Consider the following 72,089-nt stretch of genomic DNA (forward strand, 5'->3'; position numbering starts at 1 on the left):
TTTATACTCTGTCTGTGCCTAATGGCAGCCAGTGGGAGGGCTGCAATGCTCTGTAAACAGGTCAATCTCTAGTGAGCGTGAGGGAGCGGCTTTTCATGACCAAGTAAGATGGATACTTACTGCAGCACTATCCAAATGTTGATATCAAACACACATCCTCTACTTCCACAGTTCCGTCACTCTCTCAGTGAAGAGGTTCCCTTTAAACATTTCACCTTTCACCCTTAATCTAGTCTCACCCAACCTCGGTGGAACAAGCCTGCTGGCATTTACCCTATCTGTACCCCTCATAATTTGTATACCTCTATCAAATCTCCCCTACGCTCTAGGGAATAAAGCCCTGATCTATTCAACTTTTCCTTATAACTTAGGTCTCCAAATCCTGCCAACATCCTTGTAAATTTTCTCTGCTTCTTTTCAATGCTATTGACATCTTTTCTATGGGTAGGTGATGAGAACTGCATACAGTATTCCAAGTTAGGTCTCCTCAATATCTTATACCACTTCAACTTCACATACCAACTCCTGTACTGAATACTTTGATTTATGAAGGCCAATGTGCCTAGAGCTTTCTTTACAACTCTATCTACCTGTGACGCCACTTTCAAGCAATTATGGATGATTCCAAGGTCTCTCTGTTCTACCACACTCCTCATTGCCTTACTGTTCACTGCCGTAAGTCCTACCCTAGCTTGTTGTACCAAAGTGCAGCACTTTATACTTGATGGCATTAAATTCCATCTGCCATTTTCAGCCCATTTTTCCATCTGGTTTAGACCCCACTGCAGGCTTTTATATCCTTTTTTATGACTATGTCCTCAGTCTTGGTGTCATCCACATATTTGCTGTTCCAAATGATCATCCAGATGATTGATATTGGCATTTATTGATGTTATCAGGACTGGAGGGCTGAGGTTATAATGAGAGGCTGGATAGACTGGAACTTTTTTTTCCCTGGAACTTGAGAGGCTGAGACCTGATAGAGATAAATAAAATCACAAGGGGCCTGGGTAAGATGTATGGTCAGTCACTAATTAAAATAATGTATTTTATCTACATTTTAAATATGTGCTTTCTGTTTCCCACTTCGGCTTTGTACAGTCTTACTTCTGTTCTTGCTAACTTGCTTACCATTTGACATATTCCTTACCACAGAGAAGGCAAAAATATGAATTACAGTTTGAATTAGCCCAAATTATATTGGAATGTATAGGTCTGAGGCACACTTCCTGTTGAACCCTAGGCTTGGTTAGCACAGAGCTGGAGATGTTCAGCTGCCAGTAAAGATGAAATCATTTTTAGCTGACTGTATTGGAAGCAAAGGGGGCAACTGGAAAGGAGAGGAAGTTAACAAAAGGAAGAGGGAAGATATTGGATGGGAAGTGGCAGGACAGGTGATCACTTCCAATACAATCATGGTGCCTGATATTTAATCTGAGTCTATAACATGGTAGCTTCTTTATCAATACCTTTCAGTACAATGACCAATGACTAAGCTTACTGTACATGTCCACATAATAAAAATGACAATGTAACAGACATTATATATAATTGAATATTCTGAAGATGTGGAAGGAACTATTGTCCTACAGATCTTGGTGAACAAACTCCTACTCCTAAATCTAAATGCAGTACATCACTTCCTAACCAGCAGACCCCAGACAGTCAGGTTGAACAACTGCTGCTCCCTCCCCATCACCACCAACAGGGGTGCCTCCGAGGGCTGTGTTGCTGCACGTTCTGCTCTTGCAAGACTCCAAGGCCAAACATGTGAGTAATCACATTGTCAAATTCGCTGATGACATGACAGCGGAGGGGCTCATCAATGATGAGATGTCCTACAGAGAGGAGGTGGTGGTGCTAGGCAAACGACCTCTTCCTCAATGTCACCGAGACGAAGGAGATGGTTATGGGCTTCAGGAGAACTCACACAACTCACATCCCTCTTTACAGTAGAAACTGAGTACATCTTGTACGACCTCTCATGGTCCAAAAAAACATTCTCCACAGTCAAGGAAGCTCCCCAGTGCCTTTTGTTTCTAAGGGGGCTGAAGAGATCTGGACTATGCACATCTGTACTCAACTCCTTCTACAGATGTGCAGGTATATATATATATATATATAGATAGATATAGAAAGGTGCTGGAAAGGGGTCAGTAACATCATAAAGGATCCTACCCACCCTTCTTGTCTGTTGTTTCTCCCACTCCCATTAGGGAGAAGGCTATGTAGCATCCACACCCGGACCCACCAGACTCAAAAACAGTTACTTTCCCTAAGCAGTAAGGCTGATCAAAACACCCACCCACTAGTCCACCCCTCCATGTCTCTAACCACCACTGTTTTATCATTTCTTTTCGGTCACCCTATGCACAGACACTCATTTGCCTAGAGTCACTTTATGGACAACTTTATGTATTTATATTGTTTTTTTATTTTGTGTCCTTTATCTTACTGAGCGTTTTTCTGCTGCAATAGATCCTAACAATTTCATTCTCCTCATACTTGTGTACTAGAAATGACATTAAACAATCTTGAATCTTGATCTTGAACAATGCAGACTAACTTTATTTTCATTGTCACTTTAATCATCTACTATTTTCACAGTTCATGTTGAGTAATTTCTGTCAATCTTTATTTGCGTAGCATCATTTATCATGTTTATTCCTAACTCCAGAAACTACTTTGATTATTATTTGGGCTTCTGTGAAGTGAGATTGAGCCAACAGCACAGATACTCCCTGTAAACACATAAAAATAACTCCTGATAGATTGTAAATCTTATTCACTCATCAATCATCTGATTCTGAATTCAATGTTAGAACACAATGTCACTCCCAAGATCTTAAAACAAAAATTGCTAACTCAAACTCAGCTTTTACCAATTGAAAATATTACTTTCTGCCAAATACTCTGTTAGCATGCACATTAGAGTTTATAACTCCAGTCATCAATAAATTAAGTCTTCAAATATTCTGTTAAATATTCAACTTGATCAAGGTTGAGGAAAGATACCTTGACTTGTTTGTAGGTCTATAAAATATTAATTTGCTGATGTCTAACAAGGAATTTTGCTTCATTAGATCAGACATAATGTCACACATGTTCAGCATGAAAATTCCAAGATATTTTAAAGCCTAATTCTCCTAATGTTCTACCTTCAACGTCAACTAGTAACTGCTGAAGCAGTTCAGGAGTTCAAGCTGAGCATACCTCTTTAATGATAAGTGCTACTCCGCCCAAGTAATGAATTGACCATTGTGAGCTGTTGTGAAGAATTGGGTGGTACCATAAAAATGCAAGTTTTTGTCCTTATTAAAGCTGCTTGTGGCTTATTTCAGTAGCTCAAGAAGATGTAGCTCAGATTTTCCGATTCAATAGAAAAGGCAGCAACTTTGAGCAGTGTGCAAACTGGAGACCAGAAGCCTGAGAAGATGTAGCTCACTCAGGTTTGAGTGAATAGAAAAGGCAGTGACTCGCAGCATTTTGCTGCTTTGAGTAGCGGCCAGTAAGCATTGAGGATTGATTGGCAAGGACAAATTAAAGTAAGGGGCGGGCAAGTGGAGGATCTGTTGTCAGAGTGGCCATAGTTGGAGGGGTCAGAGTTAGAGTGTTGATTTTTTTGACTTCAGCTCTTTGAAGCTTTGGTGACGTGAGGCTTCAGTGGGAGAAGGCAAAAAAAAAGCTATAGGGAAAGTCCTGTTCCCCCCCTCTCCCCGCCCCCACAATTTATTGTTCTTTATATTTGCTCAGTTATACAGAAGAGATGTCAGGAAGGATAGTTGAATGCTCCTCTTGCGGGATGTGGGAAGGCAGGGTCTCTGACGGCTACACCTACAAGAGGTGCATCCAGCTGCAGCTTCTAACACTCCACGTTAAGGAGTTGGAGCTGGAACTGGATGAACTCCGGATCATTTGGGAGGCTGAAGGGGTGATAGATAGGGCATATAGAGAGGTAGTTACCCCCAAGGGGTAGTGCACAGGAAACTGGGTGACTGTCAGAAAGAAGAGAGGGTTTAAGAAGCCATTGCAAAGTTCCCCTGTGGCTACCCCCCTCTAAATCAGATATACCACTTTGGATACTGTTGGGGGGGTGGGGAGGTGGGAATGACCTAACAGCAGAAAGTCACAGTGGTCAGGTTTCTGACACTGAGTCTGACTCTGTGACTCAGAAGGGAAGGGTGGAGAAGGGGTGAGTTGTGGTGGCAGGGGACTTATGGACTGTGAATGGACAGGAGGTTTCGTAGGTGTGATTGAGATTCCCATATGATATGTTGCCTTTCAGCTGCCAGGGTCTGGGGTATCTTGGATCGAGTCCTCAATGTTCTTAAGTGGGAGGGAACAGCCAGAGGTCGTGGTCCACGTAGGTGCCAATGACATGGGTAGAAAGAGCGACAAGGTTCTGCAAAGGGAATGCAGGGGGTTACAGGTAGGTGCAGAGTTAAAGGGCAGGAACCCCAGGACTGTGATCTCAGCTACACACACAAACTGCTGGTGGAACTCATCTGGCCAGGCAGCATCTATGAAGAAGAGTTACAGTTGATGCTTCAGACTGAGATCCTTCATCAGGACAGGACCCTTCATCCTGTGATCTCAGGATTGCTGCCCATGTCATGAGCTAGTGAGACCAGAACTAGGAAGATTATACCGTTTATCATGTGGCTAAGGAGTTGGTGTAGGAGAGAGGGCATAAGAACTGTTCCAGGGAAGGTGAGACCTGTACAGAAGAGATGGTTTGCATCAAAACTGGAGGAGGACTAATATCCTAGTGGGAAGGTTTGCTAGCGTTGCATAGTGGGGTTTCATACTAGGGTTGCAGGGGTTGGGAATCAGAGTGTTAGAACAATTAGTGAAGAGTTTGTGGAGACAGATGTTGCTAAAACCTCAGACAAAGTCAGGAATCAAAAGGTTGAGCTTGGTATGATCTGTGTCCTGAGCTGCGTATATTTCAATGTAAAAAGTATCATAGGAAAGGCAGATGAGCTGAGAGCATGAATCGACACCTGGAATGATAATATTGCAGCCATTAGTGAAACTTGGTTACAGGAGGAGAAAGACTGGCAGCTGAGCTTTCCAGTTCCATTGTTTTAGATGTGACGGACGGGAGGGGTTAAAGGGGGAGGGGTAGCGTAACTGGTCAGGGAAAATATCATGGCAGTGCTCCATCAGGACAGGCTAGAGACCTCGTCTAGTGAGGTGTTGTGGGTGGAACTGAGAAATAAGAAAGGTATGACCACATTAGTGAAGCTATACTACTGACCACCCAACAGTCCAAGAGATTTAGAAGAACAAATTTGTAGAGAGATCGCAGACTGTTGCAAGAAACATAAGGATGTGATAGGAGGTGATTTTAACTTAGCTTCACACACAAAATACTGGAGGAACTCAGCAGGCCAGGTGGCATCCATGGAAAAAAGTACAGTCTATGTTTTGGGCTGAAACCCTTCAGTAGGACTGGAGATAAAAAGCCGAGGATTAGATTAAAAGCTGGGGGGGGGGGTGGGGAGAGAGAAACACCAGGTGATGGGTGAAACCAAGAGGGGGAAGAGATGGAGTAAAGAGCTGGGAAGTTGGTTGGTGAAAGAGACAGAAGGCCATGGAAGAAAGAAAAAGTGGGGGAGGGGGGGAAGGAGCATTAGAGGGAGGTGATGGGTGGGTAAGGAGATAAAGGTGAGAGAGGGAAAAGGGGATGGGAAATGGAGAAGGTGGGGGGGGGCGTGTTGGGGGGCATTACCAGAAGTATGAGAAATTGATGTTCATGCCATCAGGTTGAAGCCTATTTCTGGGCTGTGCTTTTCTATGACTATGATTCTATCAGAGTAAGTTAACACTTGAGTTACAAAAGAAAACCCTGCATGAATTGATTAAAGTGAAGTTACATGCAAAAGGTACAATAAAGCTTTTATTGGGAAGGGTTTGATTGATGAAAGTGCAAAGTAAAAGCAGTCCATATGCAGTCTTAGATAGGACTTGACAAAATATTGTACATGAAACTTTAAAAGTAAATTTAGCAATAGGGCATGAGGTTGATGGACAAGCAACTACGAGCAGTTGGTCTTTCTTCTTTGGAAATGAGTTTGGAATTCTTTAACTCAGTGTTTGGTAATTGTCTCAGTGAACGTAAATATATCATTGAAGTTTACTGGTATTGTGCATTTGAGAAGCAACAAGAAGAGCTGGAAGAGTTTTCAGAAATCCATTAACAGCTTAACTGAGAAGAGGTCCAAGAGGCAAAGTCAATTTAAAGTAGATAATTGGGGTAAAAAAAAAGGATAAAGTAGTGAAGATTTGTACTTCAAGATTTAAATGTTGAAGTCCTGGATTCCACATGGATCAGGTTGGTGACTATTATTTCAGAACATTTTAAATTTACAAGGTTTGAATATAGTTTTGTGTCTTTTGTGAAACTTCAGTTCTGAAGCTATTTGATAACTCTTGTTGTTTACATGATTTGTTTTTTCCTCTCTCTGTGCATTAGGTGTTTGACAGCCGTTTTTAGAGGTGTTCTTTTGAGGTTTCTTTGTTTTGTGGCTGCCTGTAAGGAGATGAATCTCAAGGTTGTGTAATGTGTACATACTTTAATAATAAATGTATTTTGGTATATAAGGAATAGAGATCACTTCATGACCTATTGTTCAACACTTATTCATTACTTTCAATGGTTTTGATTTCCTTGTGAGCCTGCCATCAGCTTTCCGAGAATTATGGCTTCAAGGCTAGGCAGCCTTTCATGAATAATTCACTTCCTGGCACCCAAAACTCAATTCCATTTGCTTGTCGCTCGCTTTGGGGAAAAGCACTTGAATAACATTTACTTCCCATCAGCATTGTTATCCCGTGCTGCTGTGTGTGCCATGGACAAAATGTGTTGCAGTTAATCAGTGAGCTATTTCAGCAAAACCTCCAAAACACAAGTCCTCTAACACCAACTACATGTGAACACCACTAGAGGGACTTCTCCAGATCACAGACTGTCTGGACGTAGAAACATATCATTATTCTTTCATTGTTGTTGGATATATGTCCTGATAGTCTCTCTCCAAAATCATCAAAGGGGTACATTCACCAGAATGACTGCAGCAGTTCAGGAAGGCACTACCTTCTTCTCAAGGGCATTTAGGGATGGGCACTTCCTGAAAACGTAATTAAAGAAACTCAAAATGGACTTCACACAGGACTTCTTTTTATCTTAGCAAGATTTACAATATTTCTACTACTTTCAAGAGTGGAAGGAATTTTCATTGATACTGAACTTTTTTCACTCTGGGTGTTAGTAATTAACCCAGAGTGTTGGGGTAGATATACATCTCTACCAAAGGAGGTATAAGACACTTCTTCCCTCCAACAGCCTGCAGGTCACCCTTGGGAAATATGTAGCACCTGCTTAGTCCCTAGTCAGGGTCACATGAACCCATGGGAGCAGGTGGTGGATGGTCATATGAGCAGCTGGTGCATATCACAATATCCTGGTTATGGGACCACTGACACCAGGCAGCCAATCTCTGAAGAGTATTGATAATGGTGGGGTTCACCTGCTTTGTCAAGACACTGCCTAGAAGAAGGCAATGTAAACCCTTTCTGTAGAACAATTAGCCAAGAACAATCATGGTCATGGAAAGGCCATAAACAAGAGAAAGTCTGCAGATGCTGGAAATACGAGCAACACAGAAAATGCTGGAGGAACTCAGCAGGCCAGGTAGCAACTATAGAAAAATGTACAGTTGAACTTTCGGGGCCAAAACTGTTCAGCAGGACTGGAGATAAAAAAGAGCCAAGGAGTAGATTTGAAAGGTGGGGGGGGGGGGGACGGGAGAGAGAAACACCAGGCGATAGGTGAAACTTGGAGGGGGAAGGATGAAGCTAAGAGCTAGGAATTGATTGATGAAAGAGACAGAAGACCATGGAAGAAAGAAGAAGGGGGCTGTGTGGAGGAGCAGCAGAGGGAGTTGATGGAGTGCACAGAGATAACATTAGAGAGGGACAAGGGGATGGGAAATGGTGAAGAGAGAGGTGGGTGGAGGCATTACTGGAAGTTTGAGAAACTGACGTTCATGCCATCAGGTTGGTGGTTACCCATACGGAATATAAGGGGTTGTTCCTATAACCTAAGTGTGGCCTTATCCCGGCAGTGGAGGAGGCCATGGATGGACATATTAGAATGGGAATGGGAATGGGAATTAAAATGGTTGGCCATTGGGAGATCCCGCTTGTTCTGGCAGACGGAGCGTAGATGCTCGGCAAAGGTTGGGAGACCAGCATTAACATACTTAATTCCAGCTTTAGCTTTCCCACACGGAATGCCTCACAACTGATGGATATTCCTTTTCCTCAGCAAGACCTGTTTTCCTGAGCACAAACAGAGAAACCGGCCAAGAAAGTAATATCCTTTGCCAATGTATTATTTGCAGGGAACTAAAGCTAGAACATAAGCTGATCTTTGTAACTCTATTTGTATTTTGATATTCAATGATAACCAGCTGAAGTTGATAATCAGTCAGAAAATGAATTAAGAATGATAAGCAATGCTTTGGTTAATGGATTTATCGTCACAAACAGAAGAGATTCTGCAGATGCCAGAAATCCAAAAATACGACTAACGCAAAATGCTGGAGGAACTCAGCAGGTTATCCAGCATCTATGGAGAGGAATAAACAGTTAAAATTTGAGCAGAGACCCTTCATCAAGACTGGAAATGAAGGAGAAGGCAAAATAAGAAGGTGAAGTGAGGGGAAGGAGTACAAGCTGGCAAGAGGTAAGTGAAACCAGGTGAAGGGAAGGTAGGTGGGTAGGGGAGGGGGATGAAGTGAGAAGCTGAGAGATGACAGGTGGGAGAGGTAAAAGGCTGATGAAGAGGGAGTCTGATTGGAGAGGAGAATGGACCAAGGGAGAAAAGGAAGGAGGAGGAGTACCAGAGGGAGGTGATGGGTGGGTCAGGAGAAGACAGCTTCCCTCTTCTTCTCATCCACTGTGTTTCTGGTTTCTGGTCGCATCCATTATATGATGTGTTTCTGGTTTCCAATCACTCCTTTCTTGTTCCTGTTTTGTGCAGTTTTGATTGGAGTGGGCTGGCTCTTCAGCTTGAATTTAATGTATGGTACAATACTAGACGGAACTGAACTGAGTTGAGCTGAATATGTCTGGACTGGTTCGATGATTGGAGGTTTGGTGTTTTATGTTCTGTGTTTTTTTTTTGCTCAGTATTTTTGCTGTTTGTGCAATTTGTTCTTTTTTCATGCGTTGCTGGTTTGATGTTCTGCTTTGAGTGGGCTCCCTGGTTTTCTTTCTTTGCTTCGTGGCTGTCTGTGGAAAGGCAAATCTCAGAGTTGTAATACAACATACATACTTTATTAATAAATGTACTTCAAATCTTTGAGAAGGGGCAAGAGGGAAATCATAATGGGGAATGGAAAAGAAGAGAAAGCAGGGCGGGTGGGGGTGGGGGTGGGAAGAAATCACCAGAAATGAGAGAAATTGATTTTGTTTGTCTTCAAATCATCTTACATTTTGTGTCTGTTTTCCTCCATTTTAAATAACTTTGCTTGATTTTCAAGCACTTTTTTCTCAGATGATCAAAGGCTGTGCTGATGCAGTGAAGACAAAGGTGTATTTCCTCATTTTTCTCTGTCTTCATTAAGATACTGCTCCAGATGTATGGGAAACAATCCACCTCACAACAGGTCTCTTTCTGTAATGGGTGCACGTGCTCTCTGATATCTCACCCAGATATTATTCATGTGATGGCCTATACAGTAAGAGATGGACTTCACTGGGATCCTTGCAGATTGTCATGGAAATGGGATGATCAAAGGTTCTCTTCACCTGTCTATAATACAAAATAAATCACATACAAGGTATGGGCAATGGTATCGGGCTTATTAGATGGTGGCAGTAACTGTGGTTTGTGGACCAGACACTATGCACACATGCACAAGGTTTATTGAGGAACAGAAACACTGGTGAGTTCCCTTCTGGAACACTGAATTCTAATTGTGGTTACTTTATTGCTGTTCTGGATGAAATCAGTTAATCTGGTTTGAGGCATGTAATCACATCCTCTGCTGGCCAGATACAAAAGAGGCAGCAGGAGATGCGCTGATGGATGTGCCACTGTGAATTGCAAGACAGTGTGTCCAGATTTGAAGTGCTCCCTTGGTAGTGTAGAATTATGCTCAGATACATCTGCCATCTCTGTATAAAGTCAGATTGAAAATGGTGCTTGAATCCATAACCTTCTGAACCTTGAGGACGATGGCACTGAGATAAATCTTACTTAATCCAGTGATTTTTGAATAGATTGATACTTTATTTTTCCCAAAGGAAATTTCAGAATTATAATGTCACAGTAGCATTACAAGTGCAGAGCTATATAAATATACAAATATCAGAAGAGAAATAAAAACAATAAAAAAAACATTATCTCAAACAGGAGCAGGTCATCACATCCCTGGTTATAGGTTGACTCAATATAGAGCCTAGTGGCCAATAATGTTCAGCCAAAGTGGCATGCAGACCATGGGAAACATTGCCCAGAATTGCCACGATTTTCCGTAGGGTCCTTTGTTCTACCATAGCCTCCAGAGTGTCTTGTTTGACTTCTGTTCATACACTGAGTTGCTGATTAATTAGGTTCAACACATATACATTTAAATGACATAAAATCAATGATGACAATATCCTCAAATTCTTCCTCTAACAATATTCAGCACCTTTTAATGGCAAAAACTGAACACACATTTAAAGAATGCTTTCTCTAAATATTTTTGCCTCCACTGAGAACTGTTTAGCATGAAATAACACACAGATGTGCTTTGCCTGATCGCAGTACCATTTCCACTTTCATACTTCATGGAGTCAGAAGAATGCACCATTACTTGAACATTACGTGAATAACTTTCTGAAAGTCAACATTAGCATGCTATTAGAAACATAGCGTCAAGGTTCTGGCTTTTGAAGACTTGTTACTGAGAACCAAATATTTTAGTGAGTAATTACATTTTGAAGAACTGAAATTAAGGTTATGATAACAGATTGCATAGAGTGGTTTCAAAGGTTCATTTTAATATTAGAAATATATGCAGTATACAACCTCAAATTCCTACTCTGCTCAGTCATCTATGAAACAAGAACCCTATAGAATCAATGACAAAAACATCGAAACCCTGGAAGCCCCCTCCCTTTGCAAAAGCAAAAAAAAAATTAAACTTCTATTTCCATTACACTGTTAGATTTAGGTGGTGAGGAAGGCAAAGGTAATGTTAGCATTCTCTTCAAGAGGATTAGAATGTAAAAGCGAAGATGTAATGCAGTAAGGCATTGGTCAGAATGCTCTAGACATATCGTAAGCAGCTTTGGGTCCCTTTATATAAGAAAAGATATGCTGGCATTGGAGAGGGTCTAGAGGAGGTTGAGGAGCATGATTCTGGGATTGAAAAGGATGACGTATGAGATGAGTTTGAAAACTCTGGGCTTGTACTCTTTAGAGCAGGCATGGGCAAACTATGTCCCGCAGGCCATATGCGGCCCGTTAAGCTTTTTAATCCGGCCCGCAGAACTTGATGAAATTATATTAATAAACCTTGTTAACGTTTTTTCCCCGCAATTCTGGCGTTTTCCCAATAGATGACGCACTCTATATACATTGACCCTTGTTGAGGTGCAGCGTATTACTCCACATTTGCGCTTTACTCTTTGTTCGGCTCGACCTATTTGTGTGAACAGGCGTTCAGCGTCATGAACATCAACAAAGCCAGCTACAGATCCAAGTTAACTGACCAACACCTCAGATCCATCCTGAGAATCACCACAACAAAACTAAATCCAGACTTTGATGCGCTGGCTAAAAAGGGAGGCCAACAACACTGTTCCCACTGAAATTAAAAATAAGTTTCTTCATTGTGTTATGTAAAAAATGCATTTGAAAATATTTTTTTCAATAAGCCTTACATGTTACATGTCATTTCTGTTAAGTGATGGACATGAGTAGTGCGCAGGTGCACGTACGTTCTCAAAATAAAAAATGCGATCCAGATCAAATAACGCGCTCCGCATACTGGCGCGCTGTCAGTGTTCTGTCTTTGTGCTGGTCGTTGTTGAGTTTTGGCATAGGGGACAATTGAATAAGAAGGAGCAGGACAAGTAGACCTGCATCTCCTACCGTTTTTGAAATAAAGACAGTCAGGAGGAGAGTGATGATGATAATATCTTGAAGGATAACAGAATTTTCAGTGCTTTAAAATAATAACTGTTACTATTAAAAAAAGCTGTATTTTATTCATTTAATTTTCAGTGTTTTAAAAGTCATTTCAATAAATAGCTAAATACCATGGGACTTCAAAGACAGATATTTTGTTGTAATGCATTCATTTTCAATTGAAATTAAAGCACATGTTTTCTACATATCCCATGATATTTTATTTTCTCTTATGAGGTGTATTACCAAAACACTCCATCCATCTGCTCCTGGTCCAGCCCCCCTGTCAAATTTTAGAACCCTTTGTGGCCCACAAGTCAAAAAGTTTGCCCACCCCTGCTTTAGAGTATAGAAGAACGAGGGTGATCTCATTGAACCCTATTGAATATTAAATATTGGTTGGATGTGGAGAGGATGTTTCCTTTCATGGGGGAAGTGTAGGACCAGAGAGCACCTTTAGACCATAAGACCATAAGACATAGGAGCCATTTGGCCATTTGGCCCATCAAGTTTGCTCCTCCTCAACCCCAGTTCCCGGCCTTCTCCCCGTAACCTTTGATGCCATGTCCAATCAACCTATCAATCTCTGCCTTAAATACACCCAGTGACCTGGCCTCCACAGCTGCATGTGGCAACAAATTCCACAAATTCACCACCCTTTAGCTAAAGGAATTTCTCCTCATCTCTGTTTTGAGGCTGTGCCCTCTTGTCCTGGATTCTCCCACCAGGGGAAACATCCTTTCCACATCTACTCTGTCAAGGCTTATCAACATTCAAAAGGTTTCAATGTGATCCCCCCTCATCCTTTTGAATTCCTGTGAGTACAGACCCAGAGCCATCAAACGTTCCTCGTATGATAATCCTTTCAATTCCTGGAACCTCCTTGTGAACCTCCTCTGGAGCCTCTCCAATGCCAGTACATCTTTTCTAAGGTGAGGAGCCCAAAACTGTTCACAATACTCAAGGTGAGGCTTCACCGGTGCCTTATAAAGCCTCAGCATCACAGCCCTGCTCTTGTATTCTAAACCTCGTTCATTAAAGAGGTTTAAATGAATGCTAACATGTCATTTGCCTTCATTACCGCCGACCTTTAGAACAGAAATGAAGATGAATTTCTGTAGCCAGAGGGCGGTGAATCAGTGGAGTTCATTGCTACACCAGCCTGAGGCAGACGTGGTAGTGTACTGGCTAGCACAACGCTCTCCAGTACAGGAGACCCGGGTTCAATTCCTGCCACTGTAAGGAGTTTGTACATTCTCCATGTGACCGCATGGATTTCTTCCAGGTGCTCCAACTTCCTCCCACAGTCCCAAGACGTATCGGTTGATAGGCTAATGGATCATTGTAAATTGTGTCACGATTAGGCTAGGACTAAACTGGGGGTTGCTGGGTGGTGTGGCTCAAAGGACTCGAAGGCCCTACTCCATGCTATATCTCATTAAATAAATCCTCAGCCTAGTCCTATGTACTTGCTCCCATCATACCTCTCTCATCCATGTATCTATCTAAACTTCTCTTCAATGTTACAATTGAACTGTTATCTACAATGTCATCTGGTAACTCGAGCCACCCTCTGAGTGAAGAAGTTCTCTCCCAGATTCCCCTTAGCCCTATTTCACCTTTCAGCCTAAAATTACGACCTCTGGTTCTAGACTCACCCAACCTGAGAGGACAAAGTCTGCAAACGTACATCCTATCTTTGCCCCTTATAATTTTGTATGTTCATATTAGTAGTTAGGAACTGCCCCATGCACTGATGGCCAAAATTAGAAATAGATATTGAAAATAAAAATCCAAAAATATTTATCGGTTCTAATTAGCCCTGATAATGAGACTTCATTAATACACAAGATTTTCATCTGTGATAATTGCTATCCTGTTTGTTCTTTTTTCCCTTTTTTTCTTTTTTTTCTGGGACACAGACATGCCCAGGTGGACACACCCAGCCTGACCTGCCAGGCAGGTCTCCATGCTCTGCATTTCACAGCTCCTACAATCTTTTGTCTCGGTTCAGCATGAACTAGATGGGCTGAAGGGCCTATTCCTGCACTGTACTTTTCTGTGTTGCACTGTGTTGTCACTCTATACTGCCCCCATTCACTCAATGAGCAGATAACCTTGTTCACAGGTTGTCCATATGGTCACATGAGAGACATCAGCCACGATTCCTCCATCCTCCCTGTATGCTCACTTCTGATGTTGGATTTTGGATTTGAAATGTTAGCTTTGTTTCTCTACCCACATGTTGTGGGAAATCAGGGTTCCAGGTTCGGTGATGTACAGGTTACAGGAAGTAGGAACAGGAAGAAGGTTAGCTGTTTATTTACAGGACAATACAGACATTAACCATTTAGTAAACCCTTTAAGCTAAACTCAATTACCAATACTTATGTAACCTGAGTACTGGAAGTAGCAGGACAAATAGACACTAAACATACACACAATACTTCTCTAAAGTGTGAGTCTGGGTGTTCTGCGTTACAGCATACCTCTACTGCCTGCTGTTTCTGCGGCACTCTCGTATAGCTGGTCCATGGCAACCAGAGAGCAATAGAGACCATATGGTCACCGTGTGCTAGACTTAAACCCTATCGGCATTCTGATATCATCGGTGAAACGGAAGATAGTGGGTGGGGCTGCTCCCTACGCGGGCTAGACCCCACCTCCTAAGGGGGGGTGGCTTTCAATGAGCAGGTAAGTTAAGGCACTTACTGCAACACCACAGCCTGACCTGCTGAGCATTTCAAAGTTCGAAGTTAGTTTATTATCAATGTCACCATATGCAACGCTGAGATTCATTTTCTTGCGAGGATACTCGATAAGTCCATACTAGAATAATAGCTCACCAACTGTACATTCGGCCAGTGTGCAAAAGACAAACTGTTCAAATACAAGAAAAAAATAAATAAACAATAAATATTGAGAACATGAGATGAAGAGTTCTTGATAGTGAGTCCATAGGTTGTGGGAAAATTTCAGTGATCAGGCCAGTGAAGGTGAGTGGAATTATATACTTTGGAGCAAGAACTTGATGGTTGAGGGGTAGTAACTGTTCCTGAACTTGGTAAATTAAGTCCTGAGGCTCCTGTACCCTCTTTCTGATGGCAGCATTGAGAAGAGAGCATGATCTGGGTGGTGGGGGTCCCTGACAGTGGATGCTGCTTTCCTGTGACAAAGCTCTGTGTGGATGTGCTCAATGGTGGGGAGGGATCTACCCGTGGCGGGCTTGGCTGTATCCATTACATTTTGTAGGATTTTCTTGATTTTCTTGATCGCGATACAGCACAGAATGGAATCTTCAAGATCTTCAAGCTGTGCCACCCAGCAATCCCATGACTTAACCTTAGCATCATGGGACAATTTACAATGACCAATTAATCTACCAACCAGTGTGTATTTGGACTGTGGGAGGAAACCGGAGCACCCAGCGGAAACCTACAGGCTCACGAGGAGAAAGTGCAGACTCCTTACACGAAGCAGTCCTTTACCTTTTTGATCAACGTTGTAACCACCTGTTTTAATCATTCATATTTTTCCCTGTTCCTTTAGGACTTTCTTGTCGACCACTATATAATGTTAGCTTTCTTATGCTGATCAGAAAGAACACAGTACAAAGGAGGATGTATTTTGCTCAGAAACAAATATATTAAAAAACTCAATTCTGCTCCAGCAGTTTGCTAACAATTCACCAGTATACCTTTGGTTGATCAAAGAAAAGTTATTTGATTATGACTTTAGAACTTGCACAAAACTTATGGCTCACAGTACTTGGTTCTCAAGGCACCAGGAAATGTAAACATTGATGCTGTGCCGCAAAATTATCCAAATTTACTAAAGCACAAATGAATCAATGTCAGTATCCTATCTCAAGCCAAAATGCAAGGGAGCATATGACCTAAGTTCATGATATGGAGTTATAAAACTTGAGTAGCAGAGTCTGAGGTGAGATCTGCTAGAGGTTTATAAGTTTAAAAGAAGCATAGATCAAGTAGATAGACAGTATCTTTTCCCCAGGATTGAAATGTCTAAAGCTACAGGGCATGCACTTAATGTGAGAGGGGGAAGTTTCAAAAAAGATATGAGGGGCAAGTTTTTTACCGAGAGTGGTGCGTGCCAGGTACACATTGCCTGAGGCTGCCATGTGGATGCAGATACACTGGGGACTTTTAAGAGACTTGTGAGAGAAATGGAAGGATATGGACATTGTGTAGGTAGAAGGGATTAGTTTAGTTAACCATTTTCTTACTAATTTAATTGGTTTTGCAGAACATTGTGGGCTGAAGGGCTTGTTCCTGTGTTCTCTTATGTGATTAAGTCATACCAGCTTTGAAAGTAAGAGAAAATTGATCACTTTTCTCAATTTCAACACATCTGCCTGTTACATCCTAACACGTAAAAAAGCTAAAGGCTGAGTTTCATTCCTTACGCGAATAAATTATATTTTTCAAGCCCACTGAGTGAACATTTATGCCAGCTCAGCCCTTGCAGAGATCAATCAAAATGACATGAATCAAAGATCAAAACCACATGTCCCATGAGCACTATAGCCCCTCTGCTGGCTTGGAAAAGAATAACGAACAACTACTGTCTATACTTAATGCACTGTATACTAGTATGCTGCCACTGATAGATCTGATGGGTATAGCGAGAGTTCAGCAGCTTCTGAGATGATGGCATTGCATAGTTGAACACTGCATGAATATAGATCATAAAGCTGGGTTGGAGAGATTTTCAAAGTCAAAGTAAATTTATTATCAAAGTACATATAGGTCACCATATATTACCTTGAAATTCATTTGCTTGTAGGCATTTATAAGAAAATAAAGAAATACTATAGAATTTTGAAAACTATACATAACAATGACTGATAAATAACCAATTGACGACATATTGTGCAAATAAATAACTAATTAAATGATACTGACTACCTGAGTGGTAGAGTCCTTGAAAGTGAATCTATAGGTTGTGGAGTCATTTCAGAGTTGAGGTGAGTGAAGTTATCAATGCTCTTTCAGGAGCCTGATGGTTGTAGGGTAATAACTGTTTGTGACCCTGGTGGTGTGGGACGTAAGGCTCCTGTACCTCCTACCTGCTGGTAGTAGCGAGAAGAGTGCATGGGCTAGACGGTGGGGTCCTTGATGACGGTTGCTGTTTTTTTCTGGCAGTGCTCCTAGTAAATGCATTCAATAGTGCTTTGCCTGTGATAGACTGGGCGGTAGCCATCACTTTCTGTAGATCTTATGGAGTGTCTTAAAAAAAACAGAGATATGGAGAATTTAGCATGGTATTGCAGAGGGTTTGGGGCTTGGCAGGTGATGGAACATTTTTGATAGTGGAATGATTAAGTACAGGGATGGCCCTGATGATCAGAACTGGAGGATCTAGGTGGTTTGTAAGACTGGAAGACACTTCAAATATTGGAGGGGCCGAACCATGATGTGATATGAAGAACAAAGAAGGGAATTTCAAATTCAAACTGCTGACGTGGTGTTGTTTCAATCACATTAATGGAGTCATACAACACAGTCAAAAGTCTTATGGCCTCCAAGAACCTGAAGACCACCAAATACTCACCTACACTTATTCAATTTACCAACACTTGGCCATATAAGACCATAAGATATAGTAGCAATATTGGGCCATTTGGCCCATTGAATCTGTTCCGCCATTTCAAGGCTCATCTAATTTTTCTTGTAGCCCCAGTCACTTCATGTCCCTGTATCGCTTCATGTCCTGACCAGTCAAGAATCTGTCAACCTCTGTCTTAAATATACGTAAAGAGTTGGCTTCCACAGCTGCCTGTGGCTATGTATTCCATAGATTCACCACTTTCTGGCTAAAGAAATGCCTCCTCATCTCTGTTCTAAAAAGGTGCCCCTTTATTCTGAGGCTGTGTCCTCTGGTCTTAGACTCTCCCACCATAGGAAACATCTTCTTCACATCTATTCTATCGAGACTTATCACTATTTGATGGGCTTCAATGAGTTCACTCCCCATTCTTCTGAATTCCAGTGAATACAGGCCCAGAGCCATCAAACACTCTTTATATGACAAGCTGTTCAAACTTGGAAACATTTTTGTGCACCTCCTTTGAACCTTCTCCAGTTTCAGCACATCCTTTCTAAGATAAGGGGCCCAGAACCACTCACAATACTCCAAGTGAGGTCTTACCAGTGCTTTATAAAGTCTCAACATTACATCCTTTCTTTTATATCGCAGTCCTCTTGAAATGAATGCTAATGTCATATTTGCCTTCCTCAACACAGATTCTACATGCAGACTAACCTTTAGGGAATTCTGCACAAGATTTGTGTATTTTGTCTTCTTTTTGAAAATAGTCGACCCTTTCAATTCTTCTACCAATGTGCATGACCATACACTTCCCAACATTGTATTCCATCGGCCACTTCTTTGCCCATTCTCCTAATCTAAATTCTTTTGTAGTCTCTCTACTTCCTCAAACCTACTTGCCCCTCCATCTATCTTTGTATTGTCTGCAAAATTTGCAACAAAGCCATCAATTCCATCATCCAAATCATTGAAATATAATGTAAAAAGAATTGGCCTCAACACAGACTCCTATGGAACACCACTTGTCACTGGTGGCCAACCAGGAAAGGCTCCCTTTATCCCCACTTTTTGCCTCCTGCCAATCAGCCATTGCTTTATCCATGCTAAAATCTGTTCTGTAATACCATGGGCTTGTAGCTTGTTAAGCAACCTCACATGCTGCACTTTGTCAAAGGCCTTCTGAATATCTAAGGACACAACATCAACTGATTCTCCTTTATCTATCCTGCTTGTTATTTCTTCAAAGAATTCCAAAAGATCTGTGAGGCAAAATTTTCCCTTGAAGAAACCATGGCCTATTTTATAAAGTGCCTCCAAGTAGCCTGAGACCCTTAATAATTGACTCCAACATCTTCCCAACCACTGAGGTCTGACTAACTGGCTTATCATTTCCTTTCATTTGCCTCTTTCCCTTCTTCAAGAGTGGAGTAAATTTTGCAATTTTCCAGTCTACTGGAACCATTCCAGAATCTAGTGATTCTTGAAAGATCATTCCTAATGCCTCCACAATCTCTTCAGCCTGGGGTGTTCACCATCTGGTCCAGGTGACTTATTTACTTTCAGACTTTTCAGTTTCCCAAGAACCTACTCTCTAGTAATGGTAACTTCACACACTTCATGATCCCTGACGCCTGGAACTTCCACCATACTGCTAGCATCTTCCACAGTGAAGACTGATGTAAAATACTTATTCAGTTTGTCTGCCATTTCCTTGTCCCTCATTACTACCTCTCCACCATAATTTTCCAGTGTTTCAATATCCATTCTTGCCTCTCCTTTACACTTTATGTATCTGAAAATGTTTTTGGTATCATCTTTTGTATTATTGGCTAGCTTTCTTTCATATTTCATCTTTACTGTCTTTATGTGTTTTTTAGTTACCTTTAGTTTGTTTAGAAAGTGAAAGCATGTATTTTGGGTATATACCTCAAGAATGGTTGAAAAGAGATAAATATTTAATGAATACACTGTTGGTGGCTGGTAAAAAGACTCTTACTAGGAAATGGTTATCACAGGAGAGCCCAACTCTAAATGCATGGATGGAAATTACAATGGAGATTTATAAAATGGAGAAGATAACAGCTTCTGTTAATCATAAGTTGGAACAATTTGGTTCATGCTGGGAAAAATGATTTAACTGCATAACACCTTATAGGCCTGATTTTATTCTCACAAATCAATGAATATGTTTCTATAGGTGTATACCTCAGATAAATATTATGTGGAGATTTGTGGCATATATGACTATATGATATATATGTACAATATCTGAAATACATCTTATGGAAATGTTTGTTTGATGATGAACTTCAATAAAAAAATAAATTACAAACAAAAGCTTCCCAATCATCTAACTTTGCATTAATTTTTGTTCTACTATATGCCCTTGCTTTGGTTTTTATGCTGGCTTTGATTTCTCTTGTTGGCCACGGTTGTCATCTTGCCTTTACAATACTTCTTCCTCTTTATGATTTATATATCCTGCACCTTCCAAATTGCTTCCGGAAATTCCAACCATTGCTGCTCTGCTGTTATCTCTGCCAGTGTTCTTTTCCAATCAATTCTGGCCAATTCCTCTCCCATGCCTCTGTAATTCCCTTTACTCCACTGGAATGCTGATACATCTAACGTTAGCTTCTCCCTCTCAAATTGCAGGGTGAATTCTATCATTATGATCATTTCCCTAAGGGTTCCTTTACCATCAGCTCTCTAATCTATTCTAGTTCATTGCACAACACCCAATCTAGAATAACTGATCCCCTGGTGGGCTCAATCACAAGCTGCTCTAAAAAGCCCTCTTGTAGGCATTCAATAAATCATCCCTCCTGGAATCCCACACCATCCTCCTTTTCCCAATCTATCTGCATATTGAAATACCCCATGACTATTGCAACATTACCCTTTTGGGCATGCATTTTCTATCTCCTGTTGTAATTTGTAGACCACATCCTAACTTCTGTTTGGGGGTCTGTATACAACTCTCATCAGGGTCTTTTTACTCTTGCAGTTCCTTAACTCTATCCATAACAATTCAACACCTTCTGACCTTATGTTACCTCCTTCTAAAGATTTGATTTCATTTTTTACCAACAGAGCAATGCTGCCCTTTCTGTCTTCCTGCCTGTCCTTTTGATCCAATGTGTATTCTTGGACATTACGCTCCCAGCTATAATCTTCTTTCAGCCATGACTCCGTGATGCCTACAACATCATGCATGCCAAGCTGCAACTGTGCAACAAGTTCATTTACTTTATACCATATACTGCACTCATTACAATTTAACACCCTCAGCCCTGTATTCCCCCTTTTTGATTTTGTCTGCCTTTTACATTGCAGCTCATCCTGTTGACTGTAATTTTGTCCTATAAAGATGAGTCTCTCCTCACTACACATTGTCTGTTTGTCAACCAGCTGCCTCATCTTCATTATCATCTGCCTTTCCTATGATAATTCCTGCACTGAAATATACGCAGCTCAGAACACTAGTCACACCATACTCAACCTTAAATTCAATTCCTTAAATTTGTCTGAGTTCTTACCAACATCTACCTCAACAACCTCTCCATCTAACTGTTCTGGCAATCTGGTTCCCATTCCCTTTCCACTCTAGTTTAAACCTCACCGTGCAGCATTTACAAACCTTCCTGCTAGGATATTAGGTCCCCACCAGTTCAGGTGAAAACTGTCCCTTCTGTACAGGCAACACTCACAAAATGATGGGGAATGCAGCAGGCCAGGCAGCATCTATAGGAAGAAGTACAGTCAACATTTTGGGCTGAGACTTTTTGTCAGGGCTAACTGAAAGAAGAGATAGTAAGAGATTTGAGAGGGGGAGGGGAGATCTGAAATGATAGGAGAAGGGGTGGGGAGGGATGAAGCTAAAAGCTGAAAAGTTGATTGGCAACAGAGCTGGAGAAGGGAAAGGATCATGGGACGGGAGGCCTAGGGAGAAAGAAAGGTGGGGGGGGGGGAACACATCAGAGGGAGATGGAGAGCAGGCAAGGAGTGATTGTGAGAGGGGCAGAGAGAGAGAGAGAGAGAGAGAAAGAGAAAGAAAAGAAAAAAGAGGGGGAAAATAAACAAACACACAAACAAATAAATAAATATATAGGGGATGGGGTAAGAAGGGGAGGAGGGGCATTACCGGAAGTTAGAGAAGTCAATGTTCATGCCATCAGGTTGGAGGCTACCCAGCCAGTATATATGGTGTTGTTCCTTCAACCTGACTGTGGCTTCATCTTGACAGTTGAGGAGGCCATGGATTGACATATCAGAATGGGAATGGGATGTGGAATTAAAATGTGTGGCCACTGGGAGATCCTGCTTTTTCTGGTGGACAGAGCGTAGGTGTTCAGCGAAATGGTCTCCCAGTCTGCGTTGGGTCTCACCAATATATAGAAGGCCCCACATTCCTTTGAAAAGAACCCAATGCTCCAAAAATCTTGTGCCGTCCCTCCTACACCAACCCCGTAGCTACGTGCTAAACTTTATAATCTTCCTAGTTCTGGCCTTGTTAGCACCTTGCATGGGTGGCAATCCTGAGATCACAACCTTGGAGGCGCTGCCCTTTAACCCAGCACCTTGAAATCACTATGCAGAATCTCGCCACTCATCCTACCCACAGGGCTACTCTGCACTGGCTCCTTAACCCCTTTCCCTTTCCTGACTGTCACCCAGTCACCTGTGTCCTGCACCTCACTATATATCATATCTATTACCCCTCAGCCTCCCAAATGATCAGGAGTTCATCCAGTTCCAGCTCCAACTTGTAACTGCTATGCCCTGGCAATTCAAGTGTATACATATGTAGGTCCTTCTTAAATGTTACATAAATACCTTGGGGATCTGCAGAGATATGGCATGACATCAGAAACCCTGGCAAACTTCTCTACAACTGTGGTGGAAAGTGTGCTGACTGGCTGCATTACAGCCTGGTCTGGGAACACCAATACCTTTGAGCAGAAAATCCTACTGAAGATAGTGGATTTGGCCCAGTACATCTCGGGTAAAACCCTCCCAACAGTTGAGCACACTTACCTGAAACATTGCCGTAGAAAAGCTGTGTCTATCATCAAAGATCCTCACCATCCAGGCCATGCTCTTTACTCACTGCTGCCATCAGGTAGAAGGAACAGGTGCCTCAGGACTTGCATCACCAGGTTCAAGAACAGTTAATACTTCTCAACCATCGGGATCTTGAGTAAAAGGGAATAGCTACACTCATTTAAGGACTCTTTTATCTTGTTATTTCATGCTCATTATTTATTGCTATTTACTCACTATCTGCATTTGCACAGTTTGTTTGCAGTTTACAGATCCTGTTTACAAGTTACTTTTCTATAGATTTGCTGATTATGCCTGCAGGAAAAAGAATCTCCCGGTCATAAACGGAGACATGTGTGTACTCTGATAATAAATTTTACTTTGACCATTGACTTGAAATACCTGCCTCCACTCAGTCTGCTTCAAGCAGTACGTTCCAGATTCCAAACACCTTATGGTGAAAAATAGTCTGCTTTAGATTCTAAACTTCTTACCCCTCTCCCTAAATCTTTGCCCTTTAGCTGATGAGGTAATGTAGGTTGTGAGTGGAGAATTGATGAACAGAGAAGAATTGATTTGAGTTGGCGCATGAGCAGTGGAGTTTAAATTAACTAAACTTTATACAGGAGGGAAGCCAATGATACATTGGTTCAGAACTGCTGAGAAGAATAAAGAGGGGTAGCTTACTTTTGTCATTAGACCAAACTCTTATTTACCCACTGCTGTTTTTCTGACACTTTCAGCTTTTTTCTTTAAGTGCCAACCTTTGACTCATCCATTGGACATTACTTTGGGCAATTGTGCCTGTTTTTGAAGCATTCTTGAATGCTGTTCATTTTGAGATGTGGGTTCCTGGTCATATACTGTGCAACAATTGGGCTTATAGTCAGGGTATCAACAGGAATTAGGAATCCCACAGTGGAACTGGCTTACATTTCCAAGCACAGATGTTCATGATATGTAAGCTGCCTGCCTAAAAGACTGTAGATCAGAGATTATTCGACTTTTCTGTATCATTATGAGTCTTGCAGTAATTGAGGGAACAAAGTGATACGTTTAGGTAAGAGACACACACCCATTGTCTAGGCCCTTAAAAATCAGAATCTTGGCACTTAGGTCGTGTTTAAGAAGTTTTCTTAGAAAAAAGATGTTGACTTTGTGAATACTTTTCCTGAGATAGTACCAAAAATGGATTTCAACATTAAATAAGCCAGCTTCATAAACTAAGATGTTTTACGCTGTTTGATCTGGCTGCATTTCTGCTGCAGAAAAATGCAGAATTCAACTCACTGATAGATAATGCCCATTGTGTTTCTCTGACTTTTTGGACGAACTTGCAGACCCATGCTCTTTTCTCATAACTCATGTAAGTATTTCATTTGTAGACATATATCCAACATCTTTTCAAAGATATTAGTTTTATCTGCATGTATGGTTAGTGCATTCTGCAAAATATTCTCCAAGCAAGGTGGGGAGTGGGGGTGGGGGAAATAGGAATTGGAATAGTAGTTGGTTTATTATTGTCACAGGTACTGAGATACATTGAAAAGTTTGTCTTGCATACAATTCATAATGGTCAAATCATCACACAGTGCATTGAGATAGAGCAAGGTAAAACAATGATGCAGAATAATAAACACAACAGATTCTGCAGAATAATGCAGAAGAAAGTGTTCAACAGCGGGAGGATGGAAAAATCAGTAATCATCAACACAAATCCACTGCTTTTTCAGATGATTGTGTGCTTGTGCTCTGTAGCATATGTTTCCCATTAGAGATTACTGCAGAGCAGAAGCAGATTGATATGTGGTCAGCTGGTGTGAAGTGGACCCTGGTCAAATTTCTGCAGGAGGTCCAATTGAAATATTCAGGTTGACGTTAGAATGGCACTGACTGAGGGTGGTGACTGGTTGCTTTTTAGCTCTGTGTTCTGTTAACACAGTGGTGAAATAATGACAAGGAAAACAATGTTACAGAGCGTACCTTTTATCTATTAATATAACCAGTGAGAAGGGAGACGGATTGTAAGATGGATGTGCACTCTATCAATTCTGACACTGTAATGGATGTTTGCAGCATGCACAGAACCACACTGCTAGAATAGAGATTCCTATCATTTTGGCTCTCCCAATGATGAAGGTCAAGACATCTATTTAATACAGGGTCTTACAGTGTCTCTAGGCAAGTGCCTCTACATAGAAGTTTGTAAAGATTCGGTACATCATTGTCAACATATCTCAGAAAAGATGTGGTGTCATTGGAGAGGGTCCAGAGGAGGTTCACAAGGATGATTCCAGGAATGAAGGGTTTAAAATATGAGGAGTGTTTGGCAGCATTGGGACTGTACTCACTGGAAATTAGAAGAATGCAGGGGGGATCTCATTGAAACCTAATGAATGTTGAAAGGATTAGATAAGGTGGATGTGGAGAGGGTGTTTCCTATAGTGGGGGTGTCCAGAACTAGAGAGCATAGCCTCAAACTTGAGGGATGATCCTTTAGAACAGAGGTAAGGTGGAATTTTTTTAATCAGAGAGTAGTGAGTCTGTGGAATGCTCTGCCACAGACTGCAGTGGAGGCCAATTCCGTGGGTATATTTAAAGTGAAAATTGATAATTTCCTGATTGGTCAGGGCATCAAAGGTTCTGGTGAGAAGGCAGGTGTATAGGGTTGGTGGGATCTGGGATCAACCATGACAGAATGGTGGAGCAGACTTGCTGGGCTGAATGGCGTAATTCTGTTTCTATGTTTTATGGTCTTATGGTTTTATCTAACACTTTGACAAACTTCCATAAACATGTCATGGAGAATATACTGTCTGGTAGCAATATGGCCTGGTATGGAAACACCAATGCTCTTGAACAGAAAAGCCTACAAAAAGTAGCGGATAGGGCCTAGTCCATCACGAGTAAAGCCTACCCCCTTCCCCCCCACCAACACTGAGCACATCTACACAGAGCGCTGTTGTAGGAAAGCTGCATCTATCATTAATGTCCCCCACCATCCAGGACATACTCTCTTCTCACTGCTGTACCAGGAGCTTTAGGATCCACACCACCAGGTTCAGGAGCTGTTATTACCCGTCAGCCATCGGGCTTGTGAACCAAAGGGGATAACTTCAATCAACTTCACTCACCCCATCACTGTACAGTTCCCACAATCTATTGACTCACCTTCAAGGACTCTTCATCTCATGTTCTTGATATTTATTTATTTATTTATTATTCTTTCTTTTTTTTCTCTTACTTTTTGTGTTTACACAGTTTGTATTTTTTTGCAGATTGGTTGTTGTCTGTCAAGTTGGTTATGGTCTTTCATTGATTCTATTGTGTTTCTTGAATTTACTGTGACTGCCTGCAAGGACATGAATCTCAGGGTTGTACATGGTGACGTATATGTACTTTGATAATAAATTTGCTTTGAACTTTGAGAAGGCGGTGACATTGTCACAGTAGTATAACTTTAAGAGCCCAGAATGGACTGAAAAAAACCAGGCTATGTTCTTGAAGGATTCATTGAGCTTCAGTCAGGTGCTTACACCCTTTTACACCTGCTTTAAAGTAATACCTGCATCAGTGGGAATACAGTGCTGTGAACCTGTGAAATTCTAAGGTGCCTCTAGGGGGCAATGCTGGGTGTACGTTCTCCATTTTCAGGAAACACAAGGTGGTAGTTCCCAATAAATTAGATGGAAAATAATGCACAGAACTAGGCCAGTCAGTTCAAATGGTGCATGCTGGTGTTTATATGTCAACTCCCAGTCTTTAAACAGAGAATTCACTTACGTAATGGTAAGGATCTGGTCACAAATGAGTTGCACATTGGGAGAGTAAACCTTTTCCTTAGGTCAAGGGATTGTAACTGCATTAATGAAATCTTTAACTTCTGGGACCTTGTGGATATTGCCACACAGCAACATATTATTTCTGCTGTGTCTGGAAATGTGTAAACTGGCTCCTTAAAACTGACAGTGTGGGGGAATAACAGCTCTGGAGGGTGGTTTTCTTTTGGTGTGTTTATGATTCTGCACAAATGAAGCAGAAATGATGGAAAATGGAGCATATGACATCAGCAGATTATTGCTGTCCCCTGCCCAGTCATTCACTGGAACACTGGGCTGGCCTGGGTTCAGATAGTGATCAGGTTCAGCACTTCAATGGCTCCTACTTCCTAAAGCCCAGTAAGATGCACAGTTGTGAGGAGGGTCATTTACTGTAAGGGATGGATTCTCCATTCCAAGGCAAATATTCCAACTCTGGAAAAAATGAACATTTAGATGAGATGCCTGTCTTTGAATGATGATCAGATTCGACATAGTGCTGCTGGCCTTGCCTTGTGATTACGTCTGAAATAATATTGAATTTAGGAGATGCAATGTTATGTTGAAGTAGTATAAGACATTGGTGAGGCCTAATTTGGTCACCTACCTACAGGAAAGATGTAAATAAGGTTGAAAGAGTACAGAGAAAATTCAAAAGGATGTTGCCGGGACTGGAGGACCTGAGTTATAAGGGAAGATTGAATAGGTTAGGACTTATATTCCTTAGAATTTAGAATATTGTGATGAGATTTGATAGACATATTACAAAATTATAAGATGTATAGACAGGGTAAATGCAAGCAGGCTTCTTCCACTGAGATTGGGTGAGACTACAACTAGAGGTCATGGGTTAAGGGTGAAGGGTGAAAAGTTTAAGGGGATCATGAGGGGAAACTTCTTCATTCAGAGGGTCATGAGAGTGTGAAGTGAGCTGCCAGTGCAAATGGTGCATGCAAACTCGATTTCAACATTTAAGAGAAGTTTGGATAGGTACATGGATGGTAGGGGTATGAAGGGCTGTGGTCTGGCTACAGGTTGATGGGACTAGGCAGTTTAAGTGGTTTGGCATGGACTAGATAGGCTGAAGGGCCTCTTTGTGTTGCATTTTTCTATGGCTATATGACTATGTTACTAATACAGATAAAAATCTTGCATTTAAAATCTGTGGGTATAATGTTAAGGTGGTTGATGAGGAGGCACAGGTGTTTGAAACAGAAGGCTTAATGTGGCTTTGGTGGCTGACCTTTAAAGGGGTAATTTTTAAATCCCGCTCTGGGTTACGAGGGCAATATTATTGCTGCAGAAAACTCTGTGACAAGGAGGTCGCAGGAATGGATAGGCACACATTACGAAGTCATACTTGGATCTTCCAATGAGAAAACTAGGAGTCAGTAGCAACAGAATCCTTGGAATCAATAGTAGACCTTCCTGAAGTCATTTTTGAAGGCTATGACCACTTTGTTGACTCAAGATTTTCAGTACGGCCCTAAAGGTACAGTGTACCAGCTAGGCATCTGAAATATGCCCAGTGCTCCCTATTTCCATCCAGAACATTTTATTTAACTCTTTACTTGAAGCTGTAGCAGATTTCTGGGCTGTGCATCACTTATCCTTTGTCCTAACTGTCTTCCATATCAAAACTGAAAACACACCTTCCTTACAACACATGAAATTGACTCCCTCAGATATTAGGGTCGTCCTTATCTGCAATACGGTTCTTGTCATTCCCTTCGAGTCTTAATCTCCTCAGAAAACAATCACATGTCTTCTTTTCCTTCCTCTGTAGGGGGAAGTGACCTCTGATGCCTGGGAAACTCAAGCCACTCGCCAGTCATCTGGCACATGCAAAATAATTCTGAACAATCTTCTCCGTTCAAGGGTTTGGTATCCTGTTCCTGCTTACTTCGAGAGCCTCACAGAACACCTTGGACCACCTGGAGTGCTTATTTTTCCAGTGAGTTGACTGTGAGAGCTTCCAGGTTTCAAGCTGAAGGCTCGAGTTGGCATCTGTGCATCTTCAATATTTGTGGTAATTTGGAGACTGCTCCCTGGAATGTTGACAAGCCTCTCAATGGCAGCCCTTTTGATCTGAAGTTTGAAGTCAACAGTGCATGAATGTTTTCCATAAATTACCAGAGTTTCCAGGTTAGAGCCATAAGCAATAAAGCTGACTAACATTCTAATCCATAGTACTACACAAAAAGTCTTAGGCACATACAGTTTATATAGCTAGGGTGTCTGAAGCTTTTGCACAGTACTGTATTTGTCAGTGTGGAGCGGAGAGTGCGTTTGTAAACCTGGCGGGAGCAAAGGATGTTGGGACTGGCAAGGGTGGAGTGTCATGGAACAAGTGTGGGATAGGTGGCAGAGGAGTGGAGCCGGGTTGGGGTGGTGCCAGTGCATATAACTCAGTCCTGAGACAGCAGTCAAGGTCATTTGATTCCAAACAATCGCTTTATTAGTCATTATAGAATGTCTCGCTGGTGCTTCTCACTGCCTACCCTCCCCTTTACCCTTTTCCCAACCATGACTCCCCTCTTCCTGCCCCTTTCCCACTCTCAGTCCACAATAGGGACCCATTTCAAAATCAGGTTAATCATCACTCAGGTACATAGTACAGTGCAATACATAAAATTACCATAGTACTGTGCACACAGATTGACGGCTTACATAGTATCTTGCAGTGTAGGCTGACATAGAGGAAAGGACTATTCATCATTAGGCCTTTGAGAATACATTTGGAATGAATTAAAACAGGTGCTTCTGAAATATCAGAAATGTCATTTGTGGGATCTAAAAACTTTGCCTTCTGCAAGAGATTTCAGACTTTATTTAATCTTTAGGTTTCTTCCAGATCTGGCAGGTACCATTAAGTCTACTCCCCCATCTGTCAGCAGCCGTCAACATTGCCCCAGGCTGCCTCGTACCTGGCAGGGCACTTGATGCAGCAATCACCGGCGTTGACTGGGTATTCCACTGGTCTGGATTGGGCCTATAGCAGGTAGTCCTCTCTCTGTCAACCCTGTCTCCATGGTCCTGACTCTGGACATGTGCAGCACCTGTTGAGAGTTTATGGGACACCGAGTTCATGTGTGGCCACTGGTGCACCATGACGCATGGCCACGTAAAGTATCCTTTATCTATTGAGACAGCATGGAATCTTCCCTTCCAGTCCTTTGAGCCATGCTGTCCAGTATCTGCTGATCTAACTCCAAACTAATCACAGGACAATTTACAATGATCAATTACTGGTACATCTCTGAACTGTGGGAGGAAACCGGAGGAAACCCACGCGGTCATGGGGAGAACGTACAAACTGCTTACAGGCAGCAGTAGGAATTGAACCAGGTCACTGGCTTTGTACAGTGTTGTGCTAGCCACTACGCTACCGTGCTATGCTTATTTAATTTAGTTTTTAAAAAATATATATTGACTATTATCTTTTATGGCACATTACAATTCTCAGCCCAGCGGTGCAGATTGTCCTCACATCTGAACCCAAGTGTCAGGTAAAATCTTCACACTCAGTCTTTTGGAACGTGATGAGCCTTGAATCTTCTGATTTAAGAGACAAAGTTGTCACAAACCAGAGTTCACATTAGTCCCACGAGGCTTTTATTCAGATAATGGGCTCCTTCAAACGAGCTCTAGACTGAGCATAAGTAACAAGGACAAGTATTTTCACAAGCAATAATCTGTGCTCTTAAATTCCATTTATGGTGATGAAAGCTGCTCCTGAGATAACTGAGATAATATCCTGAGGACGTTCCTCATCTTTGTATCTGGATGAACAAGATTCTTCTCCCCCAACTGCCATCAAGGAGGAGGTACAGGAGCTTGAAGACACACACTCAATGTGCCTTCCCCTCCGCCATCACACTTCTGAATGGATAATGAACCCACGTACACTAACTCACCAGTTCCCCCCTTTTTTTTGTTCTCTCTTTGCACTATTTATTTAAAATAATTTTTTATAATTATTTGTTATTGTAATTTATTGTTTTATTATTATTATGTTTTGCAATGTTCTGCTGCTGCAAAATAACAAATTGCACAACATTTGCCAGTGATATTAAACTTGATACTGATTCTGATTCAGGTGAAAGTAGTTCTGGTGATGCCAGAGTTACTGGTGATGCCGGTCGTGGTAACAAAACTTGATGGCACAATGGTGATAATGGTGGTGGCAGAGATGATGGTGATCATATCAGGGATGACAATGGTGATGGAACACAGCGCTGAAAGCATCTGGAGCAACAAACATTAAACTGCTGGAGGAACTCAGCAAGTCACGCAGCAACAATGGAGGAGAATATACTGTTGATGTTCTGGACCGGGGCCCTTCATCAGAACTGTTTATTCCCTGGCTGGATGAGCTTCTCCAGCATTTTGTGTGTGTTGCTCAAGATTTCAGAACCACTTGTTTCTGAAGGCATTTTGTAATTCTATGATGCAATTTTAATGCTAAATTGAAATTGCTCTTGTTATTAATAACTAAAAAACAACCTTAATGTTTTTGGTACAAGTGCTTTAAAGAGAACAAATCAGGGATTGTCTGTGCAGAGGACAAAATAATTCAGCTTTCTGATATGGCGTCAACATTGATCTGCTTAAAAGCAGATGACATGAAGTTTCCTTACCTGACAAGTTAACTGCTGTGTTCTCAGCAAAGACAGTTGTTCAAATGCAGTCTTTACCAGATTTCCTGCTTTTATAGCTGACTTTTTTTCTACCTTCAAGGTCACTTGTTCTTTAGTGTATAAAAGTAGTGCTTGCATTTACGTTATACCTCTCACCATCTCCGGAGATCAAGAAGTGCAAATGAATTAGTTACTGTTCTAATTTTGGGAGATGTGGCAGCCATGTTTTATAGAGCAAGAAACCAAAAAGACCGAGATGCACCCCGATGTGCCAGCTTCTGGGGTTTGGACGCTCAAACTCTCTAGTGTATGATTAGCTGGCACGGCCCCTTTAAGGGTTTAGGACCATCCGCTAATTGGCAATCTTGTTTTCGGCGCCAGGAGTTGATTATTTAAAGAGCACCTGAATGGAGCAATGGTGCTGAATTGTAAGCCCAACCAGAGATTGTTTAGCATTTTGTTTTGTGCTCAGTTCTTTATCCAGTTTTATTCCGTGTCTTGATCCTAGCCTCGGATGCCCCTGCATTTGGGTCCAAGTCCTCGTCAAGGACTTCTTTCACAGTATGATTGAGCTAGTATGGACTCAGCTGGGTATCAGAGTCTTTTGTCCACTGTGACCAGCCACAGTGAGAAGATTTCCAGACAGAGCCTGGAGATTCACGACCTCCAGGTAGCTGTTTGTCGACTTTCACAAGGAGGAAGCCAGAGCCATTCGTGAGGGCCAGTCAGTCACTCTGCAGAGCCAGTACATCTCCCACTCTGGAGAGATTCAACAGTGACTGGGCTCCTATCATGGCTTCCTCATTCAATGCTCCTTAGTGTTTGAACTCCAGTCATCCTAGTTCCCTTCAGAGTGTGGAAAGGTGGCCTTCATTATCTCCCTTCTGACTGGGAGGGATTTGGCCAGGACTACCGCACATTGGAAACAAATGTTAGAGGTTTGCTGGGATTCAGATGAATTCATGAGGGAGGCATTCCATCACCCTGCCAGAGCCAGTTGAGCCTCGGACTGTCTGATGAAGTTTTGATGGGGTGGATGGTCAACAGCCGACTACCCTACCGAGTTTCAGACCTTGGCCCAAGGGAGTGGCTGGTATGAGGAAGCCTTGCCCACTCGATACTGTAATGGACTCCAATTCAAACTGAAGGATGTCCTCAGTTGAGAGAGCCTGCAGAGGACAGAGGTTCTGATTGAATAATCCCTTCACCTTGATAGTCATCTGGCAGAGTGTAAGCAGGACGACATCAAGAGGTTAAAGACGGTTAGCCTGAGCCCAGCCTCAACGCATCATGGTTCCACCCCCCATCTCGGACCAGGACCTGCCTGCCCCCTCTTCAGGACTCAAGTCAAGCCCATGCAGATCGGCTGCACTAGACTCTCTGCCAGTGAGGTGTCTGTTATTACTGTGAGGCGACAGGCCACCTGCGGGCCAAACCCCTGAGGTGGCAGCCATTGAGAGAACAGCAAGGAACATTCAGTGTCCGGAGGATGGTGATGGTAGTGGCCACTGCTCCCAATCCCATTGATTCTGGTTCCGTGCTGAAGGCGAATATCACCTGGGGTAAGAACCGGAGGCAGGTGAGGGCTTTTGTGGACTCTGGAGCAGCAGGCAATTTTCTGGATAGGGGAACCACCCGTTGGTTCGACATATCACTGCGCGAGTTGAGCTGGTCCCTGCTCGCAACTGTAATGGAAAGTTCCGGGCAGATCCAGCAACAGATTGTGGTCTTGTAGATGAGGACAGAGGAACAGGTGGAAGCCATTGGTTTCTACATGATTGACTCACTATTCATACTCTTGATTCTTGGGTACCCTTGGCTGTCCTAGCATAACCCCTCTGTGGACTGGAGGGAGGGGAGAATCCTTCAGTGTGAGGTGACCTGAGGCCTTCTGGGGACCTAAGTTTGCCCTCAAGGACAGACAGGCCGGTTCCAGCTAATGGGACTCTGTGTGCCTCAACCCTGTTTAGTCGGAACTGCATGGGAAAGCATGGGAAAGAATCTCTAGATCAGGTGAAGACCAAGGAGATGCCCGAGCAGTCTGAAACTCTTGCAGCTATGTCTAAGGAATCCGGCCGCCAGGTGTTGAGAGAAAGAAAGAGTCCTGTACGCAGATCTTAGAAGCCTATTCCCGGTGAGTGGATGGGGAGCAAGGACCATTTGTAATGCCTCACTGCTGTCACCTGAGGATTTGGACTTTGATTAGGCCCCAGTTCATACAAATGAATTTTGTGAACCAAGGGAGGGGACTCTGAGGTCTCTCAAATCACTCCTGCTGCCTCAGAAGCTTCAGGAGTCATCCTCAAAGGGAGGTCCGGAGGAGATTGCAAACTCAAACTAGTCAAGATTCCTTTTGTCTACACGGGCTTGGAGGAGGCCTTCAGCAAGGGAAAGGCCTCGACTCTTCCAGCACACCGACCCTATAGACCTGCTGCCTGGTACTTGCCCTCCAGGACGGGGGGGGGGGGTGCGAGGTGTAGGGAATGTTGATTATCCATGCTTTCAGGCCCAGAGAGAAGTGCAATGGAGGAGTATATAAGGGAGGTTCTTGCCACGGGCTTCATTCAGCCCTCCATCTCACCAGCTGGCGCTGGCTTCTTCTTCCCGATGAGAGCCTGCGGCCATTAAACTGCTTAAAGGCCAAGTATCGTTACCACTTTCGCTCAGTGTGGAGGTGGACATCTCAGACATTGGAGTGGGTACAGTGTTGTCTCAGTAGTCACCTTTGGATGATAAACTGCACTCTTCTCCAGATGGCGAGCCGCAGCATAGAGAAACTACAGCAATCAGGAATTTGGAAGCTCTTCCGGTTAAGTTAACTTTGGAGGAATGGCATCACTGGCTAAAGGGGACCAAGAACCCTTTTATCATTTGGACTGACCACAACTACCTGGTTCATGTTCAGGAGACCAAGAGATTGAATATCAGGCTGGCCAGGTGGTCTTTGTTCTTTAACCACTTTAATCCTGACCTATTGACAGGGATCAAAGAACCAGAAGCCAGATGCCCCATCAGTTTGACAAACTTGAGTGAGAGGAGCAGGCTACCACCATTTTGTCCTAAGGCAAGGAGGCCGCGCCAATTCTTTGGGGAATCAACGCCCTTGTTCGCAAGGCCCAAGCAGAAGGGGAGAGTCCTGAGAACAGTCCTCCCAAAGTTCAATTATATATTTCCAATTTATTTCCAAGATCACTTCCACCTTCCCCATCTCTAAATCAAAACCTGTCAGCACCAAACCTCTAGCCCCACCACCACCACCAAGATTTATCAATGGGAAACAGGTCATCACGGTGAGAAGACTATTGGACTCATAAACTGTTTGATGTGTTCAGCTATACGTTGTGGACTGGGAAGGATTCAGACCCGAGGAGAGATGCTGAGTGCCTGAAGGAGACATCTTGGATTTGGTTCTCATGCACAACTACCATCATTGTCTTTCCAAGCAACCCGGGCTGTCAGGAGTTGGCTGTAGGGGAGGGGATCCTGATACTAGACACACTTAACTATGTCAGTCCTGGGGTCTAGAGGCTCTAACTCTCCGGAGTGCGGATAGCTGGCGTGGCCCCTTTCTGGACCATCCCAATAATTGGAATTCAGGTTTTGGGCACCACGAATTGAGTATTTTAAGAGTACTTGATGGACCATCAGTACTCAATCATAACCCCAACCAGACTTATCATCTAGCGCAGTGTTTCCCAAACCTTTTTAGCCCAATGGCCCACTAAGACACTTTCATACTTGCCAACACCTGTGGAAAGCACCTTCATACCTGCCAAACAACACACACAAAATGCTGGTGGACCACAGCAGGCCAGGCAGCATCTATAGGGAGAAGCACTCTCAACGTTTCGGGCCGAGACGTCGACAGTACTTCTCCCTATAGATGCTGCCTGGCCTGCTGTGTTCCACCAGCATTTTGTGTGTGTTGTTTGATTTTCCAGCATCTGCAGATTTCCTCGTGTTTGTTCATACCTGCCAATGCCCCTCTTAGGCACAATATACTTTCTGCTACCACCATAGTGTAAAACATGTCAATCATATGCTAACATGAGAAAAATGATTCTGCTTTAAATTTTTACTTGTCTTTAAACCTAGCTTACACAGTACCTGTGTGCTATACAGTAGTTTAAATATCAATGTGATCCTTGAACTTTAAGGCTTTTGCTGTCACAACATGAACCAGATATTTCAATTCTTGTTTAAAAACCATCAGGTACCCTCACGTCACAATGTCTAAGCAGTTTCTGTTTATTGTGACCTCACTGCACTGAGGTCTCTTTCAACAAGGTAGGAGGATGGAAATGTAATGAAGCACAGTTCGGCTCTTCTCCAAAGACCAGGAAACTTAGTGACAGTGTAGTCACATACCACAAATGCCAACATTTTTGAAAAGCATTTTTGCTTCTTCATCATTCTAAATTTTGATAAGTTCTTCGTGCAAGCTCCTTTTCTGTTCTTCTACCTTGCAAGAAATGGGTTAATTACCCAGTCTGGAATTTCCAAATTGTTCAACTCCTTGAATCGATTCTGAAAATCCTTGTAAAAAGGTGTAATCAGTACCCTTGCAAATCACCGTCTGTGAAAGAGAGTGTCATACTTCTAATGCAGGGAAATTGTGAGAACATTCTTCTCCCAATGTTCAATTATATATTTCCAATTTTCCAATAAAAGTGGACACTGCCCTTTTTGCCTAGATTAAATTAAAATTCTCATCCTGCAGTTTCATATTTAGAATGTTCATTTTGTCATACAGATCGGCTAGGTATGCCACATCTCCACATCTTCAATCTCATTTCCCAAGCTCTTGTCAACTTAGAGCAAAAATTCAATCACAGTTTCAAAAAGATCAAAGAAACATTTTAAGCAGCAGCTTTTTGACAGCCAATGCACTTCATTGTGAAGAAGCAAGCATTCAATCTCTTCATCATTATCTTGGCATAACTGGTCAGATATTCTGCTATTTAATGGGTGAGCTTTAATTTTGTTGATGGCAGATATTACTAGAGTCATGCTTGAAAAAAAAGTCATTGGCTGAGGTTATTGGCTGTGAGATGTCGACAAAGAATTACACAATGGATTGCAAACAGACTCGGAATTTCCTCTTTCATAAATGCCAGTAAACCGGCATGGCAACCTGTAATATATGGTGCTCTTTCTGTTGCACAAGAAATCATGTTCCTAATCAGAATACTTTTATCCTCAATATATATTTTGAGCTCATTGCAGATTGATTCTCTGTTGATATTTGTTCTTAACTTTTTACAAAAATCTCTTGATAAACATTTCCATTTTTAATAAACTGCACATTTGCCACTAGCAATGCCTCATTGTCTCGTACAGTTGACTCATCTGGTTGTATCCCAAATTCTGTTTTTTTGTAGCTCTGTGCATAGTTGGTACTCAATACGTTCACTCATTTCATCAATATAATAAGCTGGAGTTGTTACTCAGAAGAATTGATTTTAAAATACTAGTATCCATTTTGAGAACAGTGGTGGGCACCTGTTACAATAGGCATTTTAAACCTTTCACCAATTGTATGAAATTTTCCACAATTTGCTATCACTTTGGAAATGTTATAAGATGTAATGAGAGCACTATCTAGGTCGTTTTTAGCTTTCTTGGCGAATGACTTGAATGTACAATTCTTTTTGAATGCTTTCATCTTCTGGAACTGAGTAATACCATAAGTAGCCTTTTCAGGGTGTCTTTTATGGAAGTGTTCCTGCAGTCTTGATGGTTTCATGGCTTCATTAGAAAGTACAGTATTACAAATAAGACAGATGGAGCATCACTGATCTGATGGGAATGGAATAAAACCATACTCCAGGTGTGCAACGTTGCATTGACACACTTTCTACAGTTTCTGCTTCTCAGCAGGATTAGAATTCAAGGCTTCACCACCTCCAGACTCATAGAGATTGTACCGTATGTATTTATCCATCATTAACGGGGCTAAATTGAAATTAAAAAATAACACAAACTGGAAATGCCCATTGGATGTTAACGACAGCAGCAAGTTGACATAGATGGAACAATGGTAGTGGCATGCAAAGGAATGGCGAGGCAAAGATGAAGATGGTCACAACAGTGGAAATTATGTTAACAAGGATGCTGATTTGAATCTGAATGTTAGTTGGAACAGAGCTGGTGTTTGGCAAGCTACCTTTATACTATTCCAATTAGTGTGATTGACCAATCAGGTAAGGTCTCATAATCCCTAAGGATAGTTCTTGCCAGCACATATGAAGCCAAGGCTGCTTTGAACACCTCAAGAGGAATCCTTGGCATTGGCAGGTTCACCGATTGGCTCTATTTCACTATTTGGTTCTGGCTAGTGGTGTATTGTTGTGCGACCTGTTTTCCATGGAAAGCTGGGAGGGTGTACTTGACTTACCAACTGTTAAGTCATATGAACTCATTCCGCGCTGCAAGTCATGGGGAACTGTTGGGCACCCTGGCTGCTAATATATGCACACCCAATAATGTCTGTTTGGTTGGTAAGGTCGGAAGAGATTGCTGAGTTTCAGACTCATTGTGACGGAGAGTGCTCACTGCCTGCAGAGCAATGGTTCTTCCTGTGTTCCAGCGTTTCATCCTTTCTTTTGGAAGTGCCTTCCCTGCTAACAGTTGGTTAGGTCTTCTGCCTCAAGTTAGGGGTGCTGCTTACCGTGGCCACCCCCTCCAAGAATCTTAAACCACACCTGACAACTTCTATTTTCCCTAATGCCCCCTTAGGACACACAACTGCCCCTATTGGGAATCATCGGTCTGGTGTTTTGTATTGTACTCAGTTCTCAATCCAGTTTTATACTGTGTCTCAATCTTAGCCTTGGATACTCCAGCATTTGGGTCCAAACCATCGCGTCACAAGAAAGGTAATGGGAGACATGATCAGGTCAACACACAAAATGCAGAAGGAACTCAGCAGCCTAGGCATCATCTAATAGAGTAAACAGTTGATGTTTTGGGCTGAGAGACTTCTTCAGGACTCTGAAGGAAGGAAGGGGAAAAGTCAAAGTAAGAAGGTGGGTAGATGGGAGGAAGAAGTATAAGGTGGCAGGTGATAGGTGAAACCGGAAAAGGGGGCGGGGGTGAAGTAAAGAGATGGGAGATCGATTGGTGAAAGGGATAAAGGGCTGGAGAAGGGGGAATCTGATAGGAGAGGACAAAAAGCAATGGAAGAAGGGGAGGGGGAATAGCACCAGAGGGAGGTGATGGGCAGGTAAGGAGATAGGTGAGAGAGGGAAATGGTGAAGTGGGGGCAATTAGTGGGAATTTTCAGAAATTGATGTTCATGTCATCAGGTTGGAGGCTACCCAGATGTAATATCTGTTTTACTAATGTTGTTTGAACTATAAATGTCAGACAGGCCACCTAGCAAAGTTTCCCAATGTTCTGTAGATGGTAATATGGTACCTTGTCCATCATTGGAATGGAGGGGTTTTGGTTTGACGTCTCATCAAGTAGTTCTCCTTCAGTACACCACTGGTGAGCGACTGCAGAGTTTGTAGTCAGGCCTCGGGAATGGTACTTCAACCAACTGCCTCAGAGGTGTGAATGCTGCCATCAAGCCAAGATCGAGTGCATCTTAAAATCATGTTCTCTATCTGAAGTATTTTACTAGACTTGTTTTAGTGTCGTTTTACTGCCATGTCAAAATACTGGTGGAGGGTGCTTCCAATAAAAATGTTGATGGTTGTGAAATTGAGATGCTTCTCCTGTCACTAAGTCTGGGGTTTTCTGTCTCACTGCAGACTTTTAGCTATAAGTCCCCAGACCTCATATTTCTGAATGGCTGGTTGACCATTCTAGGTCAAGCACTTCATCAGGCATTTTGAATGCTAGAATGATGCCTTTTTCCAATAAATGAATCCAATGCAGGCAAAATGGAATATCAGGATTCAGCAGTGTGATAACCCTTCCTGTGGTCTTCCGGTTCTCATAGTATTTTACTTCCAAATGCACAGGAATGCATATTTATTTGTTCAGAAGACCACAGCATGTTGATACTGACAGCTCATTATAATGTATAATTAGTCAGATACGCAGTTGGTTCTTGTTATCTGTGTTGCAGACAGTTCACATGCCTTTTTCAGGAGGAGGGAAGAAAAACACTTAAGAGTTCCAAACACTTAAGGAGATGCTGCATATTGCTTCCAGACAGCTGGAAAGTGCAGTGAGTATCCAAAACTGTCTGGAATATACACAGCAAGACTTCTAACTTCTCAGAGGTAGGTTGGAAGGCCCAGTTGATCCTGTTGCCAGGATGAGGGAGATCTTGTAATAGATTTAGGGGGGGGGGGGTAATTGCTTTGGCTTTTGAGCCAGTGTTGAGAAGTTTTTCAGAGCTACGTCATTCTGGTGGTGCTTCAGGCACACTGAGGCTTTGACCAAGGAGAACAGATTTTTCTCCCTGTGAGAAGGATCTCCCTCTGTGCTTGATGGCACACTGCTCTCCTGCCACTCATTGCTCCTGCACTTTCCTTGGCATCACATGGCCAGCTGGACCAGGCCATCCCCACACACAGCAGGTAGTACTGCAGCGAGGAGCTGGGCTTTCAAGACCACAAGCTAAGAGGTGTTGTTACTGTAACTTCCTGCAGCCTAGTGATGCAAAAGCCAACAACGTTGGTGTTCTTAACAGCTAGACAACACCCTCCTAGGACAATGCCAAAGATAGAGCTCTTGAATGAGATTGCACTCTGGAATATCCTCACAACACTGAGTTCAAAGTCAGGATTCCAACCATATGAATGCACCAAAAAGAGTATGATCAGGACCCAAAGATAAACTTCATATATGTTCCTAATAAAGTGTCTTGAAAGCAACAATATTGTTAGAAACCATAATCCCTGCCCTTTGCAGTTCTGTACACCTATAACTTTAAAGGTTAATCGGTAACCTAAAAATGATTATCATTTCTATGTACAGTGTGAATAATCTCATAAATAGAAATGCATAATTTCTTTACTGCAAATAGGTTCCACAAACTACCAAGCAAGTTCTTCATCCTGGAGAAGAGTCTCGGTTGAGTGTTCACTCTCTTCCATCGATGCTTCCCGACCTGCTGAGTTTCTCCAGTGTTCTACGTGTGTGTTGTTTTGGATTTTCAGCATCCGCAGACTTTCTTGTGTTTCTCTTCAGATGGGATGTCAGGCATTGCGGGAGGCCAATTTCACAACGAGCTTGAAGTCACACAGAAAGACAGCCTGAGTTGGGAATGCTCCCAGTCTGAAACTCCAGGAAGACTCATGGAATCCATGAAGTTAAAAAAAAAAGAATTTGGTATCAGGGATGAGCATCATGTAGCATAGTGGTCAATGCCAACTGTAAGATCAGGGCTCGATTCCTGCTGCTGTCTATAACGAGTTTGCATGTACTCCCTGTGACCGCATGGGTTTCCCCTGAGTGCTGTGTGTCCTTTCTGCACTCTAAACATGTACATTTCTGGTGTGCGAGTTGTGGGCATGCTATGCTGGGCACTGGAAGCCTGGCAACACTTGCAGGATGCATAACACAATCCCTGCTGCTTTGATTTGATGCGAACAATGCATTTCACTGTATCCCATTAAAAAAAAATGCTGGTGGAACTCAGCAGGCCAGGCAGCATCTATGGGGAGAAAAAGTACCGTCGATGTTTTGGGCCAAAACCGTTCGACAGGATTGCATTTCACTGTATGTTCTGATGTGCAAGTTACAGGTAAAGCTAATATAAAGTGAGAGCATCCATTTCATGGCTGACTAAAACTTGTTCTACGATTCTTGTTTTCTTGTGCCAAAGGATCCCAAATAAATAATTAGGTTACTACCTGTCAGAGTGGTCGTTCCCGTTGCCAACTTCCAGAAAGGTTTGGAAATCCTTATTGGAATGGAGTAGTGAAAGGGTCATTATGAGTTTCAGAATGCTTGCTTTCTGTTCCAGTGGAGAACTTGGAAAATGTCCCCATAAGATGTAAGTAGGTTGATAGAAGTAGATAGCTTGTATAGGTACATGGATACTTAGGGGTACGGGGGTCTATGGTCCCAGTGCAAGTGGATGGGAGTAGGCAGTTTAAATTTCTTGACGTGGACTAGATGTGTCAAAAAGTCTATTTTCATGTGCTGTACTTTTCTATGACTTTGTGACTATGTATTTCTCTAAAATCTTCAACCTCCTTCCATTTCTTAATATTCTTCTAGTAATGTACAAGTACAGAAACACTTGGAAAGCATGGAAATTTCTATGTTTGGATAGTGAATATACTGTAGATGGGGAAGGTCGATAATTCTCACTTCTCTTTCAGCACAAAATAGCAATGACAGCTCACTAAATTTTGAGATACTCAGAAGTCAGTGTAATACATACATACATTGCTTCCAACTTGATTAATTGTTACAGCCATTTATTGCACTGAAACAGATGGGGAGAAGCTGGAAGTGGTGTGGGATTTATCTAACTATTTTACAAGAAGCTGTATGATCTAATGAGGTGTTCTGATGGGTAACAAAGTTATTGTGACCACTTGAAATTATTTCAATTGTTTTGGAGAAGAGAATGTCACTACCTTTAAAGGAATCTATGTTTCAACCTGCCTCAGGAGATGGTGGTTATGAGGTGAAAAAAATTAAGAGTGTGTGAAAGAGCAGGTACCAAAGGCAGGGAAGGGAAATGAGAGATAGGGCTAAAGGGAGAGGTAAAAAGAGGGACAGGGAAAGAGACTGATGAGATAGACCAGGGAAGGGATAGAGTGTAGGGTAGAGAATGAAGGAGCTGGTTAGAAGAGGAGATAGTGGTAGAAATAGACCAGTATTTAGAGAGGGAGATACAGGCAGAGTGTCAGGACACTGGAGCAGAGATCCAATCGCAGACCCTGTACTGTGCAGACAGTGATATTAATTGAGTAACAAATCCCAAGGTGCAAACAAAGTCGGCATCAACGTTTAGGCAGAGATCAAAACATCCAGAGAAACCCAAAAACCAGAATCGGGAAACAGGCAGAGTTGATATTCCGACAGACAGAGTACAGATCCAAATGCTGGAAAGGCTCAAGAAAATCCACTGGCACAATCTGGCAATAAACAGGTGAAAACACAGGACTGAAATACACTGAGCAGTAAACAGAGAGGCGGATGATCGGTGGAGCACAATGAGACACAGGTGGCAGCAACACAGGTAAAGATGAGAAACAGGTGAGAGACAGAGTACTCAGTGATACAGGGGCTCGAGTAGAGCAGGAGCACATGGCAATACAAAACCACAGACTGACAGCGAGGGATTGACACACATAAAGACAGAGTTCAACTGGAGGTACTGACATAGAGAGAGAGGGGGGAGAGGGTTGTGCAAACAGAAGTCGGATCAGATATTTAACCTCAGCTGTTTTGATTGAATGAAGGGGCTTGTCTGTGTTTGGTCTATGATCAGCTGACTGACCATTTTTGGGGCAACTCCCCCAGCATTGGGCTGGTGAACATTACATCCTCTGTGGATCTGGGGCTTAGTCTCAGTCTGGATCCAGTCCAGTTACCTCACATTGGCCCAAAGCTTATTGAGTTTCACTTTAATCTGTTTAACCAACTGGGGCGAGTGGAGAGTGAGGTGTGTGCAATCTTGAAATGGATCTGATCCAACTGACAAGTTTATGCTCTGTTCCCTAGGTTCCACCTTCCTCTGCTCTTCCAGGATCTTTTTCCAAGATCAATATTCCTTGTGCGGAACAAACTATTTAATAATGGGTCTCATGGTTGCCATGAGCAGGATGAGGGATATTGGGAATTTGCAAAGTACTGGAACTCGAGGAATTCAGCAATCTAAGTATTAGAGATGGTCATAGAGTTAGGAAGGTGAAGCTCACTGAGAGATTCCAACAAGATGAGAACCTCAATTACATCATTAAATGCTATTAAGCAAAGTAGAACTCTTTTCTTGAACAATTCAAAAATTCAAAAATAGTGAGATTAAAACAGCATTTTAAAAATTAGTTGATTTGCTGTTGGTTTATTGTTCAATTGGCCTCCCTCGTTGTTCCCTTCCTTCTGATAAACCATTTGTGTAAAGCATGTCCTCGACATGCAGGTTTCAGTGTGCAGAGAACTTTCTCTCTTTTTCTTTTTATATATCTTTTTATGGGAATAAGTTATGTGAAAGAAAACAGAGTTGGGAAATCAAGGAAATAAGGACATGTGGATGTGGGCCAGCAGACTAAGCCAGTATCAACAGGATTGGATCAGCACTAAGCTGCCAGAATAGAGCTTTTGTTATAAACTGTCCATGCTAAGCTGTTTAAAGAAGTTTCAAAGTTGGCATGATTGTTGTTTCATCCCCTAACATGTAAAGGCACATTATTCCCGTATTTACTTTGAATGAGACAAACTTGTACAAGCGGCATTGTTTTTCCTTGCACAGCTCAGAAAAGGACATAATGATTTTAAAAGTATAAATAAAAATGTTAAAATGGAATAATATGAGGCAACAACAGAAACTTCAGATAGAACCGTTACTAGTAGATCAATGACCATAATGGAAGTCAGATTTAAAGATAGAAAAAAATTAAACATTAGCTTTATTTTTCACATGTACATTGAAGCGTTGAAGCACACTGTGAAATGCATTGTTTACGTCAATGACGAACACAGTCCCAGGATGTGCTGGGGACACCCCGCAAGTGTTGCCAAACTTCCAGTGCATGCCCACAGTTTACTAGCCCTAACCTGTGCATTTTTGGAATGTGGGAGGAAACCAGAGCACTTGGAGGAAACCTTCACTGCCACGGTGGGTGTTTGCTCTAAGCTTGTGAGCATTGCGGGTGATGGCAGCATTTACTTCCAGCCTCAAAGTGTCGTTCAGACGTCATTAATGACCTACGACTGTGTTGCAGTTTGGGAGTTGCTTAGGGATGTCACTGATGATCTTCTGGTGACAACAAAAGATTGGAAATACAACTTAAAGTCAGGATAGTGTGTGGTCTGTAAGGGAACTTGAATACACCTGACAAATGATAAAGGTCACAGTCAGATTTGGGAAATGGTTTTGAGAAAGATCTGGCAGGTTACAATGGTTCATCTTGTAAATGGTACATGCTCTAGCCATGCTGGGTGTGCAAAGTATTACTAAATAGATGGGGTACCAATTACATAGACTGTTTTTCCCTGGAGGATGTTGAACTTCTTAAGGGATGTGGAGCTGTACCCATCCAAGCAAGTGGAAGGATTCCATCTGTAACATTTCTAGACGTAATTTTTCCAGATTGTAGATAGATGCTTAGTGATGTGCATATGCTGGGATTGCTTGATGGAGGCATAGCAGGTCTCAGAGAACGAGTCTTCCGTACCACAACCAGCATGTTTTAGGACCATATCGACTTTCTTCTATCCAGTGTACTTAACCATTTCTTGATGTCAGGTGGACAGTATTGACTTAGCTGAAGATTGGCATCTGTATGTTGGGAATTAGTGTATTGTGCTCTAGGCACTTCCAGCTGATGGTGATTTCAAACACTTCCAGTTTTCAGCCCTGACCTTTTGCATTAATGATGAATGTGGGGTCCCTGTCCCTTGTAAGGTGCTTAATTGTCCACCACCGTTCAAAACTGAGTATGGCAAACCAGCTGAGCTACGATCTAATCTGATGTAGTTCTGACTACATCATAAGCTTATTCTGTTCAGTGCACATGTAATGTTATGTTAAAGCCTCAGCAGGTTGACATTTCATTTTCATATCTAGGTTTCTAACCTGGCTTGATGAAAACAGTAGAAAATATCAGGTTAGGAGCTTATGGTGAAATATAAATATCCTGGTGAACAAAATCTCATTGATGTCCAGTTTGGAACTGTCAGACACATAAATCTGTTCATGTTATTGTTGCAGTAGTGTCTCACGATGTATTTAAGGATGTCATCGCTATGAAGTGGGCTCTAACATGTTTCTGTTAAATTTCTCATGCTAGAACAGTAGTGGAGGATTGAAGAGGATAATACTTTGTCAGTTTTCCAATAGTTTGCTTCTCTTCCTGCCTGTTGTAGATGCAGTCTGATATCATGTGCTCTGGGACTTAGCCAGTTTGTTCATGGGTGGCATCGATACTGATTTCCTCGTAATGACGCATATCGAGAGCTTTGACTCAGGGAATTTTATGTGTCCTTTCTGCTTTCAGTGCTCTTTCTAAGTCTTGTGTAACAAAGAAGAGTGATTTATTTTCTGAGAATGAGTCAAGTCAGGTCAAGTCACTTGCCATTTCGACTGTAACTGCTATGTAAGTACATAGTAAAAATGAGGCAACATTTTTCAGGACCATGGTGTTACATGACACAGTACAAAAACTAGACTGAACTACGTAAAAAACAACACAGAGAGAAAAAAAAAACAACTACACTAGACTACAGACCTACACAGGACTGCATAAAGTGCACAAAACAGTGCAGGTATCACAATAAATAACAAACAGGACAATATGGCAGCAAGGTGTCAGTCCAGGCTCTGGGTATTGAGGAGTCTGATAGCTTGGGGGAAGAAACTGTTACATAGTCTGGTTGTGAGAGCCTGAGTGCTTTGGTGCCTTTTCGCAGACGGCAGGAGGGAGAAGATTTTCTACGAGGGGTGCGTAAGGTCCTTCATAATGCTGTTTGCTTTGCGGGTGCAGCGTGTAGTGTAAATGTCTGTAATGGTGGGAAAAGAGACCCCGATGATCTTCTCAGCTGACCTCACTATCCGCTTCAGGGTCTTGCAATCGGAGATGGTGCAATTTCTGAACCAGGCAGTGATGCAGCTGCTCAGGATACTCTCAATACAACCCCTGTAGAATGTGATGAGGATGGGGGGTAGGAGATGGACTTTCCTCAGCCTGAAGTATAATCTTTACAAGCACAGGAGATTCTGCAGATGCTGGAAATCTTTAACTATATTTGACCTGATGCCAAAGGACTTCAACGGAAGCAGAGCCAGCTTTGAGGACTCTCTGAACAATTTATTTCCTTTTGAGTGCCATTGCTAGTGGGAGAAATCTATGTCATTGGGTAATGTGAGAATCATTATCCAGGTTGTTTTTCGACTGTTTATGGGACAGTTCCCTCAATTTTGGCAAGGCCAAACAGATCCATGACAAGAACTTTGCACGGTTGACTGGGCTGGGTGTGTCTTTGTTTTAAATCAAATGCCATGCCAAGTTTGATGCTGTGTGGTCTGTCCAGTTTATTTTTTTTATATAACCCAAAGAGCTTGCTGGACCTTCTCAGAGGACAGTTAAGAACAACAGTTTTGTGGATCTGCAATCATCATACCTGACAACTTCCTGGGTATGACTTGGAAACATTGCAGACACTGGGTGTCCTGAACTCAGGAGCCCCATGTGCTGACCCAGATACAACCATTTTGGACAGTAGCCAGTGCTCCAGCTGATTCATGCAACCCTGAAGTTGGGGCAGAGGGCTACGTTTATGCCAGCTGGCCTAAAATATCTAAGCAACCATCCGCTCCTCGTGCTTGCCTCTGATCCTTCCTAACTATATAAAGCATTCATACTTTTATTCAACAATTAACTCTTTTCTGCCTCATCTATTTTAATGCAGATAGTGCCAGCCTAACTAATCTTCTCATAACAAAATTACCGCCAACATGATTTTGTAAATCACTTCTTTATTCCCTAAATTTCTATCACATAAGTTAATGACCAGAACCATGCACAATACACTGATGACCTGTGTAGTCTATTTTCCAAATCCAACGTAAGTATACCTACTAAGCTAATTTGGCTACCTTTCAGAATCTATGGACATCTGGTCCACAATCCTTTTATTCATTCATCCTTCTCGATAACATACCACTTTTGGAATATCCATTTGCCTTATTTGCCCTCTCCAGCTGCTTTATTCGCAGACCTGGTACCATTTCCCACTGTCCACTCAGCCTTCTGAAGGCAATAAGCTTCTTTCTTACTAACGCGACACAAATGATTTTTTTTTTGTTTCATCTGCAGAATTCCTTATCATATCAGTTATATTTTGAAACTCCAAAATAACCAATTCAAAGAAACTCACAGGAGTCGATGTGTCTATTTAATTTTACTTTTGGGAGGCATTCACGTGATATGGTGGCATAATGACGTATGCCATTCACATTCTTCTTACGTATAACCCATAATAAATTATATAAGTGTAACACGCTGTAAGGTTTCACTGCTAATGTAATGGCTTCTCTGTGATGTTCTATTGCTAAGGAAATGTTTTCTCTGTAGCAGCAATGTCTGGGTTATGAGTAGAGATAATGGGGCATGGTAGCCAATGAGCAGGATGTTGTTCTTTCTTGTAGGTCTGGGAGCCAGGAATTCATGGTCTTTTGCTGGGGAAAGATGAGGAGAGAAGTTGTGAATGGAGAGAGTTGGTAGGCTGCCGAACAGAGTAGATTTGGAGCGAGAGTCCGAAGGTCAGTGACGATCGGAGGAGGCTAATGGTGGGCGAACAGTGGTGAGCTCCAACGTTGTTTCATGAGAATGGGCCCTTTATCTTTTTTTCTTTTCTTTACTAACCATATAGTCAAATTAAGAATTATAAAGCTCAATTATTTAATCGTCTATTGTGTACTGTTTGTTATTTCGTGGTACTGATTTGTAACACATTGCACAGCATCCACCCAAATGAGATTTCTTAAGTTTGGCCGGGCCAGGGGGCTATCACCCTCTATATTAAGCCGCTAGCTGAAGTGAGAATTACAATTGTGGGGGCTACGTTCAGGATTGATTCCATTGGATGCTGTGTGGTTACCCTGAGCAATGAACCAGTGGGGTAGATATTCGTACTCCGGATGAACTGATAATTCGCCTGTTACGTATAGTCAAAGTTGTGATTGTGGGTGGAGGTTTGATAAAATAGCGGGTGCAGCTCTTGTTTTAATGCAGACCAGCGCTGACGTAGCGGTAGCTGGGTGTGGAGATTTCAAAGGTAGGGTTCTATCATTTCTGAGGAGTGAGGGGAAGGAATGGTCGGATTTGGAATGTCTAATTAGTCCCCGTCCCCCAGGGAAGAGTGAGAATTCTGAGTTTCTATCCACCCTTACCTCTCTGGTGAATAATTGGAAAGATCAGGTTCAAAGTCCCTGCTATAGTAGGCTCCGCCTATTCTCTGGAATAACACCCCCCCCCCCAAAGGGGAAGAGGAGTATGAGACTTGGGCGGAGCACACCTCTCAGTTGTCAAATGAGTGGCAGTGCTCTGATGACATAAAGCCACAGAGATTGGTTGAAAGTTTGAATGGGTGGGCTGGTGATGTTGTCAGGTTGAAGTATCCCCTAGCAACCGTGAGTGATTACCTGCAGGCACTGGAAAGCTCTTTTGGCCCACCAGGGAGCCCAATGGAGCTCATGACGGGGTTTCAGAACATGCATCAGGAGAAGGGGGAGAAGCTTTCTGCCTACATTTTTCAGCTCGAGAGGCAGCTAAATTGCTTGCGGCGCAGAGGGGTCAGTCAGGCTGCTGAGGTGGATCAGTTAAGAATGGACCAGATAGCCAGGGGCGCCCAGTACCATGACCTGATTGTGTGGGGTCTCCAATAGTATTGCAAGACGTGCCCCTCTCCATCTTTTGTTGACCTGATCAGAGAGGTACTGGAAGAGAAGAACGTGTTAGAGGCACTGGAGGGCTCTGCCAGTAGGGTACATTCTTCTGTAGCAGTCCCCTGCGGTGAAGTGACTCTGGGGAGCAGTAGAGGAGATTGTGGCAGAGTTGAGAACGGAGATATGTCAGCTTGTTACCTGCGTGTGAGACACCCCCCCCCCCCATATGAGGGAGCTGATGGGGAGAAGGTGGATTCCTCAAGGGGACGAACAATGCAGAGGGCTGCTGGCAGCAGGTGTCATGCCAGAAGGAGAGTGAGCCTCTGGGTACCTCAGCAGGGAGAGTCGTTGGGAAAACCTACAGGAGACCCAGTGAGGGAACGGCCTGGTGTCTCTGGGGGAACACATTCACAGCAATGTACCAAGGAACCCCCGAATTCGCTTGACTGAGGATACCCCATTCAGAGAAAACTTGCGGTGACTGAACCCGACAGAGGTGGAGGACGTTCGGCAGCATTTGTGTAAGTTGAAGGAAGCTGGGATAATCACCGAGTCCCGAAGCCTCACTGCATCCCCAATAGTAGTGGCCTGAAAGATGAATGGGAAGGTACGGATGTGTGTGGACTAAGGGACTCTGAACAGGTGTACCGACCCTGACCAGTATACTGTCCCAAGGATTGAAGACACGCTGGCCTGTCTGAGTGGTGCGAAGTGGTTCAGTGTGCTGGACTTGAGGAGTGGATTTTACAAGATCCCCATGAGTGAGGCCGACAAAGAGAAAACGGCATTTATATGTCCCCTGGGATTCTTCCAGTTCGAAAGGATGCCCCAGGGCATATCGGGAGCCCCTGCAACCTTGCAGCAGGTCATGGAGGAGACGGTGGGGATATGAACTTGCTTGAGGTATCGGTGTATCGGGATGACATCATAGTGTTTGGGTCCACCTTGGAAGAACATGAAGCGAGACTGCTGAAGGTGCTGGGCCACCTGAAAGCTGAAGGGTTAAAATTTTTCCTGGACAAGTGCCAGTTCTGCCAAACGTCTGTTAGCTATGTTGAGCACATTGTGCCACGGGATAGGGTAGCTAAACACCCAGTTAAGATCGAGGCAGTTACCACTTGGCCCAGACTGTCAGTGCTCTGCGATTGTTCCTCGGGTTCTGTTGTTACTACTGGTTCATGAAAGGCCAAGTGAAAGTGAGTCACCCTTTGAATCAGCTTATGTGCAGTTACCCTCCCATGGGGAAGAAAGGACAGGAGGGTGGAGAGTATCTTAGCCCATTGGAGCCCTTTGGACCGAGGTGGAATGCAAAATGTGAGGAGGCCTTTCAGTCGCTGAGGGAGCTACTGACTCAGGTGCCGGTGCTGGCTTTTGCAGACCTCCGCTTGCCGTATGTACTGCAGATAGGTGCCAGTCGAGAGTGTTTGAGGGGGGCTGTCCTGTATTAGCATCAGGGCATCGGGTTGAGGCCCGTTATGTTTGTCAGCTGGAGTCTGTTGCCCTTCGAGAAAAACTATCCCACGCACAAGTTGGAGTTTCTGGCGTTGAAATGGGTGGTGGTGGATAAGCTGAGTGACTACCTCTACAGGGCCAAGTTTGTGGTGAAGACAGACAACAACCCCTAACTTACATCCTGACCTTGGCTAAACTGACGCCACAGGCCATCAGTGTTTGGTGGCGTTGTCTGCCAATGATTTCAGCCTGAAGTACCAGCGGGGAAGCAGGAACATTGATGCCGATGCTTTGTTCCATTGGGCGCATGAGGGACTGGTCAGGGACGACGAGTGGGAGAGCATTCCTGCCCCTGGGGTGAAGGTTATGTGTCAGTTTGCCATCACTGTGAAGGCATAGGGAGAGGAGGGGCAGGATCGAGCGGTGGATCATTTGGGAGCTTCTGATGATGCCATCCCCCAAGTTTACTGTAAACTGACTGCTCTGAAGACAAATCGGCTGCTGGAATTGAGTTCTGGGGAAGTGGCAGCTGTTCAGCGAGACGACCCTGGCAGTGGTCAGTGGTCAGTATCATTTGGACAGCGGTCGAAAAGGGAGACATGGCTCAGGCAGTGAAGATGAAACGCGCGTTGGTGCCACCATTACTGCGAGTATGACCTGCCTTGGAGTTGAAGAACCAGATCCTATACCGGGTCACATCAGCCCCGGACCGACCTCAGCATCGCCAGCTGGTTCTGCCCGAGAAGTATCGGAGGATTGCGTTGAAGTCACTTCATGATAATTCTGGACACTTGGAGATGGAAAAGACCTATGGATTGCTCAGAGATTGGTTTTACTGGCCCCGGATGAAATTGGAGATCGAAGAATACTGCAAGTCATGCATTCGAAGCATACGGTGGAAGACACTGCCTACGTGGGCAGCTCCTTTGTCCCACTTGCAGAGTGCGGGTCCTCTGGACCTGGTGTGTATGGATTTCCTGTCCATAGAACCCGATGCCAGCAACACGGCGAATGTCTTAGTCATCACGGACCACTACACCAGATATTCTCAGGCTTTTCCTACCAAGGACCAGAGGACGTCTATGGTAGCAAAAGTGTTATGGGAGAAGTATTTCATCTACTTTGGCCTTCCTCAGGTGGATACATAGTGATCAGGGATGGGATTTCAAGAGCAAACTCATCCATGAGTTACTGGGCATGCTTGGAGTTGAAAATCGAGGACCACGTCCTATTACCCGCAGAGTGATCCCCAGCCAGAGAGGTTTAATCGGACCTTGCTACTGATTTGTAACAGGGGACACATTGCGCAGCATCCACCCAAACGAGATTTCTTAACTTTGGCCGGGCTAGGGGGGCTATCATCCCCTATATTAAGCCACTAGCCAAAACGGGAGTTACATAAACAAAGAATGTATAATCAAATATATTTACAATATTACTATAATACGGAATACACTACAATACCCATTTCATTTACAATATGTTGTTCAATGAAATTCAGGGGACCCAGAACAGAAATCCGGGGAAAATAAAAACAGCCTTCCAGTTTCTAAAACATTCATTGCTTATCACACTTGGCCTCCTCCCATCAAGCCATTTTACCATTGTCTCACCCCACTGCCTTTACTTTTCTGATATGTTTTGCTAAAATTCATCATTGATTGCATTAGGAACCTCCCAATGATTGGCAATCAGATTTGATTTTATCTAACTAACCTAATCTGACTTTCCTTGATTATTCTGTGCTTTGCTAAATGATGATTTATACACCTTGTCTGAAAAGTTTCTATTAATTTGCCCATGGCCAATGTGTGCCTAACTGGTGTTAGTTATTTGGCTCAGTCCTATTTCCTTCATGAACAATGGCATCAGGTCAATTATCCTCCAGTTCTCCATCCACAAACCTAAAGCTAGATAGAACTGGAAAATTATCCTTCGAACCTCAGCTATTTCCTCCTCTCTTTTCTTCATAGTCTGGGATTATTTTTAAAACTACTGTTTTTCCTCAATATTTCCTTTCACTATTTTTATCAATGTGTAATATTTCACACTTTTCTTCAAATACATAACTATTTCATCCCTGATCTTTGTGAAGTCATGTCCAAGGTATTCATTTCAAATTTTGATGCAGCAGGCCATGAAACCCAGGAAGTAAATGAAGAGTAAGCAGTTAGGAAGGTGTGCAAGAGGTTGGGAATAAAAGTGTAAGGAAACCTTGTTGCATCTGTGCCAGAGTTTGGTGAAACCACACCAAGGTATTATGTGAAGGTTATATCTCTGAACCAAAGATAAAGTAATGTATATTCAGCTTGGAGACAATGGAAGATGGATTGATTCCTGCAATAAAAAGTTTACTAAAGTTTAATACAATGTGAAGTGATTCCATTGAGGTAGATAAGATTGTATGAGGAATTCTTGTTACTATTTACTATTGACACTGTCTACTATCTACTATATATCTACAGTATCTACTACAGATCCTAAATGCTATAGATATGTTGTATATCTAGTTACTATAGATATTACTTCCTTAAGTTTGAAAATCCAGAACAAAGGAACATAGTTCTAGAATAAAAGGCATGGCATTTGATGCAGAGTTGAAAGAAAATTTCTTTACTCAAACAGCTGTAAATCTTTGGAATTTTATACCTTGGTGGGCTTTGCATCTTCAGTCATTGAGTACGTAACAAAACTGAGATTAGTTGAACTTTGAGCAGTGAATGAAGCAAGGATCTGTGAATCAGGCAAGAAAGTATAGGATAACAAGCATCTTAAAGTTTGAGTAGTAATTTGGCCAACTCCTTCTTCACTGTCTACTATTCATGTGCCCTGTGATCCATTCTCATGCCTTCTGTCTCCATAGTTTACCTTCCTGATATCTGAGAGACGTTATTTTCTTTGCTATACCCTTTCCCTTTATGTATTTATAAAACAATTTTGACGTTTCCTTGATTTAACTAGGCAGGATATTTTCATACACTCAATTTGTCTCTCTAATTTCATTTTGATGTCACCTCTGCACTTTACACAGTAAAAATTTCTTCACAAATGACAATTTTTTTTTGATTTAACCAACCCCATAGCTGTCCCCATATTCAGAAATCTGGATTTGGGTGTCCCCACATTTAATATGCACTTTTAAGTCTTTGCTCAGCAAAAATAGATCTTATAAACAATAGTTTCCGGTCCATCTCTACTGAATCACATTTCAGCCTAAGGACATTAATTAGCTTACACTAATTGGAACTTTTGCCCTCAAGGTTATGAATTAGAAGAAGAGTAGGCCATTCAACTGCACAAGCAGGGGGTAAAATTGAATCAGAATCAGGTATATTATCACTGACATGTAATGAAAACAGTTGTTTAATAGCAGCAGTAAAAATGATTAGCTTTATTTGTCACATGTACAGTAAAGTATCAAAACAGACATGGAAATGTCTTGTATGCTGAGGATATGCTGCGGGCAGCATGCAAGGGTTGCCATGCTTCCTGTGCCAACATAACATGCCCACAACTTATTAACCCTAGTGCATATGTCTTTGGAATGTGGGAAGTTTATCATAAAAATATCTCAAATTCCAGTAAGAATATAAAAAACAAATAATGCAAAAAAAAGGAGCAAAATAATGAGGAAATGTTCATGGGTTCATGGGTTGTTCAGAAATCTGATGGTGGCGGGGAAAGCACTAAAACATTGAATGTGGTCCCTTTGAGTAAAATAGATCTAAAGACTCATGACCTGTTAGAATAAAAAATTCCTGACCTGATTTTAAAGCAGGGACTGCAGTGTTGCTGAATTAATGTGGCAGGCAACAAAACTTCTAGGCTCATTCCTGCAGTCTGAGTGCCACTGCTTCACGAAGTGGGCACCCAATCTATCTCTGAACCTTCTTTTGTAGACAAGACACCTGTGTGAGTACTGAATGCACTACACTAGATCAGAAATCATGCAAGTTAACAGTTGCTCTACCTGGAAAGATTATTTAGGCCCCTGGATGGTGACCAGGGAAAGCTGAAAAGACAACTCATTGCATTTCCTGTATTTGCAGGGGCGAGATCCAGGGAGTGGCTGGTAGGAATAAACAGCAGACTGGGAAGCCATGAAGGATATGCTCCCTTTGAAATACTGTCAGGGGAAGGGAGGGGAAGCATAGTTAGAGCTGATAAAAATCACAAAGAATGATGGTGAACATGGAGGCTGGAGGGATGAAAAGTGAATATAAGAGGAACTCTATCCTTGTTCTGCACAGTTTGAGAGGAGGACAAGTGCAAATGAGATGTGAAGTCATGGATTTAGGAAGAAATGGTAAACCTTGCCCTTTCTATTGATGTCACCGTACCTGGTGAGTTTAGCATTTTCTGTTTCTGTTTCAGATTTTCAGCATCTGCAGTTTTTTTTTGTGATTTTCATTCCAGATATTAGTTAATCTTTCATGTTTTCCATAACCCTGCTAATCTTATATGAATAACGATCAGCAGCACCAGACTCCTGTCCACCGATTTCCCTTCCAGCTGCTCACCATCATTCTGGAAAATTAGTTCCAGAGTTGCTCTAACTCTTGTTGGCTTTCTATCGTACTGCCCTCTGGTTAGTGTCTATCTCAAGCTGCACTCCAAGGGGAACGATTCTGTTTGGGGAAAACTGATTATTACAGAAGAATCGATGCCAGGTAAAAACACTGAGTCTTACTGGTGTTGCCTGCTTCTCAGATCTGTCACTGCACTCTGTCAACATCTTGCAGTTGCTTTAGCTTTGTCCTCTGCCATACAGTCCCCATACTGTAAGTGAGGTTCCAACCACAAAAATTGCATAGCTTGTATATCACCCACAAATGGGGATGGAGGACAATGACCTCTGCAATATCTTTACTTTCAAGGTCTTTAAAGAAAACTACGCCAAACTTTTGAAAACTGTTGATAGTTTAAAAAAAATCTTTAGAATTGTTTTTAGGATCGGAGTCAGAATCAGGTTTATTATTGTGTTGCCTTTATGGCAGTTATTTAGTTTATAATATTTTCGCTTTAGTAATTCATTTGTTAGCATTTTAGCTAAAGTTAGAATTGCTTAAAGTAAATTTGTTGTCTGTGATATATCGCGGCATGCGATGACGTCACATCTGGTTTCGCCACGTCTTGTGGGAAAATACCGGTTTGGAGAAACGGGAAGGTGGGGGGCACACATGTGCGATATCAGCACAAGGAAAGTTGTCTTTCTACGCACTAGAAACATAGTGGAAGCAACACCTTTTCACCATACGTTAATAAGGAAGAGTGAACAGTAAACGGTAAATCTTACTGTGATCCTGTTTTCATTGACTATGGTTTACCTTGGTGTTTAGTTCAGCGTTATCTTACACGCCGAGCGAGAACACTACAATTATCACTGGCTTATGTCATAAACTTTGTTATGACATAACTCTCTGCACACACACATCTTTTGCTACTAGTGCACAAAGGAATTTAAACTGGGCACAAAACCTCGTTGGCATGTTAGGTATATTTCACCATTGTACATACACATTTCCTTTTCCGGTTTCTGATGAGGATGGGAAAACATAGAAACATAGAAAACCTACAGCACAATACAGGCCCTTTGGCCCACAAAGTTGTGCTGAACACGTCCCTACCTTAGAAATTACTAGGCTTATCTATAGCCCTCTATTTCACTAAGCTCCATGTACCTATCTAAAAGCCTCTTAAAAGACCCTATTGTATCCGCCTCCACCACTGTTGCCGGTAGCCCATTCCACACACTCACCACCCTCTGAGTAAAAAACTTACCCCTGACATCTCCTCTGTGCCTACACCCCAGAACCTTAAACCTGTGTCCTCTTGTGGCAACCATTTCACCCTGGGGAAAAAAACCTCTGACTATCCACACGATCAATGCCTCTCAGTATCTTGTATACCTATATTTATACTGTTTTTATGAAAAAGAGATGGTTGTTGACTTCAGGAGGGCACGGAGCGACCACTCCCCGCTGAACATCAACAGCTCTTCGGTAGAGATCGTTAAGAGCACCAAATTTCTTGGTGTTCACCTGGCGGAGAATCTCATCTGGTCCCTCAACACCAGCGCCATAGCAAAGAAAGCCCAACAGTGTCTCCACTCTCTGTGAAGGCTGTGGAAAGCCCATCTCCCATCCCCACCCTCATCACATTCTACAGGGGTTGTATTGAGAGCATCCTGAGCAGCTGCATCACTGCCTGGTTTGGAAATTGCACCCTGCAGCGGGTAGTGAGGTCAGCTGAGAAGATCATCGGGGTCTCTCTTCCCGCCATTATGGGCATTTACACTGCACGCTGCATCTGCAAAACAAACAGCATTATGAAGGACCCTACGCACCCCCCATACAATCTCTTCTCCCTCCTGCTGTCTGGGAAAAGGCACCGAAGCATTCGGGCTCTCACGACCAGACTATGTAACAGTTTCTTCCCCCAAGCTATCAGACTCCTCAATACCCAGAGCCTGGACTGACACCTTGCCCTATTGTCCTGTTTATTATTTATCGTAATGCCTGCACTGCTTTGTCCATTTTATGCAGTCCTGGGTAGGGTCTGTAGTCTAGTGTAGTTGTTGTGTTTTTTTTCTCTCTGTGTTGTTTTTCTGTAGTTCAGTCTAGTTTTTGTACGGTGTCATGTAACACCATGGTCCTGAAAAACATTGTCTCATTTTTACTATGTACTGTACCAGCAGTTATGGTCGAAATGACAATAAAAGTGACTTGACTTGAAATTATTCAGTGTGCAAATGTTGTCATTAGGCAAAAAATTGCATAGCATAAGATCTTTTGCACACACTGGTCATTACAAAATAGAGGGAATGATGGGCAGCAGCATTACGGTGCAACAGTTCAAAATACCATTAGTTATAATAAGAAATATTTAAAAAATCAAATACATAAGTGATGCAAAAAGAGAGTAAAATGGTGCGGTAGTGTTCATGGGTTCATGGACTGTTTAGAAATCTGCCAGTGGAGGGGAAAAAGCTGTTCTTAAAACATTGAGTTTGTGCCCTTAAGCTGCTGTCTCTGCTCCCGGATGGTAGTAATGAGAAGAAAGCATGTCATATGTGGTGAGGGTCTGTATAGGTGGATGTTCCTTTCTGGAGGCATCACCCCTTGAGGATGTCCTCGATGGTTGGGAGGCTGGTGCCCATGATGGAGCTGACTGAGTTTACAAATGGAAGGAAAGTTTAATGGAAACTTGTTTTTGTTTGAGTAAATCTTCATTAACAGCCTAGTTTCTATTTGTGAAGTTTTGTTGTGCGTGCTTTTTTTTAAACTAAATTCTTTTCGGTTCCCATATGCCGCCCTCCTCTGCTGGTAATTGAGGCCCTCAGCTAAGTCTCTGAGCTCCTCTTCTACTCAGAGCCCAGAGCTCAGAACTTCCGTCAAACTTCCCTTGCTGATTGTGTCCTACCTCTGACCTGCCACAGGATCTGTGGGGTGATGCACTAATATATTTGATGGAGAATTTCAGCATGTCAAAGTCCTGCTTCTGGAGTTCATGCCCACAGGTGGTCCAAACTGAGAGATTCAGCATTCTGATTCACTCTATAGGTTTGGGGCTTCTGCACATGAATGCAATTGCCGCATGTCCCCGACATTGGGTAAATGTCGGCTGTTTGCTACTAAATTTCTAGATTAGCAAGACCCAGCCCTATACCCTCCAACATCTGCTATATCTGTGGATTGTAGTAACTTTAAACAAGTATAGGAATTGCCAGTGCAATCAGAGCAACGACTTGTTGAAATCAGTCTGCAACCAATGTGTGTGGTTGACAAACCCTTTAAGAGGGCTGGTTGGAGTTTCATCCTGGTGCTGAATGCATGGTGTTAGGTGGTGTGTTGACCTCTAGCTGACTAGAGTAGACATTTGAACACAGAGTCTGACTTCTCTACATGCACCTGGAGTTGTTAGTGTCACACACCCTTCTCAAAATGGTGGTTAGTGCAGTGCATGCTACACATTTATCAAGTTTCTGATCCAATTTGGCACCCGGACTGTCCAAACTGTAAAAGGTCACACTGTCAAATCTGGCTGCCTCAGAAGTTGGGCATTTTTTGTTATTTATAGGCAAGTTTACTTGATTCCTTGACAGTGTTTCTTTGCTAAAGAATATTTAAGGCGACGGTTGAAGGGCTTCAATGCCAGGCCATATGGGAAAAGTGTTGACAATGGCCAAGTGTCTAAGATGGTGTTCAGGCACCTGGCAGTGAGTAGCCAAACCGCAGTGTCAGAAGTTAACGTTTTTTGGCTGCTAATTGCCAGTTGGCTCATCTCCACCTTAAACATACAGGAAGACTGGAGACATACTTTACCATTCCAAAATAGGTAACCTCATGAGTAAGAGGAAGCCATGTAATCCTTCTTTCCCCTGCTTTATTTAGCCGGTTACGTTGCTTAGTGTGACAGCCCTCTCACTGGCCACTGTCTCAGGCTGAACCAGGGTGTTTCTAATCCAGCATGAATCTTCATCTCATGTTCTCAATATTTATTGCTTACTTATTCTTCTGATTTTGTTTGAATATTTTTCTTTTTGTATTTGCACAGGTTGTTATCTTTTGCACATTGGCTGCTTATCCACCTTGTGGTTCTTCACTGATTCTATCGTGTTTCTTTGTGAATGCCTGCAAGCAAATGACTCTCAGGATTGTATATGGTGACATATGCAAAGTTTGATAATATATTTACTTTGAATTTTGAACTTTGAAATAGAATTGCCAACCCCTATCCTTGCCCTGACTCTCAATCAGGATCCCATAATGTTTGAACTTTAAAAAAAAAATTACAGTTATTGAAGTTTTGTCTTCAACCATCCAGGCCCAGCACTGACAGTGAGTGATATTTGTACTCTTTGGGACAGGTCCCACCCACGAAATTGGCGCAGCTTATATCTCACTCATTACTACAAATGGAGATGGTTTAACAGACCTCAGCAATGTCTTTAAGTACCTACAACTTTTGAAAACTGTTTTTCAACATCTTTGAAACACAAAGATATGTTAAAAAGGTGACATATTTAAGGGAGCATGGGGGGTGGGGGAGAGCTTCTTTACTGAGTGTGAGTACAGAATTAGCTGCCAGTGGAAGTTTGGGATACGGGTTCATTTGCAACACTTCTGAAAAGTTTGGGTAAGTAAGTGGATAGGAGGGGTATAGGGGGTTATGGTCCAGGTGCAGGTCAATGGGACTGGGTGGAATAACAGTTCAGCACATACTAAATCATCCAAAGAGCTGTTTCTGTGCAGTAGTGCTCAGTGATTCTGTGACTTTGTTGCTGAAACCATCAAACATGCATTTGTAGTTACCAATCTTGATACTTCAGTGCTCTCTTGGATGGCCACCAGCCTTTCATAAAAATAGTCATCTAAGGTCGTTATCTAACCTAAGCTGTTGTGACCCTCTCTAATCTATTGCCATGTACTCACTGACTTACATTTAGTCTGACTACATCAATGTGTCAATTACAAAATTATCTTCCTTGTGTTCAAAACCCTCTGTGGCCATGTCCCTTCTACCTCCTTCACACTTACAAATCTTCAAGGGTTTTACAAACTTTTGACTATTGAGCTTTCTGTTCTCTCTCAATTTCATCCTCTAGACTCTAAGCCACAGAGGTGCTTAGATAAACCTCTTAGGATAAGGAGAGAGAGGCAAAATAGCTGAATACCAAATGCTCATTTTAATGTCATCCATTTGCCTTAGCTTTTGGTCACTTGTCCTAATATGTGCTTTGATTTGGTTGAGGTTAGATTTGCCATATTGAAGGAATTGATTGTGGACTCCATGAAGGGAAAGTTGAGGGAGCACACACTAGTCCTCATCGAGGGATTAGCAATGGAAAGGGTGAACAGCTTCAAGTTCCTGAGTGTCAACATCTCTGAAGATCTATCCTGGGCCCAGCATTTTAATGCAATTATAAAGAAAGCACGGCAGCAGCTATATTGCACTTGGAGTTTCAGACGACTTGCTATGTCACCAAAGGTGAGCAAATTTTACTGATGTAGCATGGACAGCATGTTAACTAGTTGCACCACTGTCTGGTATGATGTAGCTGCTGTTCAGGATCAAAAAAGCTGCAGAAAGATACAAACACAGCCAGCTCTATCATGGGCACTAGCCTCACAGCATCAAGGACATCTTCAAAAGGCGATGCCTCAAAAGCACTGCTCTCATCATTAAGAATCCCATCACACAGGACATGCCCTCTTATTAAGGAGGAGGTACAGGAGCCTAAAGACACACGCTCAATGTTTTAGGAACAGTTTAATCCTTTCCACTATCAGATTTCTGAATGGACATTGAACCAGCGACCCATGTACACTACCTCACAATTTTTTTTTATTTTTCTGCTTTTCTTTTGCACTACTATTTAATTTAATTTTTAAAATATGTATTTTCTTCCTGTATTTTGTATTTTTAAAATTATTATGCACTGCACTAGACTGCTGCTTCAAAACAACAAATTTCAGGACATAGGTCAGTGATATTAAACCTGATTCTGAATCTTATTGCCATTTTTTGAAGGGCCTTATATCAAAGATGCCATATACAGTAAATGCACGTTTATAGTCACCTATGGTGAAACAATTATTTCTTACTTTTACTTGACTAATTTAAGTGAATAACAGTATACATGTGACCTGTGGGATGGAAATTGCAGGGAATCCAGTCATTTGGATCTGAAGGTATCTGGACCTGGTGATAAAACATTGAGATCAAGCTCTTGGTGCTTGCCAGCATCAGCACAGCTATGTAAGGAGATTTCCTGACCTCACTCCTGGCGAGGCGCTCGTTGAGCCTGGAGGAAGTTAGCAGGCAAAAGATTGTTATCAATGGGGTATGGGAATTAGAAGCAAAGTGTCTGTCCATAGATATTCCACTGGCTTCAAGCTCCGTCTGCAGGTCTCTACTGTAAACAGTATGAGCATTTGGGAATGCACCCATCACACCCAGTATCCAAAGGCATAATACTGTAACATTGGAGTGCAACTTGAATCCAAACATACAAATCTCAATCTGAGTCATCTTATAGGTGGACAGAGACACAGCTGAAATACCATCTATAAATTTGCTGACGATACAACCATTGTTGGTAGAATCTCAGGTGGTAACGAGAAGGCGTACAGGAGTGAGATATGCCAACTAGTGGAGTGGTGTCGTAGCAACAACCTGGCACTCAACGTCAGTAAGATGCAAGAGCTGATTGCAGACTTCAAGAAGGGTAATACAAAGGAACACATACCAATCCTCAAAGAGGGATCAGAAGTGGAGAGAGTGAGCAGTTTCAAGTTCACGGATGTCAAGATCTCTGAGATTCTACCCTGGTCCCAACATATTGATGAAGTCGTAAAGAAAGCAAGACAGCAGCTATACTTTATTAGGAGTTTGAAGAGATTTGCCATGTCAACAAATACACTCAGAAACTTCTATAGTTGTACTGTGGAGAGCATTCTGACAGGCTGCATCACTGTCTGGTACAGAAGGGCTACTGCACAGGACCGAAAGAAGCTGAAGAAGGTTGTAAATCTAGTCAGTTCCATCTTGGATACTAGCCTACAAAGTACCCAGGACATCTTTAGGGAGCGGTGTCTCAGAAAGGCAGCATCCACTATTAAAGACCTCCAGGGCCTGCCCTTTTCTCACTGTTACCATCAGGTAGGAGGTACAGAAGCCTGACAGCACACACTCAGTGATTCAGGAACAGCTTCTTCCCCTCTGCCATCCGATTCCTAAATGGACGTTGAATCTTTGGACACTACCTCACTTTTTTCATATACAGCATTTTTGTTTTTGCATGTTTTTAAAAATCTATTCAATATACATAATTGATTTACTTGTTTATTATTATTTTTAAAATGTTATTTGTATTTTTTTTTCCTCGGCTAGATTATGTATTGCATTGAACTGCTGCTGCTTATTTAAAGAGACTATTAGACAGGAATATGGAGGAATTTAAGGTGGGGGGTTCTATGGGACGCAAGATTTGAGGGTCGACACAACATTGTGGCCAAAGGGCCTGTACTGTGCTGTACGTGTTCTCAGTTCTACGGTAAGTTAACAAATTTCACGTCACATGCCAGTGAACCTGACTCTGATTCTGATTGGGATTCATCAAGAGAAGGTATTGGTGCCCTGGAATGGTGAGGGAGTTTGTATGGGTTCCCCATGATCCCCCCTGTCTCCAGACCCATGAAAACTCGGCTCTCCAAAGGCGAGTGAAGCTCTTGGCGTGACGAACAACGGCCAACTGTGAAACCCCGAGAGCGGGTCCCATTCCTGCAAAGAATCGTGGTCAGCGTGTAACTCCAGGTCAGGGTCTTCAAAAGAACCCTGAAAGGGAAAAATAGAGATGTTAAAGACGGAAATAGAGCTGTTTCTGAAGATGTAAACCGATAGGTGCCATTAACCCTCCTAAGTTCTGCCTTCTTTTGTGATGCTACTGGTGCCAATTTTATTGGTCTCTGCCTTTGCTTTGGATTCATCAGCTGCACGGAAAGGGGGAAACTGCTCTCCATGTCATGTAGACGGCCAGAACTCAACATCCATGGTTAACCTCGAACAACAGAGGGCCTGCTATCCCATTACCACCAACAGCTGTAGATGCCAAGTCATTGGGTGTATTTATTGGAGTTTGGGGGTACTTAATTATTTTTAAAAATCTTATTGACATACAGCACGGAATAGACCCTTAGAGCTGCCCCACCCAGTAACCCCTCTATTTAATCCCAGCCAAGTTACAATGATCAATCAATCTACCAGCCAGTACGTCTCTGGATTGTGGGAGGAAACCAGAGCTCCCGGAGGATACCCGGGCAGTCGCGGGGAGAATGTACAAATTCCTGACAGGCAGCAACTGAGATTGAACTTGGATTGCCGGTACTGTAAAACACTGCTAACCACTACACTACTGTACTGAATGGGGAGAAGGCAGGAGAACTGAGTTCAGAGAGTGAATAAATCAGCCATGATTGAATTGCCCAATTCTGCTCCTATGTCTCATAGTCTTATGGTATTATAACAAAGTTTAGTTAACAAAGAGTTTCCTGAAAGAATTTGAGGTTGACCAAAAGTGATATGGTGTGCCAAAGCACAAGGTAACGAGATGATCAATCCTGGGTCTTGTCAGATATCAAGGTCATTCAGGATTACTTATGGTTAGAAAGACCCTGATAATGGAGCCCAGTCTCTCCTTGAAATTAGGAACCTCAGCTCCCAATGGATAACACTTGAGGGATTGTGAGCTTGCCCAGCTGGCTAGTCATTTGACAATCAATCCTTTGAGAAGATGTTGCATGTAAGTGCAAATCTAACAATGGGCAGATTCCTTTGCAGCCTAGCTGTGGGAAATCAAGGCTCAGAATAGGACTCAGCAAGTTGTTGATTAAAGCCGAGGAGTCCTTCCTGAAAAAACATCTCAAAGTTCAAAATAGGATGGTTGGAAGCCATGATAACTGTCACGGTTAATTGATACAGTTCTTCCATTGTTTTTCAGCAACAAAAACCAGAAACAATTTCCAGTTCCTGCTGTTGCAAGTGTTCCTTCAAAGACTCCTGTGCAAAAAATACCAGAACTGAGAGTTGCTACACTTGGCTCTTCACTGCTTGCTCCCAACAGGGGGAATAATTAGGCAGGAATGAGAAATATTTTATAAGCTTTGCTAAATAGTAAAAAGTCACGGGTGCATAAAATAAAAATAGTTTAATAACCTTGGAAAAGTTATGAAGATAAGGCTAGCCAGAATTTCACCATGTCAACTAGATAAGCAAATTGCTTAGGCTGAAAAGAATTTCTTCTCAGTCTATTAAACCCTCCGATCAGCAGCTCTTCAACTTTCAATGCAAGCCAATCTTGTAGCAATCACTTGTTATCACTGCCAGTTCAACCTGGAACTGATAAATTAGTTGGAAATCCAAGTAGACACGCTAACCTTACATTATCGTATTTCAATCATTATTGCCCTGGTTTCACACACATTTGAAATGTGTGAAATAAGACATCAGTCTATGACAGTCTGACATTCCCACTTCTCAAGTGTAAAGGGCTAAACTTTTAGAGAATTATATGTATCAGAGTTTTGCCATCAGTACTCCAATATTGCTTTGAAAAAAACAGTGATCAGCATCAGAAAGGTTCCATCTCAAATATCCCCAGTAATTGAGAATCCACAGGCCTGTTGGAGGCAGAATTCACTATCTTTTGCATGAAGAAGTTTTCTCACATCTCAGTCCTGAATGACCTTTAATTTGAGATTATTTTCCCTGGTTCTAGATACACTAACCCAGGGGGAATAATCAACTTCCCACTTACTCTGTTGTATCTTTCAAAATGCTAATCTTTAAACTTTCATACAAATTTCTAATATTTCAATGAGATTACAGTTTATTCTTCTACAATAATCTAAGCATCATATGAAATAGACTGGTAAACCTTTGCTATTCTATTGCAAATATTTCTTCCCTTGGATAGACTTTTATGCAACATTTCAGACATTGCCTCACCATAGTCCTGAATAATTGGAGGAAGGTCCTTTTTTACTCAAATCTCCTTGAGATAAGGGCAATCATGCTATTTACTCTTCCTCTTGCTTTTGATTAACTTTCAGTGATTAGTGCACGCAATTGCTCAAATTAATCTTCTCACAGCCTCTCACCATATTGTCTAAGTAGATGACCACCCATTTCTCCCTATTACTTTCCTTCTACTATTCCTTGCTTATACACTTAACCATGCCCATGTACTTCAGAAGGTTCTGTCCATTGTCCTCACAGTCTACACTGCCATCTGATGCACCATCAATAATCTCTCTGAGACGTAAGGCGAGATTTCGGCTTTTATTGACTGGAAGAAGGAACAAGCAGTGAGTGACCACCATACTACATCCTGGAGACTGAGAGGCCGGGCTCAGGCCCCGATTGCCTTTATACAGGGGTCTGTGGGAGGAGCCACAGGAGCAGTCAGCAGGGGGCATGTCCAGACAGGTATATGTAGTTCACCACATTCACCCCCCCTTTGTTTTAAAAGAGTCCCCATGTGGCGAAGTTTCTTACAGGTTAAGTCTATCGGTGGTCGAATCTGTCGCTGCGATCTACGTAGCACCGGCTGTGATTGCACAGATGCCGGCGGTGGTGATTGCACAGGAGACGGAGGTTGTGCTGGTTCCAGCCCACTAGGCGTCAGTGATCCCTCACGCATGTGCGAGATGCCTGGTATATATGCGTACGAAACGCCTGGTATATGAGTGTCGTGAGGAGTCAGTGTAGGGCCTGGTGAGCACGGTGTCACCTCGGGTACAGGGTTCATAGTTACCGGAGAGTGTTCAGGGTAGTGGTCTGCTGCACCTGCGGGCGCCAGGTTGCGGACGGAGACCGTGTCATCCCGCCCATCAGGTAAGACCATGTAGGCATACTGGGGGTTCGCATGTAGAAGGTGAACCCTCTCGACCAGCGGGGAGTATTTAGTACTCCTCACATGTTTCCGGAGCAGCACTGGCCCCGGGGACGTCAGCCAAACTGGTAGGGTGGTCCCAGTGACAGACTTCCTGGGAAAAGAGAATAGGCGCTCGTGAGGGGTGGCATTGGTGGACGTACATAACAGAGAGCGGATAGAGTGGAGTGCCTCAGGGAGGACCTCCTGCCATCGAGAGACCGGCAACCCTTTTGACTTAAGGGCTAAAAATGTGGCCTTCTGAAGTTTCTTCCAGTCAATAAAATTGATGCACCATCAATAACTCACTCTGAGACGTAAGGCGAGATATCGGCTTTTATTGACTGGAAGAAGGAACAAGCAGTGAGTGATCACCATACTACATCCTGGAGACTGAGAAGCCGGGCTCAGGCCTTGATTGCCTTTATACCGGGGTCTGTGGGAGGAGCCACAGGAGCAGTCAGCAGGGGGCGTGTCCAGACATGTATATGTAGTTCACCACACCATCTAGCTTTATATCATCAGCAGATTTAGTTATATTACTTTTGACTCCCTCATCCAAACAGATTGTGAACAGTACAAAGCTCTGCAGACTGGTTATGGCCCTTCAATCTGAAAATTGCTTGTTTCTTCCTATTCTTTGTTTCCTGCCCATTAGCAAATGGCACAAGAGGAGTCCTTTCAGGTGAGGAAACACTTCACCTACGAATCTGTTGGGGTTGTCTATTGTGTCCGGTTCTCCAGATGAGGCCTCCTCTACATGGGTGAGACCTGTCATAAATTGAGGGATGTCTTCGTTGAGCACTTCTGCACCATTCGCTAAAAGTGGAACTTCCCAATGGGGAAACGTTTTAATTCTGATTCTCATTCCCATTCCAGCATGTTAGTCCATAGCTTCCTCTTGTGCCAAGATGAGGCCACACTCAGGGTGGAAGATCAACACCTTATTTTCTGTTTGGGTAACCTCCATCCTGATGGCATGAATATCGATTTCTCCTTGTGGTAAAAAAAAATTCCCTCCTTCCTCCCCTGTTCTTCTATTCCCAACTCTGGCCTCTTTCCTCTTTTCTCCTGCCTATCTTCTCCCCCTTTCTCACACTCCTCTCCTATCAGATTCCTTCCTCTCAACCTTTTATTTTCCCTACCCACCTGGCTTCACCTTTCACCTTCTATCTAGCCTCCTTCCCCTCCCCCAAATTTTTATTCTGGCATCTTCCTCCTTCCTTTCCAGTCCCGAAGAAGGGTCTCAGCCCAAAAAGTCGATTGCTTATTCGTTTCATAGGTGCTGCCTGGCCTGCTGAGTTCCTGCAGCATTTTGTGCATGTTGCTTTGGATTTCCAGCAGAATTCCTGCAGAATTTCTCGTGTTTATAGCTGCATTCTATGTTGTGGATGACACATACTATAGTCTCTATGCTTACGCTGGTTAATTGGATACAGTCAATGTGTCTGCTTTGTTCCTGATAGCTCAGAGATTTTAGTGTGGTTGGAGCTGTTCTCACCTGGCAGACAGACAGCACTCCATCATGTACTGGGTGTGCTTGTGTGTGGCGGAAAGGTTTTGAATTGTTCTGGGGTGCACTTGAGTGGAAAATCCTACAGTAAGTACTGGATACGGACCAATCCTTCACGGGTAAAGCCCTCCCCACCACTGAGATCATCTACATAAAGCGTTGTTGTAGGAAAGCAGTTTTAGTCATCAGGGACCCCCTCCACCCAGGTCATGCTCTCTTTTCACTGGGGCCATCAGGAAGAAGGTTCAGGGACCTCAGGACTCACACTATCAGGTTCAGGAAGAGGTGTTAGCCCTCCGGCTCCTGAACCAGTTGGGATAACTCCCAAGAGATAATCTGCGGATGCTGGAAATCCAAAGCAAAGTACACAAAATGCTGGAGGAACTCAGCATCTATGTAAAAGAGTAAAGAGTCGACGTTTCGGGCTGAGACACTTCATCAGGACCCTACACTACTTCACTTGCCCCATTACTGAACTGTTCCCACAACGCATGGACTCACTTTCAAGGGCTCCTTCGTCTCATGCCCTTGATATTTGTTGCCTTATTATTATTATTATTATTATTATTATTATTATTATTATTATTATTATTTCTTTTTAAAATTTCTTTTTGCATTTGCAGATGTTGTCTTTTTGCACCTTCTGCTGTGGTCTTTCATTGAGATGAGGAGGAATTACCTTAGCTGTTGAGTGGTGAATCTGTGGAATTCTTTGCCACAGGCAGTTGTGGAGGTCAGCTCTTTATGTATATTTAAGGCAGAGCTTGATAGATTCCTGATTGGTCAGGGTATGAAGGGATACAGGGAGAAGTCAGGAGATTGGGACTGAGAGGGAAAAGGGGTCAGCCATGATGAAATGGCGGAGCAGACTTGATGGGCCAAGTGGCCTAATTCTGCTCCTAGATCTTATAGTCTTATGGTCTTATTCTATCATGGTTATTATTCTATTGTGAAGTTATTGAATATTCCTGCATGGGAATGAATGTCAGGGTTGTATCTGGTGACATGTATGTGGTTGGCTGGTTGTCTGTCATGTCTGACGATGATAGAAAACCTGTGTAGAAGAGCTTTTAAAGTGGACAAGCCATTATACCCCTGTGTAGAAGAGCTTTTAAAGTGGACAAGCCATTGTACCGGGGCAGATCCATTCTCTTGACCTCTGAAGCTCGGGTCCAGTGATATGAGCCAGCATCGTAAACTGTGGTCTTCCGTACTTGCAGTGGATGACCATGACGTCTTCTGTGTCTTGTCATGCCCTTTGCAGTACCACCTTCCTAGATATTAGATCTTACCATAGATCTTATCCGCCCTGTTGTCCGGAGCTGACTTTGCGTGCTAGGACAGGTATATCCCTATCTCACTGGGGTATGAGGCCGCCAGCTACCCTCACCTGGCTTAGCCCACCTGTCAAAGTGGAGTACCCGGGGTATGGTCTCTGTTGTATTCAAACAATTACCCTCTGGTGAGAGATGACTGTCCAGGGGGGGACCAAAAGTGAGCTGTCCCGGAATGAAAAACCCCTTCACCAGAAGTGCTACCCTTCATGGACACCCCACACACACCAGCATATATGTATTTTGAAAATAAATGTACTTTGAACTTTGAGATGCTCGCCCCAGGATATTCAGCCACTGTATTGATGTCGTTCATTAGGTAATAACCCCTGGATGTTGACGGTGGGATATAATGCCATTTCATGCCAAGGCTAGAGGGTAAGATTCCCTTTAGTTGGAAATGGACCTCAATAGACAATAGACAGTAGGTGCAGGAGTAGGCCATTTGGCCCTTCTAGCCAGCACTGCCATTCACTGTGATCACGGCTGATCATACACAATCAGTACCCCATTCCTGCCCTCTCCCCATATCCCGTCACCCCGCTATCTATAAGAGCTCTGTCTAACTCTCTCTTGAAAGCATCCAGAGACTTGGCCTCCACTGCCTTCTGGGGCAGAGCATTCCACATATCCACCACTCTCTGGCTGAAAAGTTTTTCCGCATCTCTGTTCTAAATGGCCTACCCCTTATTCTTAAACTGTGGCCTCTAGTTCTGGACTCACCCATCAGCGGGAACATGCTTCCTGCCTCCAGTGTGTCCAATCCCTTAATAACCTTATATGTTTCAATCAGATCCCCTCTTATTCTTCTAAATTCCAGTGTATACAAGCCCAGTCGCTCCAATCTTTCAACATATGACAGTCCTGCCTTTCCCTTGTGAACCTACGCTGCACTCCCTCAATAGCAAGAATGTCCTTCCTCAAATTTTGAGACCAAAACTGCACACAATACCTCCCCCAGCGACTTTGTCGCATGACTGTAACTTGTCACTGGTCTATGTGTGGGGACGGGTATTTCATTTTCTGACCTGGTTCATGAAATGGTACCTCATGGCATCATCTGTAAGTTTCCCACCTCACATTTTATGAAGAAGATCATTGGTGAAACTGCTGAGGACATTTGAATCTAGGACTGCTCCGGGGACTCCTGCAGTGAAGCTCTGGGCTGGGATGATTGACCTTCCACAACTACAACTATTGTAATTTTCTGTTGACTATTTTCTTCAGAGTTTTCCCCTTGAACTCAGTAATTGGCCAGTTGTTATTTCCAAACTCTGTGCTCTTTAACCCTATGATCTATCATTTACTGTATGTACCCCTGTGGGACATTGGTGAAAAATCTTTTTTAACTTCTGTGTATAATTACAGTGATTGACTTTTAGAAATCATTTCTAAAAGGACTTTGCATCGTCGCAATTTTGCATGGGGTGAAAATCAGGAGCTTTGGAGAGGAACAGAGCAACTCTCTTCCGAACGAAGCCTATTAATCAAGATTCCATGGATATACTAAGACTCAAATAGTGAATTATCAGCATGGGTTCAGATCCTGCATGGAAAGACCAGTGCCAGAATACTTTAGAAACCAAAGCACAGGAACGTCCAAACAGGTGTCTGAAAGAACAAACTTTTGGCCCTTTCCCAGCAAAGCAATAGATCAGAAAAAGTAGTATCATCCAGAGAAGTGGAACTGCATGAGAAGAATACATTGAATTTAGGACATGCAAGCAGAAGTCACAGTATTATGGTATGAAAGAAACTTTGCTATTTGAACAAATAAAGAATGGTCATCTTAACATTAAAAACAAGGTTATAAAACCTAATCTTAATTCTGCATTTTAATAATGATGAACTAATGTGAAGAAACATTATAATACAGTAAGGCTTAGATCTGTTGACTAAATTGAAGAACAGAGTTGAATATTTACAGGATATTCTCAGTTGGTGATTGACAGATTTTAGAAGGAACTGCAACAACAAGAACTTTCAGTCACTTACACCATATCCCTAGCGGTTCCACAAAATTTACACACAACCAGCTCAACATTAGAGATTTTGAAATATTTTAGTTGATAACTCTGGACTTGATAAATGTTTTAACTATGTATATAATAAGTGTCCTCCAGGAGGACCAGAACCTTGTCATTGAGTTTGGAGGCTTGCATGCCTCATGACTCGGACAGCTATGTTGGCTGGAGTCAGACCTTTGTGGTTTGACTTTTGATAGGGTCACCCATGCCAAGCAGGTCGTAGGGTAGAGGCAAACTAAGAGTGGTCCACCAGTCCTTGAGTTTCAGGGGATCAGCTCAGGGACAACAACCCTAACTGGTAAAAAAAAAATGTGACGGAAACAACATTGAAGAATCCTTCTATGTCTGTGTGTGTCGATACGGACAGACAGAGATGGAGGATCTTCAGTGCTGCTCTAAATGCTAGTGGTGCATTGAGCAGTACGTAAGTATATAGACATAGTAATAAGAGATAATACTTGTTGAGAGAATTAATATTATACTCTTACACTCTTGATATACAAGACATTATAATCTTGTAGTCTATGTATTCAATGAATTGTCATATTATGCTCGTTTATTGACAGTAACTACTGACAGTCCATCCGCTTCCAGCCAGCTGTTTCCTGAAGGATGGGCTACTTCATCAAAACAGCAGTGCATTTGAGGCAAATGCCTTGTGAAATTTGCATTTTCTACTTCCTAATTCTAGTTACTTGATATATGAATAAGAAAATACTTACTATTTTCCTTTCCAGTGGAAAATCTGATAATCTCAAATGGTAGAAAAGTAATGCTCATTTGATTTTCCAGAACATTTCCATTGTGTTTATCTTGCTGCTTCTTCAAGCTAAGATGTATTGATCTGACTTCCTGCCATATTGTGAACATAGCACAACATCATAGAATCATAGACACAGCATAGTAGGAAGTCTTCTGGCCTGTCATACTTATTCCACCTCAGCCTGTATTTTCCTGTAAAGGCCTTTGCCTTTCCTCTTTCAAATATCAGAGCATTTCTCTGGTGTAATTTATAAGTAAACCTCCTTCTATCACCCCTTTAAGCAGTGCATTTCAGGTTAGAATAATTCACTGCACAATGAAAAAGTGTCTGTGTGTCAGTTGTAGACACACTCGTCCCCACCAATCATTCAGAGTCTTCCCGATGAGCTGATCATTAGATACACAATCTGATGAGGGCCAGGTCTGACAATTGAGTGAAATACACAAGGTCCAGGTACGGTCTCCGGAAAGCCATCTCATGCATGAAGTGGCATTTCTGGACTGAAGGATGCTTGATAGCTGTGGCACGGCATGAATGCTATCACCTCCTACAAAAGTTTCAGCAAAGATTCACTCCCAGATGAGCTCAATGCCTTTTATGCTTGCTTTGACCATCAACGCCTGACAGTACCTTCCTGAACTCCCACAGTTCCTGATGACCTTGTGGTTTCAGTCTCTGAGGCTTATGGGAAAGAACTCTTCAGGAGGTTTCACAGAAAGCATCCAGCCCAGACGGGGTACCTGTCTGAGTACTAAAGACCTGTGCTGATCAACTGGCTGGA

Source organism: Hypanus sabinus, chromosome 1 (genome assembly GCF_030144855.1).
Source record: "Hypanus sabinus isolate sHypSab1 chromosome 1, sHypSab1.hap1, whole genome shotgun sequence".
In the NCBI taxonomy this organism is placed as follows: domain Eukaryota; kingdom Metazoa; phylum Chordata; class Chondrichthyes; order Myliobatiformes; family Dasyatidae; genus Hypanus; species Hypanus sabinus.